Source organism: Solanum dulcamara, chromosome 7, assembly GCF_947179165.1.
Source record: "Solanum dulcamara chromosome 7, daSolDulc1.2, whole genome shotgun sequence".
Lineage (NCBI taxonomy): Eukaryota > Viridiplantae > Streptophyta > Magnoliopsida > Solanales > Solanaceae > Solanum > Solanum dulcamara.
The window spans coordinates 49,874,831-49,946,919 of NC_077243.1; the positions used below are offsets into that span (position 1 = coordinate 49,874,831).

At 36.1% G+C, this 72,089-nt stretch overlaps 2 protein-coding genes across 2 annotated transcripts; one reads left to right on the forward strand and one right to left on the reverse strand.

The window, feature by feature from the left end:
* Positions 1-17,158: 17,158 nt before the first annotated feature.
* LOC129894182 (CBS domain-containing protein CBSCBSPB3-like) lies at positions 17,159-45,552 on the reverse strand. The gene is made up of 14 exons (XM_055969741.1): positions 45,094-45,552; positions 43,242-43,410; positions 42,589-42,721; positions 41,972-42,142; positions 39,364-39,442; positions 39,157-39,270; positions 38,964-39,030; positions 23,008-23,113; positions 22,851-22,909; positions 20,705-20,811; positions 20,482-20,618; positions 18,368-18,450; positions 18,168-18,257; positions 17,159-17,777 (listed from the first exon to the last, which is right to left on the reverse strand). Exons 1-14 carry the CDS (start codon positions 45,234-45,236, stop codon positions 17,598-17,600), a joined length of 1,638 nt encoding a protein of 545 aa, XP_055825716.1. The 5' UTR covers positions 45,237-45,552; the 3' UTR covers positions 17,159-17,597.
* On the forward strand, positions 27,017-27,567 carry LOC129894183 (uncharacterized). The gene has a single exon (XM_055969742.1). The coding sequence runs from the start codon at positions 27,123-27,125 to the stop codon at positions 27,480-27,482; it is 360 nt and encodes a 119-aa protein (XP_055825717.1). The 5' UTR covers positions 27,017-27,122; the 3' UTR covers positions 27,483-27,567.
* Positions 45,553-72,089: the final 26,537 nt, after the last annotated feature.

Here is a 72,089-nt window from a genome sequence, read left to right on the forward strand (position 1 = left end):
AACGAAGTTGAGATTATAATTTAATGATGAATGTTATGATGATGATCAATTATGATCAAGGAAAGTTATTATGGTGTGATAAAGTACAATTCTCACACAATCATGGTTAAGATAGTGATAAGGAAAATTCTCACCGAAGTTTATGGATCCCTATGAATCACTTAAGTTAATGAGCTATTCTAATGATTATTTTTATGATAAAGTTAATGATGATGTTTCTATGATTTAATGATTTCCATTGGGATATTGACTAAGCATCGAGAGGACTTATAGATGGGGTTCGGTCCAGTAGCGTAGTTTGTTACCCAAAGGAATCCTAGTAGAAACCTAAAGTACCAAACTACGTTGACCCCCGTAGGTTACCTTTATTTCTTAGATAGTGGATCCACATATAGCTATTGAGTTAAAGATTGTTTCTAACGGAGTCTATCTTGGCAAGTAGCCTCTCTCTTCTCGATGTGGGAGTTATATTGGATTCCATGTTATAGCTAGGCATGGTCTAAAGATGTTGGTTAAAGGTCTTATGCCACACAAGTTGAATGCAAAGATGTACATTTTACTATGAAGTTTTATAATGCATTGACATAAGTTTTCATATATTTTCAAGTACTTTTAAGCTTTACTCATGTTCATTATGATTGGTCATGCATAATATGCCGCATTGTTCATGTCCTATTACTTGTTCATGCATAACTCATATAGTTAGTACCTTCTATGTACTAACACATATTTTGCCTACATTATCTCATAATGTAGGAGAGGATGATGACCATCCTATTTGTGGCTAGAGTTTCTTAGTACTCAAAGTTGGTGAGTCCTTATTCATCGAGGACATGACTTTTCTTTTATATTGTTTACTTGAATTTTTCTGTTATAATTCGTGTGAACTAGGAGCTTGTCCTAAGCCCCCATCAATTCTAGATTAGAGGCATGTTTATATGTTGAAATTGATGTAAGCCCATTGTTGAACTTTGGGATTGATTTACTTTCCTTGAATTCTATGTTGAATTGATTCTTCCTCTTATCTTAGTATGTTACGTACCTTATGCATGTTTAATAATATGTCAAGAGGCTTCATTGGATCCCTTTGGGGTTTCGATCGGTGTTATGACTAGGCCCTAGGTCGGGTTGTGACATAGACTCAAGAAGAGCAAAACCTAGGGTTTCAAGATTCTTCATCAAGCTCCTCTCAAGAACTCTTGCTCTTCCCGATTTTTAAGGCTATCATAGTGAGTTCTTCCTCATGCCCGACATCTATAATTTTTTAGTAAGTAAGATCAAAACTAGGGTCTGTACCCCATATTCTATGATTTTTGAATTCCTCAATTTTGAATGTGCTCATTATTTATTTCATTATTAAAATTATAATACTCTACCGTGTTGATGATCTTTGATTAATTTAGGGTTTATGTTACTCTACTACATGGCTCCTTCTTAGCTAAAGTTATTCGACAACCTTGTCATATTGATTTCTATGCATTTTTTTCATGAGAAGTATATTTTAAGATTGTAAAGAAGTATTCCAAGAAAAAGTTTCAAGAAAATATATTTTGTATCACGATGCATATTTTTAAAAAGAAAGCATAGAAAGTTTCTTAAAGACATGTTCAATTTTTAAAAAAGCATATCTTATATTTGAGAAAGCATAGTCAAATTTTCAGAAAAGCACAATCGTGTTTTAAAGTAAAGTTCAGTTTAGTTCTAGAAGTATTATTGAGTATAGACTCAAAGATTAGATTTTTAGTTTTTTTCATAAAGTGGGACATATTTACAATTATTGAGCACAATGCATGTTTTTAGGCGTAGTATTAAGCATCGAGTTGGATAAATATTTGGATAATCCAAACCCCAAAACTACGCCACCAGCATAGGATAGGATTGTTTCATTAATTCAAACGACTCCTAAGAAGAAAATCCACTCGTAAGGGCTTAGAGATTGGATCCATTAGTTAAGTTTGTCATTTAACCTAATAAGGTATAGGATGGTCTGGCAATGTGGGAAAGATGTTGTATCATCATGAGGTTCATATAATTGTTGTCAGTTAGAGAAACTCTCCAAGTAAAGTTATATTATTTTTCAGTATTTACTATTATTATATATATTTAGATGTAGAGGTTTCTTCAAGTACACATGCATTCTTTTCTATTCAGATGACTATTTTAGAGTCAACCTTTAGGTTTACTCTTCTTATTTAGTAATTTAGTTTACTAGTTCTTCTATTCAGCTATTTTACATATCGTACATTTCATGTATTGATGCTATTTGACACTATATTTTTAAATGATTCAGGTTTCTAAGATCAGTAGCATATGACTCAATAGGATCTCTTCCTTGGTGAGACCTCCTCACTTTTGGAGGGCTCTAGTTTATCTACTTTAGTCTGTTGATTATTAGACTTTTTCTAGTAGATTGTGCAGGTAGTCATAGGTCTTTTCTCGACACCTATCTTCAGTAATAGGGCTTCATAGATGAGCCACTTGAGTCATGTTATTTATGATGCTATTTGCGTTTTATTTTCTATAACAGCTGTTTGCTTATCTTTTAAAATCTTTTGCACAGTTGTTATAGCTTTTAGTGCAGTAGAAAGACAGACAAAGGATTCACTTGGGACCAGTAATAGTTCTAAGTGTCGTCCACACTCACGGTGTAGGCTCTGGACAAAAAAACTTGGTATTAGAGCATAATATTTAAGTGTCTTAGGTGTAAAACCTTGGAAATTTGGAAAGTCCTAAAATGAGGAACAAAGGATGAAATCCCAGAAAATGCAGAAAACTGGCACTATGTGATGATGAACATGAAGGGCCACCATAGACCGTGGTCCTCACCACGCCTCATGGTGAGCCACCATGGTAGAGGTTCTGACACCTAACCCTGCAGGGAAGGGACCATGGTGAGGGACCATAGATCTTGGTAAGCACCACGAACCATAGTTCCCTCCATGGTGAACCCTCTCCTAAGGCCCCAGAAAACATTTCAAGGCAAGGACCACAATTGACCACCATGGTCCGTGTAGCTCTTCACAGATCATGGTGTGTTCCATGGTGGTCACTCCTGCAGACCCTCCTACAGTACCTGCACCACGACCATGGTTCATAAACCGTGATGCCCTCCACGGACTGTGGAGGTCTCCATGGAGTAAGTACTGAGACTGTCCTGTAAACCCCAAGATTTTCTCCTCCAATTATCATAGGACACCACCACGGGCCATGGTGAGCACCACGAACCATGATGGGTCCTCCATGAAGCCCAAGTCCAGCTAGTTTTATGAAGGGTATTGGTCTTTTCCTATGTTTTAACAATAAAATGAGGTCATTTTGGGGACTGAATTCACCCTATCAAAATGATCCTAACCCTCCCAAACTCATTATTCTCACTCAACTCTAAGACTCAAAACCCTAACCTCTCAATCTTCTCTCAAAGTCTTCTCCTTCACCAAGAAAAGCTAAGCTTTCATTCCAAGATCTTAAAGCCTCTATTTTTAAGCTTGCATTGGGATTTATTTCCCCAAGGTATGTGGGTCTCATTCATGGGTTCTTCCACCCATGGAGTCTAAGTATTTTCTAAACTCCATAGTTCAATTTCAAATGGTGAAATCTTACGGGTTTTTATATTATGATTCCAAATGCATAGATTGTTGTCTATTTGAAGTTTATTTACCTATATTGACTCTTAACTTTATGAAATGTTTTATTTACCAAGGTCCTTATATGAAGGCATGAAACGACGTTTTAAAGTGTATTGGTGGGTTGCTTAAGAATATTTTAATTGATGCATTACATTACTCTCATGCATATTATCATGGATTCAAATGATTTGAAAGTTGATTGAATTAAACCCACCTAATTTTACTATGTTTCAATGAAGTTTGAATTGAAAGCTTGACTCCAAAATGAATGTTTATGAAAGTAAATGTTATTGATCAAAAGGAGTCTTATGAAATGAAAGAATGATTGAATGATGATGAAAGAGGCTTCTCAGACAAACAATGGATTCTTTATGTAATAAGGACAATTCTCACATATTCAAATCAATAAAGTTCTTAATGAGCTATTCTACCAAATGATGTTTTGATGATCTAAAGCTATGCAAATGATTATGTTCTTATTATATGAATTACTCCGTAGGATTTGACTTAGCACCGAATGGGGCATTGAGGTGGGATTTGGTAAAAGAATCCTAGTAGCAACCCCTTGTCTTATTAACTATGTTCCAACATAGGAGCCCTTGTAAGCTTAGGCTAGTGGATCCACAAATACCCTTTAAAGATAAAGTTAAAGAAATGAATGAAGTTGACGGAACTCTACCCGACAAATAGTCTCCCCATGCCAACGTAGGGGGTTATCTTGGATTCCATGTAATAGCTCACATGGTCTTAAATGTCGGTTATGGTCATCTTCCCACAAAATAAATGTTTCAAATATTATTTACACGATTGATTATGCATGCATTGCACTATGTTTCATACTACACTAATATTCTAATGTTTCCTTAATGTTCATATATGCCTACATACTTAGTACATTCAAAGTACTAACGTATACTTTTTTGCCTGCATGATATCAACATGTAGGGATCGGCGTTGCTCCACATTCACCTCCTCGTGGCTAGTTTAATCATTGAAGGCTACTACCTTGGTGAGTTCTCATGTTTCGGCAATAATATCCCTTCTTTTTTCTAGCTCATGTTATGTAAAGAAATTTTAGATTTCCTTTTTGTCACTTGTTCCATATATTATGAGGGTGAGATAGGGACATGTCTTAGCCTCCTTCAAGTCTCTATGTAAAGGTATGTTTGGACATAGATATATGATGTTTGAAATTATTGTCGACTCTTATTCTAAAATGATCTCCCTTAGTCATGTTTCCCTTCTTATTTCATTTGTTATTGAATGTCATTACCTATGAAAAGCTAAATGAATGTTAAGAGGCTTGGGTTAGGTACCTTCAGGTGTCTCATTCGTTGTGTCATATCTAGGTCCTAGGCTTGGGTTTTGACATTAGGATGTCTATGAAGTCGTACCTAGTAATGTTCTTCTTATGAGTGTTCAATGCACCACATCTATAATAGGGAAGCTACAAGGCATTAGGAAATACTACCCTTCTTTCAAACTCTAGTTAATGCGATAGAGTTTAACTCTATGAAATTTCTCCTAACTCATGCATTCACATATTTCAGATCATGCCTCCAAAGTGTTATACCCCATACTTTCGCACCTTGGGACATTATCTGAAGTCTCTTGAAAAGTGCCATGTGATCTAGACTATCTACCATGCTATAAAATAACTCTAAGGAAGGAAGGATGTGATGCCCCATAGTAGGTAAGGTTAGAAATAGAGTTATAAGAATCCAGAGTGAGTTGGGGGCCAAAATAATAAGTCGTGGGACTCGACTTACTTTCGTAAGCTACCAACTTGGACGTCTTACATACTTAAGCTACTGGAGTACATGTTGAGCTTCCATAGAAAGGATTGCATAGGCTCCTAAAGTAAGATGAGATTACGAACCCACGGAAGAGACGGAAGGAGGCGTAGCACCTACTCGAAAGCAAGCAGGTGATGTACCTACTTAGACCAAGTAGGTGACACACCTACTTAAGGTGGGTCCCATACTGCCATGTGGCAGCAAAAAAAGTGGGCACATGATTGAGGTGGCGCCCTAGAGGAACTGCCATGTGTCACCCCTAGGGGCTGCCATGTGTCACCCTCTAAGGAAGGTTATATATTAGTCATCTTATGACTAAACCTTCATTTTCAGCATTCTTAACTTAGAATTTGAGAGAAAAATTAAGAGGGAGAAGAAAAAGAGCTACGGTTTGGCTAGAACAAGGTGAGCCCTTGACTTTTGCTCCATGAATTAATTATTTAAGGTATCCTACGATTATATGACGGTTTTTAATAGCATAAAATCACTATTTGGGGAAGTAGGAAGTGCAGCGAGTAGCCCCACCAATTTTTAGCACGTTAAGGAGCTTCCGAAGTCAATTTTCAGCAAGGTAAGATTTGATTCTCTTGTCCCACATTTGGGTGAGTGTGTAAGCATGTTATGGATGTGTAAATATGAGTTGGAGATGTGAAAATATATAATTCACCATTGAAGGACGCTGCAAGTCGTGTAGGGACTATTTTGGTGTATTCTAGTCAGCTTAAAGTTTAACTAGTGTTGTCGTTAGCATAGTGTTGTGTTTGGAGGCAGTTTATCTATGTTGCAAGGATGTAACACGACTAAAAATGACTGTATATGCTTCTGGGTTCAGTTATGTGCCACCCTGTTTTGTGTGATTAAAGGTTTTTTGAAATAGAGATTAAAAACCCCAGTTTGGTATCATAGTTTTAAGCGAGTTGTTTGGAGTTTGTGTTGTGTAATGTTGAATTGGTTCACTTGTATATAAGGTTTTGATTGTTGTTTTTGGTTGGATGGAGTAATTGAGGATGTAATTGGAAGTTCGGATAGGGCAAGTTATGGGGGAAATGCTGCCCGATTTCCGTTAACTTCTTAACTAACTTATAGACTAGTCAAGAAAAGCGAATAAGGAATTAATTCCTATGGGAGCTTGGTTGTGAATTTAGAAGCTGGAAAGTTAAAGTTTATTAATATTGGTATTACCTTCGTGTTAAATAGGTCTAGAGGACGATGAGACAAGCCGGATTAAAAGCAATCGATAAGAGGTATGTAAAGCCTATCTCTCATTTCTTTTGGCATGTCTTTAAGTTAAGTAATGAATGATATGAGCTTGAGGGTAAATCTATTCATAAATTCCAAGCGTAACTTATGATCCTCATTTACTTCTTAATGAAAGCACTCTTACAGTAATTGAATTAGGGCTTCTCAAGCCTTCCATACGTTAGAAAGTGATGAGTATGTAAAGCTATCCTTCCTTTCTCTTGGCGTGTCTTAGTCTTAAGTATGATGTGCATATGAAATGTGGGGAAAAATCTACTCATGAAGATCTGAATATAATTCACGACTCCTACTTACTTCTTGAAGTGAGCGCTCCTATGCTAATTGAGTTAGTGTCTCTCACTGTCTCCTAGATGATGAAAAAAAGAGGGTATGTAAAGCTTAACTCTTCTTCTCTCTTGGCATGTCTTAGCTATAAGTGGTTGGTGTATGAAATGTGGGGACAATTCCATTCTTAGAACCCTGAGCATGATTCATACATCTTATTCACTTCTTGATGTTAGAACTCTTGCGATAGTTGAGTTATTGTCTTGTAAGCCTCTTACGTGATGAAAAGTTTTATACATGAAGCCTATCCCTCCCTTCTCTTGAAATGGCTTAATGTAAGTGAAACTATATGTGATTTGAGTTAGAGATAGTTCCATTTATAGATTCTGGATGTAACTCATGACTTGTACTCACTTTTGAATGATAAGGGCCTTGAAGTATTTGAACTATGACCCTTGATCCTTCAATAGGATGAATAGTGATGGGATGTGTAAGTTCCTATACCTAGGAGCTCTTGAACATGATTTATGGTGATATCTGAGGGATGTTTGATATGTTACAGAGTTTTACGTGCAAATATATGCATTATGATATATATGGATCAGGCCGAACATACCTCGGCATATTTTGCTATATAGAGATCGGGCCATTTGTTCCACGGCATGATATATTATATAGGATTGAGCCATCATACCTTGGCATTATTATACAATATACAGATCGGTCCATCATACCTCAGCATTATTATATGAGATACGGATTGGGTCGTCATTCCTCGACATTATTATATGATATATGGATCGGATCGTCATTCCTTGGTATGTACTTGCTATATACATGGATTGGGTTGTACGTTTTACAATGCTAATGGTACATATGTGCTTATGATGTAGTTGTTACACCGAGTCCCTGAACAGGCCGGATACAGTAAGTGATGATAGTATGTATGCCTTTATTTTATAAAATGCAGGTACAGTAGATGGCTAAATGGTATACTTGCCCCCTGCATCCCTAACTCAACTGTAATTTCCTTATAATGTTTAATACTTACATACTCAGTACATATATCGTACTAACCCCCCATTCTCCGGGGGGCTGCATTTCATACCCGCAGGTACAGGTACTTACTTGGGAGATCCGCCAGCTTAGGGTTTCCACGCAGCGATTTGGAAGTGCTCCATTGTGTCGGAGCCCAGATTTTGGTACTGACCCTTGATGTATATATTTGTTTATTCATGGGTATGGCGGGGGCCCTATCCCTCCATATGTTACCGTTACTATTCTTAGAGGTCTGTAGACATGCGTATGTGGGTTATTTATAAGTCATTTCAATTATGTCTATATGGCGCGTTGTAAATTTTTATCTGTATAGAAGCCTTGTTGGCTTGTGTGCCCATTCATGATAGGATACGAATGAAAAAGGCTATATGTACATAAAAAGATTTTGACCCAATTGGGATTTTTATGTGTAGTATCATATGGTGCATAGTCAACTTAACTAGAGCTGATAGATACGTATATGGGGATCCAGGTCGACATCCCGTTGCGGTCTACGGGGTTGGGTCGTGACATAAAGTGTACCATTAGTCAAAGGAATACTACTAGTACTGAGGTTCCCACTAGAATGATGCAAGCAATTTTCCTCCACTGACTAGGATGCAGATTAGGAATTGAGCTCGCTTGACAATTGGTGTGCAAGTATTGGGCCTCAAATTGTGTTTGTTAACATTGTGAGGGTTCCAATGACACATGTTCCTCAGCCTCCCCACACTTTTGAGGTAGAGTTTAGGGATACTATTCAAATACTCACTTAGTTGGTTGCTACTTAGTTAGGCCATCGGGGCACAACGTCTACTAACTTTAGTTCTCAGGAGTCATCAGGTACATCAACGATTAAGGAATTCTTCAGGACGAACCTACCAGTGTTTACAGGGTCTAAGGTGGAAGATGAACCTCAAAACTTTATTGATGAGATGTTGAAAATTTTAAGGTGATGCATGCTAATGAGACTGAGTGAGTTGAACATTCTTCTTATCAACCCAATGATGTTACAAATGTTTGGTATGATTAGTGGGAGCAAGGTCATGGAATCCCGAGCATAAGTAGTTGTGTATGAAATGTGGGGACAATTCCATTCTTAGATTCTCGAGCATGATTCATACATTTTATTTACTTCTTGATGTTAGAACTCTTGCGATAGTTGAGTTATTGTCTTGTAAGCCTCTTACGTGATGAAAAGTTTTATACGTGAAGCCTATCCCTCCCTTCTCTTGAAATGGCTTAATATAAGTAAAACAATATATGATATGAGTTAGAGATAGTTCCATTTATAGATTTTGGATGTAACTCATGACTTGTACTCACTTTTGAATGATAAGGGCCTTGAAGTATTTGAACTACGACCCTTGAGCCTTCTATAGGCTGAATAGTGATGGGATGTGTAAGCTTCTATACCTAGGAGCTCTTGAACATGATTTATGGTGATATCTGAGGGATGTTTGATATGTTACAGAGTTTTACGTGCACATATATGTATTATGATATATATGGTTCGGGCCGAACGTACCTCGGCATATTTTGCTATATAGAGATTGGGCCATTTGTTCCACGGCATGATATATTATATACGGATTGGGCCATCGTACCTTGGCATTATTATACAATATACAGATCGGTCCATCATACCTCAGCATTATTATATGAGATATAGATCGGGCCATCGTTCCTCGGCATTATTATATGATATGTGGATTGGGTCATCATTGCTCAGCATGTACTTGCTATATACATGGATCGGACTGTACGTTCCACAATGCTAATGGTACATATGTGCTTATGATGTAGTTGTTACACCGAGTCTCCAAATGGGATGGATATAGTACGTGATGATAGTATATATGCCTTTATTTTATAAGATGTAGGTACGGTAGATGGCTAAATGGTATACCTGCCCCCTGCATCCCTAATTCAACTATAATGTCCTTATAATATTTTATGCTTACATACTCAGTACATATATCGTACTGACCCCCTATTCTCCGGGGGGCTGCGTTTCATGCCCGCAGATACAGGTACTTACTTTGGAGATCCGCCAGCTTAGGGTTTCCACTCAGCGATTTAGAAGTGCTCTGTTGTGCCGGAGCCTAGATTTTGGTACTGACCCTTGATGTATATATTTGTTTATTCATGGGTATGGCGAGGGCCTTGTCCCGCTATATATTACCATTACTATTCTTAGAGGTCTGTAGATATGCGTATGTGGATTATTTATAAGTCATTTCAATTATACCTATACGGCGCATTGTAAATGTTTATCTGTATGGCAGTCTTGTCGGCTTGTGTGACCTTTCATGATAGGATACGAATGAAAGAGGCTACATGTACATAAAAAAAGTTTTGGCCCAATTAGGTTTTTGTGTGTAGTATCACATGGTGCATAGTCAACTTAACTAGAGCTGATAAATACATATACGGGGGTCCAGGTCGGCACTCAGTTGCGGTATACGGGGTTGGGTCGTGACACAAATTATACTGTTAGTCAAAGGAATACTACTAGTACTGAGGTTCCTATTGGAATGATGCAAGCAATTTTCCTCCTCTGACTGGGATGCAGACTAGGAATTGAGCTCGCTTGACAATCGGTGTGCAAGTATTGGGCCTCAAGTTGTGCTTGTTAACATTGTGAGGGTTCCAATGACACATGTTCCTCAACCTCCCCATACTTTTGAGGTAGAGTTTAGGGCTGCTATTCAGATACTCACTTAATTGGTTTCTACTTAGTTAGGCCATCAGGGCACAACGCCTATAACTTTAGTTCTCAGAAGTCATCAGGTGCATCGACGATTAAGGAATTCTTTAGGACGAACCTACCAGGGTTTATAGGGTCCAAGGTGGAAGATGAACCTCAAAACTTTATTGATGAGATATTGAAAATTTTGAGGTGATGCATGCTACTGAGATTGAGTAAGTTGAACATTCTTCTTATCAACCCAATGATGTTACAAATGTTTGGTATGATTAGTGGGAGCAAGGTCATGGAATGTCACTCCAGTAGTCTGGGATAACTTTGAGGAAGCATTTTTGAACTATTTCTTTCCCCAAGAGATGAGAAAGGCCAAGGTAGAGGAATTTTTAAATCTGAAATAGGGTGTTATGAGTATGAATGAGTATGGTCTCAAGTTCACCCAACTATCTCGCTATGCTCCAGAGATAGGGCTAGGATGAGGAATTTTATGTCTAGATTGGGTAAGCATGTGAAGAAAGAGTGTAATACTATATTAATGATCAACGATATGGACATCTCCAGACTCATAATATATGCTTGACAGGTTGAGAAGGATAAGCAGAAAGATAGATAGGAACACCAAAGCAAGAGGGCAAAGCCAGAAGGTCATGAGTTCAACTAGTAGAGGAACAAAAATGGAAATAAGTCATATTTTAGAGGAGGTCATTTGTATCTGCACCATCAACAGTTAGTGCACCTGCACTGAGAAACAGAAATGATCAGAGGTACAGAACAACCAAAATTTCAAAGCTTAAACTTCACAGACACAGGGCAGTGTGAACAAGGAACTCCTCAAAACCTACCTTATGGCAAGTGTGGTAGACCCCATCAAGGGGAGTGTTGAGATGGCATAGGTGGAGGTTATAAGTGTGGTCAATTGGGTCACTTTCTAAGATATTGTTCGTCTATGAGATTGGTAAATGGGGCAACATAGCCCAGTCTACTTCAGCAACTCCAACAGGTAGGGTGACCAAAAGGGCACTAGATCATAAGCAAGCGACGATCAAAGTTATTTGTATGATGTGTCTAGCCGTTAAGATCAGAAAAGCTTTCCAGAAGTCATCACTAGTATACTAAAAGTATTTTCTCTAGATGCTTAGACTCTACTTGATTTTTGTTCTAACTTGTCTTTTATGAATTTTTATATAGCCGTAAAATTTGGAATTTGTCCCGAATAATTTCTAGAACCTTTCAGTGTTCTATTCCTGATGGTAAATCTGTATTCGCTAAAAGAGCCTATACAAATTGCAGTATTTCAATCCATCATAAAGACATCATAGCTGACCTAGTTGAGTTATATGTGGTGAATTTTGATATTATTCTAGACGTGGACTAGTTATATTTTTGTTATGCCTAGTCGATGTATAACCAGAGTAGTAAAGTTTTAGTTTTCAAATGAGCCAATTTTAGTGTGGAAAGGTAGTCCAATTGTGCTAAAGGATCGATTCATTTCATATCTTAAAGCTAGAAAGTTAGTTTCCAAGGGGTGTAACGATCACTTAGTCAGAGTTAGAGACTCTAGTGTTGAGACATCATCTATTTAGTTAGTTCCAATTGTGAATGAGTTCCCAGAAGTCTTTTTTCAATGATCTTTCCGGAGTCCCTTCCGATAGGGAAAAAGAACTTGATAGAGATGTTCTTCTTGACACCCAATTCATCTCTATTCCACCATATAAAATGACTTTAGCTGAGTTTAAAAAGTTAAAATAGCACTTAAGAGATCTCTTTGATAAGGGTTTCATCAGACCAAGTGTCTAACCTTGGGTGCTTCAGTCCTTTTCATGCGAAAGAATGATGGTTCTCTTAAAATGTGTATTGACTATCGTCAGTTGAATAAGGTCACGATAAAGAATAACTATCTCCTTCTTATAATCGATGACTTATTCGTCCAGCTTCAGGGTGCCACTTATTTCTCTAAGATACACCTCAGATCCAGCTATCATCAACTGAAAATTAGAAAAAGTGATATCCCAAAGACAACTTTTAGACACCTTAGAATTCGAAAAATGTGAATACTCATCACTTAGCTTAAAAACCAAACCTGAAATTTCAATACCAGGTTTCCACGACCAGCATCCTCGAGTTGTGGAAGCATCTTGGTATTATTATTAAAATCAGCTAATTTTATTTGTTGTAGATGATGTTTAGTTAGTCGTTTAAGGTCATATCTTATGTATATTTTCCTTAAGTTCCAATTCTTTAAATTCTTTATGTTCTCTGTTTATCATTGACATCATTTACCTAAAAAAGGATGGTTGCTCACTTCACGTTTGCTTATGGAAAATCTTTTCTTATGCTTTAGCTTTATTCGTTCTTGTTCTAATATGTAGCTCCTAAGATTCGAATATTTAATTTCAGTATATTCTTTTGTGCCTAAAGATGCTCTATTTTTATATGTTGTGAATTTTTTTTATTAAGTGTTTAGCTTTGTAATTTCTAGTGTTACATAATTTTCAGCATTTCTTCTCCTTCATTGTTTGCCTCTGTATGTGATATGAATGTTTGATGAAGAGCATGAAGTTTCTCTTTGATTTGTTGCCATTTTAAGTGATTAAGAGAAGCACTACTTTGTTCAAAAATCAACAGTGATACCTGCTGAAACAATCTTATCATTTAAGTTAAATCGTATTGGTTATGGATGTTTTCTCTTTTTTTTCCTCAAAATCAGCGGTGATTTTGTAGTTTGTTTCGTTTAATGGTTTGAAAGATTCATCGATTAAGTTGTGTCTTTCTCATTTATGTTAGTGATACTATCTAGGTTCCCTGATTTGTTGAGTGTAATGGTCTTTCGAGGTTCAGTTTGTCATTTTAGTGTGATGAATAATGCATGTTTAAATAAATGTTGGATTTACTTAAATTACCATTTTTGCAATTATAAAAGCTTGCCAATATTTAAGTCTCTGTATTCTTAATAAAACACCTTATAATTTTGAGTTTGAAATGTTTGGTATATTGTTTAGGTTTATTTATAAAAGAGAGACTGATGGATAAAATGCTTTTGAATTAATCCAAGGTGCTTTCAATATTCTACTTTGTTCGATAATCTCTTGATTTTATTACTTGTAGGATTGATAACTTTCTTTCAGTTTATTATTAGTCCATGTTGTGTAAAGTTAGATGTTTAAGTTTTTATGGACAAATTGGTACGATTATTAACTTGAATTAGTTGGGAATTAGTTAACAAGGAGTAAAATATTATTAGGATGTTAAATAGTTGACCAATAAGGATTTTAGCTTGTACATTTTGTCTTATTTGAATTAGAGCTAAATTTAGTACCTAATACGATCACTACGTGTTGATACATTGAGTTTGTTTCCTTAAATATGTTTTCTTAAGTACCAGTTCTTTCTTGTTTATTTACTTATTCTTATTATTTCTTTTACATAAACACTCTTGATTCAGAGTCTACTGGAACTCCTCATTCTCCTTGTATCATCTAATGTTGGATCAAGTCCAGTACGTTTTCTTCTTCGAATCAAACATGAGATATATAACAGAAGTTTGTTTGCAAAAGAAAAGTGATGCAGAGGTGGGTTGATGGAAGCCCAAGCATGAAGCAGAATAGCAGCAGTCCCGAAGGCCTAAAAAAAAGACAAAACTATACAAAATAGACCGTAAAACTATTTACTAAATTTGACTCAACCCAAATTATTTATTACCCCACTTTCTCCTTTCTTATTTTGTGCATGACGCCAGCAGCACTACTATAAATTAATCATTTGTGATACTCCATCGGTATATTGATACCATATTGGTATCATATAGGACTGAGCTTAATTCTGTATGATACTCCGTCGGTATATTGATACCCTATTGGAATCATCTAGGATTGGGCTCTTTTTTTAAGAAATAAAAATGAAATAATTAAGAGAAAATTATTAAAGTCACAATCTTATTTATTAAACTCGAAATTAGTAGAAAATATATTCTTTGTGATACTCCATCGGTATATTGATATCATATCAATATTATATAAGACTGAGTTTAATCCTGTGTGATACTCCATCGGTATATTGATATTCTATCACACGAATTTTAAAATAAACTTATGTCATTTTAAAAGTAAGATTTTGGGTTATTTGAAAAATCTTGTTTAGAATTGAATAGCCAAGTAATGAAACAATTTAAATGTTAAAGTGTCAAAATATAATTCTAACTTAACAATTTATTTAAGTTGAAGTTTTTGAGTTAAATAATTCGCACCACCGCTTGAACATAGATTTTAGCTACTCACTATGAAAGGATATGGATAATTTTCAAGTTAGTCTCGAAGGTTAAGTTGCCTAATTTAAAAAATCATATGAACTAATTTGATAAATTTCATAAATCTCACGGAAATCCATCCAAGTAAAATAAAGTATTGCAATGTTAGTATTCACAATCAATAAATAAACAATTAATGAGAGAAGGAAAGGAATAAAAATATTTCTCCTAGTCAAAGATCCTGAAGGCCCAAAATCTTACTTTTAAATTAGCTAATATAATTAATCCATTGGTCAACAGCGTATTAGAAGATCCTTTAAGGTGCGTAAAATTTTTTTTAGAGGATCACTTGAACCTTTACCTGACTCTAGGTTATTTAAAGGTTTTTTTTGAAAGCCCCTTTTGAAATGATTTTCTTAATTTTTCTAAAAATATAGTGGCGACTGGCGACTCTATTATTATTTTATTAAAAATAACTTTTTGCCGAGTTATGAAAAGTTTTTGAATTTAGTTTCAAAAACATATCGTAACACCGACACAATTCCATTTTTTCTAACCATGTTAATAGTAATTCATTTATTTTCTAGCTAAACTTTATTCCCCTCGTACCAAAATTGGGACGAAGAAGAATGTTACAGTTGAATTATGGGCTGAGGGAGAGGAAGGAGGTACCGTGTGGGGGGTTGCTACTGTTGGGATCGGAAGAGGGAAGAATTTGATTTATTTTCTAGCTAAACTTTATTCCCCTCGTACCAAAATTGGGACGAAGAAGAATGTTACAGTTGAATTATGGGCTGAGGGAGAGGAAGGAGGTACCGTGTGGGGGGTTGCTACTGTTGGGATCGGAAGAGGGAAGAATTTGGGTGTATGAGTGGGTTTTTTTGAAAATAATCTTTTTTATGACTGAAATATTGTTTTAATTCATTAAATAGGTTAAAATAGTTTTTTCTATATAATTTAATTTTTTAAAATAATTGTTTGGACTCAAATACTACATATCATCATAAAATTCATAACTTTGTCATGTCACCTCAAATGTATTACACATATTTCATATTTTTGATTGAATGTCAAAAATATGTTAAATATGTTCAATTTTAAGCAATAGAAGTGTTCAATAGGTATAAAGTTGGATTGAAGTATTCAAATGAATTATCAGAACAACTTTAAAGGGTCACAAATGAATTAGACCTTTTAATATACTCCCTCTGTTTCTATTTACTTATCAAATATTTCCTACTTTGATTTCCCATTTTACTTGTCAATTTTGACAAATCAAAAAAGGATAAAATTTTTTCTTGTTATTATACCCTCAATTTATTAACATTGAGTTAATGTCTTTAAAAAATGTAGTTAATAAATATATTTAAAACTCTATCAATTAATAAAGGTAAAACGATAAACTCACTATACCAATCAATGTTTTCTTAATAGGTGTGTCAAGTCAAAATTTGATAAGTAAAAAAAAACTGAGAGAGTACAAAGTAAGATATATATTTTTGTAAATTTTACTTAAATCCTATAATGATTCTTTCCAATGACACTTCATCCCTACTCTTTTAAGAATTTCCCGAAATTTCTTCTTTTTGATCACTTTCGAATACATCACGTACTTCCTGATACATCACTTGTATCCAACATCCTATCCGACCGATACATCGCGTAAAATGATGTATCCAACTTTTCAATACATCACATAAGGTAATATATCCGACCGATACAAAGAATATGAGAGTAGAAATTTTTGTAATATTAGAGAATATGGTCAAATAAGTTGTTTATTTAGATATTTTTTCCTATTTTTTACTCTTTAATCAATTAATGTAGAGTAACTAGATATACCTTTTTAATTGATAATATAAATCATATATATAATATCATAATAAATCCATCATTAATTTCATTTCGATAACACAAAAAATATATAATAAAATAGAAAATATTTATATTTCTAAATCTTATATGAATAGGATAAATATTTGATAGTAAAAAAAAATATTATCAAGAAAATAATGTGTTTAAAAATAAATAAATAAAATACATTTATTTGGAAAAAAAGGACTTAAAATAAAATAGAAATATTTTTAGATCAAACTGAAGGCCTTTTTGTTCAATTTAGTAAAGTTCAAAAGCATTTTTAACCCTTTTCCATTTATTTGAATTTTAAAAGAGTTCAAATATAAGATGAGCACCGTGACACGCATATGCTGTTATTTACTAATGCTACACAGTACTCGACTTGTGACTCATCCCTTGGAACTTCGGAAGAATTTACAAGCTCCAGCAAAACTAAGATGAAATGGTTAAATATTCCACCAAGATTAACTGTTTTTACAACAGTAATCGACCAACAAGCAACATATGTGACGTGACTTACATTAACGAGAATACTGCTGCAACTTAGACAGATGAATTCTCCTTTCTCTCCCTTTTCTTTTTTTCCCTCTTAACCAGTTGGCAATTGGGAATGGGAGAAAATTCATCCTTTATAGCTACTGTTATATCAGCTGTTTGGACACTATCCATCACTTCAAACACTGCCCTTCTCTACCAATAATAAAAGTCAGGCCACCAAAATATGTCACATCAACATGTGGGAGCTTTACACATCAGTCAATGGAATCTATCGCCTTTTTAGCAGAATAGAATCCTTAAAAGTTGGCTTACCATGTATTGGTGCGCTTCAAGTAGGCCAATACACCAACACTTGTAAGCACAACAGCGCCTGCAAAAATCCCCATGGGCAGTGAACCCCATCCATCTTTCTCTACAGAGGTAGTACTCAATTGTTGCACTGATTTTTCTTGGTTTACATCAGAGTAATCTAGATGCAATCGTAAGACCTGCAAAAGAAATGTAGCAGACATGAAAGTTGACGACTAAACTGTCCATAGAGTCTGTATAGATCCACTGACAAAAACAGATGTGTTGGAATTCTGGTCATAATCACTGAGTTTTGATGCTTCAAGGAAACTTTTTTTTTTTCCCGGACAAATCAAAATATACTTGTTAATTACATTCAAGTTGTTAAAATTATTGATATGATATTTCATTTCTGTCCCTTATACAGCTAATTACCAAACTCCCTCCTGCATTATGATCACAAATCCATTCTTTAACAAGGGGATGCAATTGCTCATGACACATGATCTCCCTCAAATTTGACAACCGTAACTTAAAATGTATTGAAGTCGATGCAATACGAAAAGCATAAACAAGGAGCATCAGCATACCTTTAGTCCTAGTGATCTGGCATGGCTAACTGCACCAACAAGATCACTATCAGTTGTCAGCAGAACTTTATCACCTTCATCATCTTCATACTACAATAAGAACAGAAAAAGCTTCATATCACCTTCATCTCCTCATATACTACATGAAAAACAGAAAACATAATTCATCAAGGCAGCACAAGATTCTTCTTCACACCTACCAAAAGTTGAGGACGATTTTGTTCATCTACTACAGCTAATCTTTGCATAACTGCAGTGACAAGCTCCAGTAAACTCTCTGAGCCTGAGAAAGAAGAAGCGGAGGGTCAGATGCATGCTCTAAGAATTAAGTTAAACTAGTGCATGAATAGAACCTCGTAAGATTTTAGGGGGAATTCCTATGCAGTAAAATCTTTCGTGTTGCTTCTTATAACTAAATTTACTTTACTGGATAGTAAAGTTTTAGAGAACAATCCACCTCGTTAAGCCACCTTGAATCCTGCATTGTAGTTGTAAAAGCACAACCATGAACATGATAAGATTACTGGATGGCAAAGATTTCAGTCAATAACATAGGGCCAAACTCGTTCAGGTTTTCAAGTTGCTAATAGCTATTTAAAAGCTTGTATAACATTCACCATTACAAGCATAAGACCTTTGCGTCAATCAGACATTTTGACCCTATTCAAGGAATCTGTCCTTCTCAACCAAAATTTACAGCGCTTTAATAATTGAAGTTCCAGTTTCGTCAGCTCGCACACCTCAAGGCTTAGTCAGACTCTAGTCTTTTAGTACAAAACTTCAGTAAAACAAAAACCTCAAATTCTCCACTTTTGGACTCTTGCAATGAAGCACAAACTACATCTTCCAATGGCTAGGGAGGATATTCTCATGATAAAATGAAAACTTAACATTATCAAATACAGTTGCTGGAAGATATCAAAACGAGTTTCATAGCAACTCAGATTTCTAAAAGTGAACATTATCTATTGCAAAACACAGTTGTTCACAACAACATACATTCACCAAAATATCTCTAATAGTGAAACAAGGGAAAAGGGTCTGATATACCCTTCAACTTTGTCATTTAGAGCTGATATACCCCTCGTTATGAAAGTGGCTCATATATACCCCTATTGTTACACAAATGGCTCACATATACCCTTTTCTTCTAACGGAAGTGAAAAAATTAATTTTAAATTAATTTTTTAAAGTTTTTTATTAAAAAAAATACATATAGGGGTATATTTAATCCTTCTCACACATAATTTATTTATTTTTGACTTTTTTGATTCAACAGCTAATTTGAATTTATTATTTTGATGGTCAAATTTATTTTTCTCACTACTTTTATTGTAAAATTTATTATACATGCCCCAAATTTTTTGTATAGAAACAAAAACTAAATTACAATATAGCAACAAAAAAAATTTAATTATAAATTACAATATAGCTGCAAAAAAATAGTTTTCAATTTTTTTCTTATTTTTTTCTCTTTTTTTCATTCACACTTTTTTTATTTCTCTTATATTTACACCAAAGAATGAAAAAAAAATAAGAATTAGAAACTCAAATAATGATAATCAAAGAAGTCAAAAAATAATTCATGCGTGAAAAAGACTATATATGCCCCTAAACTTTGCTAAAAAAAAATCACATGTATGGGTATATATATTTTTTATTTTTTTTTGACTTACTCAAAAAAAAAATATACATGAATTTTTTAAAAAATTAAAAATCAAAAAATTAATTATTTTCACTTCCTTAAGATGAAAAGGATATGTGTGAGCTATTTTTGTAATGGTGGGAGGTATATGTGAGCAACTTTTGTAACAGTGGAGTATATGTGAGTCATTTGTGTAACAGTATGGATATATATGAGCCACTTTCATAACGGGGTATATCAACTCTAAATGACAGTTGAGGGGTATATCAAGACTTTTTCCCATGAAACAATCACAAGTAGAAACAAACAAAATACTCCCTCTGTTTTCATTTTATGCACCTTACTTTGACTAACCACAAAATTTAAGAATGTAAGAAGACTTTTGAATTTATGGTTCTAAGCTAAAAGTGTTATAACATGCCAAAGAACACTCTCTTTGAATCTTGTGATCTTAAACATGTTATATCATCTCTGTCATTAAGCGTTTAATGGTCAAATGGGAGGGAGTAGAAAAGTGGCATTTATTTTTAAACAGACAAAAGTAAGGTCCGACGCAAATTTAAACAGAGGGAGTATATCTTCTTGTGAAGGAAAACCAAGTAAATTCAATGATACAGAAGATTGAATAATGTTCCTAGTGCACAATATAGTAAAGTCTGCAGCACTCACCAAAATTAAATCTGTGGACACGACCTTTAAGGTCAACAAATTTGAAAGCAAATGTATTTCCAAGACCCAACGATGGATATCCAGATTTTCCAGCTTCTGTCCCTTCGGACATCATGAATTGAGACATAGACATCTCACTGTATAATAAAGAAAAGAACAAAGCTTGCACTGTTAGCTTTTATATCCCCAGGTCATGAAAGCAACATCTAGGAAGCATAAGTACCTGAGCGTATCATAATCGTCTGGTGGCTCCAGGTTAAGTGCCGAATCCCAAAACTTCTGCATCATAGTATTGGCCACTTCATTGGCAGCACCCGAGCTGTTCTCCACCTTTAGAAAAACAGCAAATGTAAGACAACCTTCTCGGTATTGTACTCCTTCCTCAAAACACCTTGATACGCTCCTCCTTTAGATAGAAGTCCTTTGTCAATCTGGACGCTGAATTACTCATCTTTTTCTTGGCAAAATCTTTTTAAAATATTAAAACTTACCCCAAAACTTATATTATTTTATAGAAAACCTATTGATCTGTGACCCCAACTAATTCCTATCAAACCTTTTCGGTCCTCTGATCTGGAAATGCATGCTCGCAGTGAAAAGATTGTACGTAGAATGTGGGAAGATTATATTAAAGAAAAGTTAGGTACTACCGTCGTCATTCTTTATTTTTCACTGATGGATCTTTGTAACTAATTGTAATTTGACGAATTGCAGTAGCTAGTAATTGTGTTATCAGCAGTTTTTCTTAAAATATCGTATTATGAGTTTAGGATAATGTATTATCCAGTTCATCATAAAAATGATCTTGTGCCAAATTTATGGGGGTTTTGATAGTTTTTAGAATTTATGGGCATAAGTCATGTTTTGTGTTTGTTTTTTTAAAACAGTGAAATATGTTTCAAAAACTATGGCCAAACATAATTTAGAACTTCAATTCAAACTTCACCTAAAAATCTAGTTTCCCAAAAATATTTGGGAATCTATGGCTAAACGCTAGCTTAGAAACATTGGAAAGAATAGAGCAAGTGTGCCTTCTTCAAGAATACAATGTGTCTTCTCCCCACTTCAAAATTGAGCCCTCCATTGAGTGGATACATTCTAGGATAGAAGCCAAATGCAGAATATATAACCACGATAGGATTACAAAAGTTTAAGACTTTTAGGATCACCAACTAATGAAACGATATAATATAGAACATCTAGATGCTCAATACTATAGAATACCGGTCTGCATGCCATATTAACCCAAAAACATTTGGACAGAGCTCTCAAGGGAATATCCACTTTTGAAGCAGTCTTTCAAGTGTGCTTGATGAGATTGCTATGTCAAATGAAATTCATTTGTAAAGTCTTAAAAATGAAATTGATTTTTCAAAAACACTAATTCAGTCTTGCAAAATCTATGTTGCTCAAATCCTTCAAAATCCTTGCACTCTTATCAACCTGGCATGATTTGTGTGTGGGGGGTGTGGGATCCACACAAGATTTATTAGTCAACCTAATGTGCTCTTTGAATACGCTGTGGCTAAAGAAGTATAGGTTGACTAGGTATTTGGTTTGATTTTGAGTTTATGTGATATATATAATTACAATGAAGTACCAGAACACTTTGCTACTATAGGAGATACACTTTAGAATAAAATATATTGTACTAGCTTTATAGCATGCTTGGCTGAGCTTGTAAAATCAGCTTATTGTGAGAAGTGCTCTTTCCAAAAGTGCTTTTCAGAAAAGTCTTTCGGCTAGAAGCAGTTTGTGTATAGCCCATAAATTAAAAAAGCACTTTTGAGTACAATTAGTGTTCGACTAAGCTTTTTAAAGTGCTTCTAAGTGTATTTTTCTCAAGCGTGCTTTCCAAAAAAGTACTTTCAGGGAAAAGCTACTTTTTTTAGCTTTGAAAAACAACTTCTGCTACTCCCCAGAAATACTTGTTTTCTCTTAAAAGCTTGGACAAACACCTCTGTTTTAAAAAAAAAAAACACTTTTTGAAAAAAAAAAAAAAAAAAACCTTTGGCCTCTCAAAAGTTTGGCCAAACAGGCTATTAGTTTACTAACTTTAATTAATCGTCAAAATATATACTTAAATATGTCATAAAATACATTTATTCTCTATATCTTAACCTCATACCCATACTCCTATCTATATCCCCGAATTTGTAAAATTTTGTTTAGGTGATGATGGATCCGACTGCTACCTCACTCGTGTCAGGTGCCCACACGCATATCAGAGCACAGTGTGCAAAATCATAATGCAAAAGAAGCCATTACCATGATCAGATTCATTTCCTATATGCCCATCTAATTCAAACTAGGATTTCATATGCCATCACTTTTCAGACCTATAGCATAAGAAATGATTAGAAGTTTACCATAGATATAGCGGCATGAGTTATCTGCAATACATCTATGCAGGCGGCAACACATCCATCTGCAAAAATATAGGTTAAACTTGTCAGACAAAATCACTTTTCGCTATTAACATCAGAGCTAGAAAAATGTAGAAAATGTCAAGAAGCAAAAGCTCACCTCTATCTAGAACAGGAAGGTGTAAAAACTTCCCATCATGCATTATATGCAGAGCTTCAAGTATTGTTGTCTCTAATGTTGCGCATTCAGGGTTTGAGGTCATTACCTGTAAATATGACTAAGTCTCAGTAAAAATATTTTTCCTTGCATAAGAGACATGGCTAAGGAGAAGTAAAAAAGAATTTTTTGTGTATAATCCTGCATATTCTTGAATGCTATCAGTTCCAAGATGTAGACCAAAAGAAACCCTTCCTCTCCCAAGCTATTCAAGTTAAGAAGATATGAAAGAGTGTATTATCTATAAGAAGGGTGTGTTCCAAGTGTGAAGAGGATAGAAGGAATAACACAATTGGGATTTTGAATAAATTGAACTTTCAACAAAGTCCAAAGAGTACCAAAGCGAAAAGTACCAAATAACATCATGTTATTTCCTCAACTATCAGGTCACTTATTTAACAATGGAATAGGTCCTGAAGTGCTTTAATAATAATGCAATAGTTAGGGACTTGTCCCCTCCCCTCCCATTTTAACCTGTGAGACATAACTGCACTTCACCATGATCCTAATGTTTCACATCCCTGCCCCAATACAACCTTCCTCAATGCGTGAACTTGGCAAGATCAGCTCCAATTTTCTATTACTAATCATCGAATTTATTCAGACCACAGTTATACAAATTCTCTTTTCTGCTTCTCAATGATATAAACACCAACCTTGAAGATTTCATGAATTGAAGTTTACACCAAACACATGACTGTATAGTTTCAATGAGGGTTAATTTCTTGGTCCTCAAAATTTGGTAACTTTCTGCTGAAGAAGCACGCACATAAATTACAAGGGAAGCAAACATTCAAAGAAAGGTAAAAGATAAACGAAAAAGGCTGGATTCATATGTGAGTCTTAACACAAGGGTAATAGGGTTTGAATTTGCAGGAGAGAGGTGACCCATTAAGATGCTTTGACATTTACCGAGCAAGAGATTGAGCAATCGAGAAATGATAAGGAGAAAAGATTTTGGGTGGCAAACTACAATGACTGACAAATTGAATTAAGAATGCTGCTGTTTCTTGTAATTCACGAATACTTTGCTTTCTGTCATATTGCTACTAATCAAAAAATAAATAGTTAAACAAGGCATCAGAAAAATTAAAAGATAGTTTCAGCTATAACGAGGAAGGCTTATTTTTAAACTCATCCTTTTAAGCTCAACTGTTACACAAGATATCATAAAAGAACATGATTTTTAAGTATGTCACAATTACAACATGCTACCTCATGTCTACATATATCAGGCAAAACAAAAGTTAAGGAAATGGCTACACACGCACGCACACACATAATATATTTTGTGGTTATTAACGGATACATTTGGTTATGTCTTGTTTTTAACAAAATCAGGTGATGATTACATCCCATTAAAATATTTACTACTTATCCGTCACTAATCCTTTTCACGATGTTTAAGAGTCTTTGGATATGATTTTTGGCCAAAACTTAGGTAAAATTACTCACTTTCAGGTTTTCCAAGGATGAGTATCGAAAAGAATCTAAAAAGAGCTAAAAGGAGCAAAGAGATGCAAATTGAAGAGCTTTGAACCCTAAAGAAAAGAAGCAGAAATATGAAGGGAAGGAGAAAAGTGCAGCCCGCACTTGCCGGTAGAAGTTTATTAATTCAGAGATAAAAAATTATACCAAGGATGGGAAAAAAGTGTGAAGCTGAGGAGAAGTGAAGTGCAGACCGCACTTTATCGTACAGCTTCCCACTTGCCAGAAGAACTGAAGCTCAAATTCTCCAAATACAAGTGCTGAACTTGGTTGAAGCACAAAGTTTATGCATTTTCTTGTGCGGTTCTGCACTCGATGGCAGAAAATTTAAGGAACTAAAGCCTCAAAGTGCAATACCACACTTCATTATGGGGCCGGCACTTTCCTCCACCAAGCAGAAAGTGCAAAGATGAAGACCGGTTCGCACTTCTCACCTGTAGGGACAATTTTGATAGATTTTCACCAAATTTGTAAGATTATGAATAACTATTTTTGGGTATTTTTTAATAACCATGGTCTTCGGGCGCCAGCTTGTACTCACCTCGACTTAGACCCGTGCATACTTTGGTATATACCGAATTACCTTGCCGAAGCTAACATTTTAGTACCACGATTTCTGTATTACAATATTTGGTATGCATTTTTAAAAAGTTAGGTAATTGGCATAGAATTCAGTATTTACAAAAAAAAATACTAAAATATCAAATATTGAACTGAAATATTTAATTATTGTTAGAATAGGAATAGGTATACACAATCCTACTTAGAATAGAAATTAGAATAGTATATAGTTTCCTACTTGGTAAAGGATTGTATTATAGTGTCTATAAATAGGTTTTTTGTGTAATAACGTAGATACACAATTCAATAATATTTTTCTCCTATATTTCTCACATGGTATCAGAGCATTGGTGAGAAAATTCAAGGGAAGAAACAAGTCACCGTGCGTCAATTTCTAGCGACTGATTTGTGTCATCTTTTATTCTATAGGTGTTGTGCAAAAACCAACACCATCACGAGGCTCAGAAAGCTCAGGCGACCAAACCCAAGCCAGAACCATCGAAAAATATCACCCCACGCGCTCTCACGCGTCGATCGGAGGTGACAGTTTTTCAACGAGATCTGAGTCACGCGCCGGTGCGTGAGGGCTGTTCTGGTTGATTTTTTTGAGCTATGTTTTATTTGTTGGGGTCATCCAGCCATTGTGACCAGACCCTTACAGTTTTGACTAGATTCGATCTCTGGAATTAGGGTTCCAGCGAATTCCAGGTTGTTTCTCGGAGCTCCTCCTTCAACCTTAAGGTTAGGCACCCTATCTTTATCGAACTTTGGAGCCGTAGTGTTTGAACAATTTTGACCAGAATACTTTTGACAAAACTGAGGACGACCACCATTCCCAGATTTACCATATGAGAAATTCTCACCATTGGCTCGAGCCCTCTTAGACTCCCTTCTAGAACTCTCTTTTAGCTTCTCCTTCTCTATTTTTTCGATGTGTGTCATAAGTCTCGAATTATCCATCTCCTTGATAAGCATGGTGGTTATATATTCTTTGACCACCAAATCGGACACACCTGAAACAAACTTGCTCATACGAGCTCTTGGATCGGCGACCATAAAAAGAGCATATTTCAACAACTTAGTGAACTTGAGGGCATACTTCTTCACACCCATATTACCTTGGCGCAAATTCATGAACTCTTGTACCTTAGCTTCTCTTAACTCCAAAGGAAAAAATCGGACAAAGAAAGCACCCTTGAATTCCTCTAAATCAACGAGACAACCAAATCTGTAAAATCAAGTATTTCTTGTTGTTTTCAAGTCAAATTTCACAAAATTATCTTTTGGGTGTGATGTTTTTGATTCCAAAAATATGGGAATTGGAAGTTCAAACCCTAAAATCACTTTAGAACTATTATTGGGAAGCTCAAACTATTTACCTTGGGCTTCTTCGGTTGAGTTGTGGTGCAAGGGTCAAGGTGTCCGAGATCACTTAACGAACAATGCTTGTGTGGTAGATAAAAAAGGCAAATGCTAGTGAAGAAAATGCAAAAGCCAAAGCACAACGGGATAAAGTGGATGCTCAATTATGTAGTCTCCTATAGTGCTCTATTGATTCCAAGTTGATGCTCTTGTTTCGTCCATTTCAGAAATGTTATTCAATTTGAGAAAAGGCACGTGCTTTATACATTATTGACATATCTCGATTCTATGATGTGATATTTCGGATGACCAACTTATAGAAACAAAAATCCATTATGTCTACTTATTTGGGATAGGTACAGGCAGTCATGGAGAAATTTGAAACATTGCTAGTCACTACGAACGTGGAAAAAAAACAAGAACACAGACATATATTGTTTCTAGTTCTTACACTTGCTGGACTTCCTACTATCCATGATTCAGTGAGTAATCAAATTTTAGCTAGTCCTCCAGTTTCAACAATTGCTGAATTATTCTCCCGTCTACTTCGTCTTGTTGCGCCTCCCAGTCACTAAGAAGTTTTATCACCCACCGTTGACTCCTCTGTTCTTGCATCTCAAACCATAGAAAAATGAACATATCAGTCTATGGAGAATCGGCAAGGAGGAGAACATTTTGGGAAACCTCGATCCAAGTGTAGTTATTGTCATAAACTTGGACACACTCGTGATATATGTTACGTTTTGCATGGTCCACCACCCAATTATGATCCTATTGCTCTAAAGGAATATAATAAGTTCCTTCGGAATCGCGCAAGTAAGCAAACATCTCCACAAGTAACATCTGTTGCCCAGCCTAATCAAACATCCAATAATGCTCATATTGCTCAGACAGAATATGATGAGTTCCTCCAGTATCGAGCAAGTAAGCAAACATCTCCTCAAGTAGCTTCGGTTGCTCAACCTGATGCTTCTATTGTGGGTAATTCTTTTGCTTGTGTTTCATAGTCTAGTATTCTTGGATCATGAGTCGTGGACTCAGGTCCAGGCTCTTCTGATCATATCTCTAGAAATAAATCACTTATGTCTGATATTGTTTATTGACAATCTCTTCCCTACTATTACTTTAGCTAATGGGATCCAAACAAAACCAAAAGGGTTTGGAAAAGCCAAACCCCTATCTTCTATCACTCTAGACACTATTCTTTATGTCCCTCGTTCTCCCTATAATCTGGCATCTGTTATCATTTGACGCGTGGCCTACATTGTGATATACATATTTTGATGATTTTTTTCTCATGCAAGACCGTAGTACAGGATAGATGATTGGCACGGGACATAAATTACAAGGCCTTTACTATCTTATCTCTTCAAATTCCTTCATAGCATGCTCCGCTACAAATCCTCCCGACCTAATTCACAAATGTTTGGGACATCCGAGTCTATTCACGTTGCAAAGGATGGTGGCTAGTTCGTCTAGTTTATCCACATTAGATTGTGAGTCTTGTCAACTTGGGAAACGCACTCATGCTACATTTTCACGTAGTACTGAGGGTCGTTCAGAGTCTATTTTTTCATTAGTTCATTCTTATATTTGGGGTCCAGTGATTTAAAAATGACCTTTTCAATAGTTTTAAAAAGCTCCCAGGCACATTCCCTAATGATCCTTAACTGAGGTCCTTTCAGGATCCAGTACTCCCCTTCTCCAGTGGACTTCCTCCACCGGAACAACCTTCTAAAATCATCTTTCCTTCATCTCAACCTACTTTTTTCATGGACAAAAAAAAATTCTTCCATCTTGGGGGGCAAATCCTACGACATCACAAAATCATAATCCAAATCAGGGATTTGGTACGATTGGATCGAAAGTGCAAGATACCACATGAGTAGACTGATTCTCAGCAAGGGAGCCATGGTTTGGATATGCAAAAGACTCGGGGATGCATCGGAGAACAGGGGGAAGACCTTCAAGTCTTGGAAATGCAAAGACAACATAATCAGCATTTTCTTAACGCAAAAGTTCAATCAATATGGAAGACTCATCTCAATAAAAACTGTTAAAGGAAATGAAAGAGCAGTAATTATCTTGCCTGAAAACGCATTTAATGAGGGATGGAATATTCTAGTGGCAAAAATAGAATATTTCATTAATAGAAATCGTACAACATTTATTACAAATGAGCAGCCTAAACTATTTGGCAAGACCAGAGGGGAAAAGAATTACAAAGAGATGTTATTCAAGAGCAAATGGTCCCAGAGAAGCACAAAAAATATAGAAAATAATGGCTTGCTGGACAGATGCTTGGTGGGGAGTTTTACTGGAGATGAAGATACCCAAACTCGCAACGACATCAGGAGATGGGCCCAACATACATGGATTGAAGCCCAGGGAGTTCAAGTCTACGACATGGACGAATCCAAATTCCTCTTTGAATTCTGTTCGAGAATAGAGGCAGAGCATGTTCTAATGGGGGGCTAGAAGAGGCAAAACAGAAATCTGAAGCTTCAATGGTGGTCTCCGACCGCTGGAACATTACCCAGCAACACAAACTTGGACTGGCTCTGGATTCGTGTGGTTGGTCTTCCCTGCATCTTTGGTCCAACTCCATCTTTAGGGAGATCGGAGAAGGATGTGATGGATGGTTGGAAATGGAAAAAGAGACCAAACTAAAAACCACCTTCGATGGACCATGATTCGCGTCAAGGGACCACGAGAGAAAATTTCGACAAATATTGATGTCGGTGACGGAGATCTGATCTTCTCCCTCCCAATCTGGCCGGAGCTGCCGGCAACCCATCGAAAATTGGAGAGAGGAGAAAACAGTTCCAAGGTAGGGAGAGAATGGTGCATCCCCCAAAGTGAGGTACAACCTACTCTAACTCCAAAGTACAATAGATGTGGACCTTCCATGGAAATAGAACCATGCTCTGAATGCACCAAGGTCAACAATGACCTTTATGCAAGAAAAGGAAAGGGGACAGCTCACACACCCACATGTAACACATTTAAAAGAGGGCAGTTTTTTGGGCTTCAAAGGTAGGCCAAAAATTAATTCTACTGGCCCAAAAAAGCTTTTCCCTCAAGAGCCCTTTGTCACACTTAATTCCCAGAACATAACACCAGAGGAGAATTTACACAAGGAGAGATTGACACTTGCATGGAACTGGAAGGCACAATCCATCGCAGTGAAGAAGATCAAAGCGTGATTCCGACAAAACAAGTAGAAAATTCTCATGAAAATCCACTACCTTTGTCGGTAAGTGAAGTGACAGATAAAGTAGGGGAGCTTCTGGACACACAATTGATGAGCTGCAACGAACCTATTTCAATTCAATTCGACTCAAGAGAATGCAGCAGAGAAGTTGAAGCCAGATCAACAGTATGGGTGCAAAGCAACATCATCAAGCTTAGTAAAGAATTTGGAGATTTGTTTGATGGTTGTCACAAAGAAGCAGAAGCTCTATTTTTGAAATTGGACCAAAGAAGGGGATAAAAAAAGACTCTAGCTATTACAGCCGAGCCAAGCAGCACTAACCAACAAGTCCTAAAAGAAGTCGGGAATCTAATTTGTGAAATTAGATATAAAGATGGGGAGCCGAGGAGCGAAGCAAGAAGCAGGGGGAGAAACACAAATGCAATGCAATCATGAAGGTGAAAGTCTTAACATGGAATGTAAGGGGGTTGAACAATGAGGATAAAAGGAGACAAATCAAATCCTTAGTTCATCAATGGAGAGCAGGCATTTATGTGTTTGAGGAAACTAAATTATGGGGGACAGTTGAAGAATATTTTCAACAACTTTGGGTCAACAGATGGGCTGGAGGGCTATGGATGGATTATATTGGTAGAAGTGGTGGGATCATTGTATTATGGGACAAAAGGGAATGGAAAGGAGAACTCATTGACAATGGCCAACCAGAGCTCACTTGCAAACTATCTGGGATCAGTCAAGACTTGAGCTGGTACCTCACTGCGGTGTATGCAGTGTGTGACAGAAAAGAAAGAGAAGAATTGTGGTGGGAGTTCTCAGCTATCAGAGGAATATGCGAAGGGCCCTGGGTGGTCTGTGGGGACTTTAATGTCTCCAAATTTCCCTCTGAAAGGAAAAATTCCAATAGAATAACAAAAGCCATGGCTGACTTCAACATATGCATAAATGATCTTGAGTTACTGGACCCTCCTTTATCTTGAGGAAATTATACATGGAGAAGAGACCAAAATCACAGTTGCTCCTCAAGAATAGAAAGATTTTTGTTCTCTTCTCAATGGGATGAAAGTTTCTCCAAAATCAACCAGAGTGCCTTGCCACAACTTGGCTCTGATCATAGGCCCATCTTACTATCATGTGGTGACTGGAAACATAGGAAATCCTATTTCAAATTTGAAAATTGGTGGCTTAAAGAGGAGGGATTCATAGACAAGGTGAAAGACTGGTGGAACAGCTTCAAGGCTACTAGCAGACCTGATTTTCAATTGGCATCTAAGCTTAGACAATAGAAAGTCAAACTCAAAGAACACAGGAACAACTGGAAGGAAAGGCAGGACCAGATTCTATCATAAGTGGGAAATCTGGAGTCCATCCAGAACCTTAGGCTTCTGACAGATGATGAAAAACTGCGGAAGATTCACCTGGCTATGGAATTTGAAGAGGTGTCCTGAAACGAGGAAATCGCATGGAGACAGAGATCCAAGGTACAATGGATCAAAAATGGTGATAAAAACACCAAGTACTTCCATAGGATGGCAAATGCTCGTAGAAGATTCAACTCCATTGACATCCTCAAAGTGGAGGGGGCTGAAGTTACTGATCCTGAAGAATAAAAAATTCCATAGTAAGCTTCTATCAGGAACTTAACAAAGAATCTGAGAATTGGAGACCTGATTTCATCCTTCAAGGGAATACCAGGATCTCCACAGAAGAACAAGTGTGGCTGGAAAGACAATTTGAAGAAGATGAAACACTAGAGGGTCTTTAACATTGTGCCATTGACAAGGTTCCAGGCCCAGATGGATTCCCAATGTCATTCTTCATTACTTTCTGGGAAATGCTAAAATCAGACATACTACTTACCTTACAGAATTTTGACACCCACCCAATGCCACATTGTAGCCCTTATCCCAAAGAGGGTGAGTGCCACTGAACTGAGAGATTTCAGACCAATAAGTCTCATCACTGGAATGTACAAGATCATTGCCAAAGTACTAGCTGAAAGGTTAAAGAGAGTGATAGATAAGCTAATCAACCCTCACCAAATGGCCTTTATTAAAGGAAGGCAAATCATGGATGCAGCTTTGGTGGCAAGTGAGTGTGTGAACACTAGACTAAGAGGCCGAGAACCAGGGGTGATGTGCAAATTAGATATTGAAAAAGCTTTTGACCACATCAACGGGAAGTTCTTACTCAGAATCCTTAGCCAAATGGGTTTTGGAAGAAGATGGCTAAATTGGATTAGCTTCTGAATTAAAAGTACCAGGTTCTCAATTTTGCTAAATGGAAAACCTGTTGTTTTTTTCCCTGCAGAAAGAGGGCTAAGACAATGGGACCCCTTATCCCCTTTTCCTTTCATCATAGCCGTGGAAGGGCTCAATAGCATGATGAAGATCGCAATACAAAAGAGATGGCTAAAAGGCTTCAAAGTAGGGAGCAGAACAGAAGAACAGAAGAGATGCGGGAGATATGTCACCTACTATATGCAGATGACACAACAGTTTTTTGTGATGCTGCCAGTGAGCAGATCAGTTTTTTGAGATTAATGCTAGTCATCTTCGAAGCAATTTCAGGCCTGAAGATAAACTGGAGGAAAAGCAACATCTTCCCTATTAATGAAATCACTCAGATTCAGGTTCTAGCCAACATCCTAGGATGTGAAGTGGAGACACTGCCTATTGTTTAATTGGGACTCCCATTAGGCTCAAAACACAAGGCATTGGAGATTTGGGATAACATCATTGAGAAGATAGAAAAGAAGCTTGCTATGTGGAAAGCACAGTATCTATCTTTAGGAGGCAGGCTCATTCTAATCAACTCTGTACTAGACTCATTACCAACTTATGCGATGTCCCTCTTCCCTATGCCGGCCAAAGTACTCAAAGTTCTAGACAAATTGAGAAGAAACTATGCCTTCTAAAGTACTCAAAGTTCTAGAAACTTCATATGGCATGGTAACAAGGAGCATAAAGGTTAAAACCTAGTGAAATGGAACATAGTGCAACATAGCAAGGAGCATGGAGGTATGGGGATCAGAAATCTAACGCTACAAAATAGCAGCTTGCTCAAAAAATGGTTGTGGAGATATGCTGAGGACAGAACAGCCTTGTGGAAGAATGTAATACAGCAAAAATATGGACAAAATGGTCAGTGGTGCACTGACGAATCCACTGACACTTATGGAGCTGGATTATGGAGGACCATCAGGTCCCCTTGACCAACCTTGAGAAGGACATTACCTTCCAAGTGGGCAATGGCAGAAAAATCCTTTTCTGGAAGGATAACTGGGATGGTCAAGGCACTTTGCAAGAGGCCGTCCCCACCCTCTTCAACATCAACACCAACCAAATAGAAGATACCTGGACAAATTAGGGATATAACCTAATTTTCAGGAGGCTTTTAAATGATTGGGAGGTTGACAGAGTGGCTGCTCTACTTGGTAGAATAGGAACCTTCACAGGGACCATGATATTATCAAATGGAGTCACAACACAGATGGCAAATTTTCAGTCAACAGAGTCTACAGGAGGGACCTTTTAGAACTAACAGGAAGAGACAGAGGCCCCTGGAAAGCTATTTGGAGAAGCATGGCACCTAATAAGGTGAAATATTTCTCCTGGTTGGTGGTAAGGAAGGCATGCCTTACCCATGAAGCTTTATAGAAAAGGAAATCTAACTTAGCTACCAAATGCCCTCTTTGTACGGAAGCTATTGAAACAAACAGTCACCTCTTCCTCCACTGCAAGGTAACCTCTCAGGTCTGGTCCTTATTCATCACCATGGCTGGGGAAAGTTGGCCAATGCCAGAGCACACAGCTGATCTATTGAGTTGCTTGATCAGAAGGGGAGGGAGCAAAAGCCAAAAGAGATGGAGGAAAACTGTCCCAGCTTGCATATGGTGGACTATATGGAAGGAGAGGAATGAGAGAATCTTCAAAGGCAGATCAAACTCCATTCAGAAGATCAAAGGAAAATGTATTTCTACTTTATGTTTTTGGTGTAAAGAGCAATTTATAGTAGATGAAATACAGATAAATGGATTTCCTAGGTTTGTTGTAATTAGCTATCTATGTAATCACACTTTTGGAGGTGGCCAGCATACCCTTAATGCTGATGAGTACACGTTACCAATTTCAAAAAAAATATATTTGGGGTCCTAGTAGAGTTAGTTCAACCTTAAGATTTCGTTCTTTCGTTAGTTTCATTGATGATTATTCACGATGCACTTGGGTTTTCTAAATGAAAGATCACTCTAAGTAAGTTTCTATATTCAAAAGTTTCTTTACTGAATACAAAATCAATTTGGTGTTTTTATTCGTACTTTTTGTAGTGATAATGCCTTGGAATACTTATTTTCCCAATTTCAAGAGTTTATGACTCACTAAGGAACAAACATCTTGTTCGTACACCCCTCAACAAAACAGTGTAGTAGAAAGGAAGAATAAGGATCTAATTGAGATTGCTCGCACTCTTCTCGTTGAATCCCATGTTCCACTGCGGTTTTGGGGCGATGCAGCCCTTGCGTCTTGTTATTTAATTAATAGAATGCCCTCATCGTCTATTCAGAATCATGTTCCACATTCCATATTGCTTCCTCTGTCACATCTCTACTCTATCCCCCTCGTGTCTTTGGGAGCACATGATTTGTTCATAACGTAGCCCTAGGAAAAGATAAATTTGCCCCTCGTGCTTTCAAATGTGTCTTTCTTGGTTACTCTCGACTCTCGAATTCAAAAAGGGTATTCTTGTTATTCACCTAATCTTCATCGATACCTTATGTCCACCGATGTCACATTCTTTGAATCTCAACCTTACTATACATCTTCTGATCATCCTGATGTCTCTGAGGTCTTACCCATACCTCAGGTCTTTACCTGTACAAACTTTTGAAAAATCTACAGTTACTACTACATCTCCAATAGTAGTGCCACCACTCTGACTTATCATCGTCGTCCGCATCCAGCACTAGTCCTAGATGATTCATGCCATCACCGGAACCAACTCCTACTACAAACTTGCCTCCTCCTAGCCAACTGATTATACTTCAAAAAGGTATACGATCCACTCGAAATGCAAACCCACATTATACTTTCTTGAGTTATCATTGTCTATCATCACCACATTATGCCTTTGTATCATCTTTGTCCTCTATTTCCATACCTAAGACTATAGGTGAAGCATTTTCTCATTCTGGATGGAAGCAGGCTATGATTGATGATATGTCTGCTTTACATAAGAGTGGTATTTGGGAGCTTGTCTCCCTTCTTGCAGGTAAATCTATTGTTGGTTGTCATTTGGCTTATGCAGTTGAAATTGGTCCAGACGTTTAGGTTGATCGGCTAAAGGCTCACTTTATTGCCAAAGGGTATACTAAGATATTTGGGCTAGATTATAGTGAAACTTTTGCCTCCGTTGCCAAAATAGCATATATCCATCTTTTTCCATCTATGGTTGTCGCTCTTCATTGGCCTCTTCATCAACTGGACATTAAGAATATTTTTTTGCATGGTGATCTTGAGGAAGAAGTCTATATGGAGCAACCACCTAGTTTTGTTGCTCAGGAGGAGTCGAGTAGCCATGTATGTTGATTGTGTAGGTCACTCTATGGTCTAAAATAGTCTCCTCGATCCTGATTTGAGAAGTTCAGCACAGTAAACCAAGAGTTTGGCATGACTCATAGTGGAACTGAACACTATGTTTTATCGGCATTTTGCACCAAATCAATGTATTTATTTGGTTGTTTACGTTGATGATATCGTTATCACTGCCAATGATCAAGATAGTATCACTAATTTGATCAACATCTCTATCAACATTTCCAGACTAAAGACCTCTGCAGACTGAAGTATATTCTAGGTATTGAGGTTGCTCAGTCTAGATCAGGTATTGTTATTTTTCAACGCAAGTATCCCTTAGACATTCTTGAGGAGACAAGAATTATGAGATGTAGACCCATTGACACTCTAATAGATCCGAATGTTAAACTTCTTCTAGGATAGGGGGAGCCACTCTGTAATCCTGAAAGTATAGACAGTTGGTTGGAAAATTGAATTATCTCACAGTGACTAAATTTGACATCTCTTTTCTTGTGAGTCTTGTAAGTAAGTTTATGACCTCCCCTTGTGATAGTCATTGGGATGCAGTTATTTATATTTTGCGACATATTAATTCAGCTCCCGGTAAAGACTACTCTTTGAGGATCAAGGCCATGAGCATATCATCGGATATAAAGATGTTGATCGGGTAAGATTACCCTTTGAGAGGCGTTTTACATCCGGATATTGTGTTTTAGTAGGACGTAATTTGGTGTCATGCAAGAGTAAGAAACAAAGTATGGTTGCTCGATCTAGTGCAGAAGCATAATATCGAGCAATGGTTGTAGCAACTTGTGAGCTAGTTTGGATCAAGCAATTGAAGAGAACTAAAATTTGGAGAAACCAATCATATGGAACCCTTCATATCGCATCAAATCCAGTGTTTCATGAGAGGATAGGCCCTTCATATGGCATCAAATCCAGGGTTTCATGAGAGGACTAAGTACATTGAGGTTGATTGTCACTTTGTTTGAGAAAAGATACTCTTAGTAGATATTGTTATAAATTTGTGAAGTCAAGTGATCAACTTGCAGATATCTTCACCAAGTCCCTCACCGGTCCTCGTATTAATTATATTTGTAACAAACTAGGTACATATGATTTGTATGCACTAGCTTGAGGGGGAGTGTTAGAATAGGAATAGGTATAAACAATTCTACTTAGAATAGGAATAGGAATAGGAATAGTATATAGTATCCTACTTGGTAAAGAATTGTATTACAATGTCTAAAATAGTGTCTTTGTGAAATAATGTAAATACACAATTCAATAATATTTTTCTCTTATATTTCTCACAATTACATATACAATAAATATTTCATCTTTTTATACAAGTAATAATAATTTTCTAATCTAATATAAGTTAATAAAAGGTCTAAAATCCTAAATTTAATTGATTAGAGAATATTAAAAGACTTATAATATAATTATATATTTGATTACAACTAACAAATATTTATAATTTAAATCAATAAAATAGTACTACTACCAATACCATCTTGGAAATTGCCACATTAGAATAGACACCCAACTCAATCTTGGCTATTTCTTTTTTACGATCTTTGTATTTCTATTTTTTATTAAGAGTTGCGTACCTTTTGATTCTTACTTATTAGAATATGTAAACAACATACTCAGTGTAATCCCACAAGTGAGGTCAGAGAAGGATGGTGTGTACACAAACCTTACCCCTATCTTGTAAATGCAGAGAGGTTGTTTTCGATAGACTCTCTGCTCACGTAAAACATTTTGAAGCAAGAATGAAAACTTCATTGAAATGCTCGAGACCCGATGAAATAGATGGGATCACTTCTTATGAACTCGTTAAGAATGATTTGGATCTAGTTTTCTCAAAGGGAATTGTTTTTGCTTTCCTTGAATATTTTTGTATGTGTAAGTTGTTGATATGTTATAGTCAAGACATTTCTTGAAAATAATTCTCTATAATATATAAGTCAAAGTTGAACAAACTATGTTTACTGACTTACTATAAGGCACTTCACCGAAATGAACTTAAAAATGTCGAATTAATTTGATATGGTAATGATATAGTATTTTAAAAATTGGAATCTAAGATTACCTAACTAAAGTTTTCAATATTGTACCACGAACACCTCAACCTTGACTAATTCCAACGGGTTCCTACTGCCTCTCATTGGCATAGGTACCAAGTAGCTCTATCCACCAAGGCTTGGATAGATGGAAAGAAATCACATAATTTTTGTCGCCACTAGAATTTGAACGTGAGACCTCATGGTTCTCAACCCACTTCGTGCAATCCTTTTGACTCGAAGGGATTAAACTTGGCTTAGACCCCCTCAATATTGAGAATTATTGAGTGGGAAATTGAGTATTTGTTACCTAACATCCCTAACAACTAAAAGCTTGGGAAATTATATTCGTTATATTTACAAGTAGGTTTAGGTATACAACCCCATGCTTTTTATCAGTTGAGTACAACAAAGTTAAATTTTCCGCACCCAAGTGATTGATTAATTCTTATTAGTCTAAATTTAGTAGTTTTTAATACATTCCAACAGTTTTAAGAGGATTAACAAAGTGTGATAGATCCACATATAATACCTAAAAATCTAACACTCAAACTTCTTTAGGTTCGAGATTTGATCTTGCGAATCACCATATTTGTACAACCGCTTTACACCTAAAAGGTGTAATTTGAGGTATCAGTTATCAAGCATCCAAGTCTCTGGTTTTTAAATAGAAGCTAAACCTAAAGCAGATGACTAGAAATATATGCAAAGGATAGACACCATTCTTAAATAGAATTGCACCATTGAGAGCATTGCCGCATACAAATCCTTAAGGATATCTTCCCAAACTACAAATTGAACACTATTTGAATAACAACGATTGTGTCATCGCTTAAGGCAATAAAACACAATGTGAATCAAGGGGTTGTCCCTTCATGGTTGAAGCCTTGCACTTCACAAAAGTGTACTCTTCAAACAATGGGGTGAAAAGTGATCCCAACGAGATGTGGTTGATTCTTTGAATTTCAAATTAAAATGAAAAAATAGAAGTGGAAAATGACCTTTTGCTATTAATATTAAAACTTATGTAGACGTATGTTCTTATCTTCTTGGCCTTCTAGATTTGTACTGCCTATTCTAAGACTAGTATAACTCAACTTCTTTTGATTTACCTTTTCTCTTCCCAATCAAATGACTCTTTTCTTTTTTTTCTTCTAGTATGCAAGTCCTCTTATTTTGCTACTTCTAATCTTCATTAACTTCTCTTTTCTACTTTCCTAGTATAATTACTAAAGTAATCAAAAATGAAATTTAATGTTGCAAATTAATTATATTTCGGGGTTGATTAATTGGAAATGAAAATTTATTTTTTGTAATTGAAGCTATCTTTTAATGGTTTTCATTGGAAACTTTATTCTAATAATATCATCATTACTATATATTAGATACTAAGACAAGTAATTTTAATTGCACTTGATTATTATAAGTACTTTAATCAATTTACAGTAAGTAGTATTTAACTTTCTGTAAGAAGTGTGTGCTTCACTTCTCAATTTTGATTTTAAGCCTCATGGATTTTGTCACTTTTTTGCACTTTTTTCTGTTAAAAACGGGGTGATGTATAGAAAATATTTGGAACTCTCATTAATTTCAAAAAAAAAAATAAGAAAGCTAGAGATGAGCAGAAAACAGAACCTTTTCCACCAGTGTCAGCTCAGGGGATAGATTTTGTGCTACAACACGCATAAGAATATCTTTTGAGCTGCATCACAATACCAGGAGACATCTATTAGCTATCCGGTATATAATTGCCAAGTGCTTGGCATGAGAAGATAATAACATTAGTAAATGTACATAGAATTGTAGCTTGTTGAGGAAAAGTAAATACGTTAATATCCCCTGAATTTTGTTTCCAACAGTAATTAAAGCTGAGTTGACCCGTAATTCTCGCATCCTCTTAGCAGCAACATACACAGGATCTGAGGGGAATACGATTGCCGCCCTGATGACATAACAAGATCAAAATCAGGCACTAAAAGTCAATCTGAACACATTCTTCTCAAATTTAAGAGGTAGCAGGAAAGTTGAACTATACTTGGTATTTTCAGAAACAATTGCTGACAAAGAGGGCTTGAATATCAGCTCCCGCAGGGTTTCTATAAATGCAGATGGAGCTGAAACAGAGTGCAGAAACCATAAGGCGGCAGATTACCATACTCTGGACGTGTAAGTTTACTATGAGCTCAAAGTAATCAGGAACAATCTGCTGTAAGCAACAAATTGAGAGGAACACAAATTGACCAAGCATCAAGTATGGAGAGTTTATATGCTTGTATAGGTTAGATAAGCAAACTTGGGTCCATGTCTACCTACTCATCAACTTCGTTTCAAAGTTATACACACTCAACTCAACATCTCCATTCACTGGTAATGGCCTTTGTAAGGCCAAAAAAGTCCATGAAAAGCATATCATAAACATTCAACTAGCATTTGGTCGCAGACCTGGTGTTAAGAGATGTATCAATCATAAATCTCTACCAAATAGCACTTCAAATGTAATGGCAATCTCTACCCCACTCCAATTTAAAAAAAAATTAACACTAAAAAAAAGCTAATATACACGGTATGTTCCTGAATTGCTCTCTCTTAAGTAGGCCTTGGGATCGAGCCGATCTCAACCAAGCTTTGTCAAAGCCTCTTTAATGTTCAGTTCTACAGAGTGCTACTCCATTACAAAAATAAAATTTATAGCAAATTGATTGGTTAAGAAAAATATAAGTATTAGTAGTTTAATTGGGTGATTACATTCGAGTTTTGATTGAATTATATATATTATTAGTCTAAAATAGAACTCAAATTTAAATAAAGGCAGCCTGGTGCTCTAAAACTCCCGTTATGCTCAGGGTCCGAGGAAGGGCCCGACCACAAAGGCCTATTGTAGCGTTAACTTAACATTGAACACAACATAGAACTTTCATGCAAAAACTAAAATACATAAAATAAATCAACGTTAAATTCAAGAAATTTGTACAATATTAAATTTCTTCAATTTTTGAATTCGTAAATTTAAAATGTTAACTACATTTTGCACCACCCATAAAATAATTTTAAGTAACGATGTCTATAAAAAGTTTAATTACATCAAATTAAAGCAGAATAGATTGTGACCTCCCTAAACTTGTCGAGTTTTATTCGGCGCACACCCAAACTTTGTGTTGGCCTAATTAACCCCTTCAACTTGGTAATTTCATAGCAACAACCCCACTGAACGTTGATAATCCATGAATGTGTGACACACACACTGCCACATGGGTTTTTTTTGTCCACGTGGCTTTATTTAGAATACAATATATATTTTTACCTTTTTAAGTTCACTAATTATTTAAATTCTCTCTTCAGGGCCAATTCTATAAAAATTTTAAAAAAATGGAACAATGATATTTTGACTATAGGATTTTTATTTGGCTAGAGACAAGGATATTCTAATCAAGGCGAGGAAAAGAAAAATACACTGTTAGAAATGAATAATCATTGCATCTAAAGAAGAAATAAATAAAATTTTAACAAAACATTTTACGTATTTGACCCAAAAAGAGAACAATGCACAATTGAGATAAAGTCTTGGCATGAAAAATACACATTTTTTCCTTTTTGTAGAAAATACCAGATTGAACTTTATTATTTTGGCTAAAGTAAATAAAGTTCCAACTAAGTTTTGTAAATTTGGATTCAGAAAAAGAAAAGAAATATGTAGTTGAAACAAATAATCATTGCATCTGAAAAAGAATAAAAAACACATTAGAATAAAATATGCAATATATATTAAGAAAAAATTATAAAGAAATACAATTGATTATGTGGCAATTAATAGTTGAAATTTGTAAATACCCACTTGAAAGCTAATTTTTTCGATTTTTCTTCCTTCCCACGCGCCTAAATGAGAGTACATTCACTCTCTTTGCCACATGAGCGTCTAGGGAGGTCAAGAATATCAAATTACCAAATTAAGGGGGGTAATTAGGCCAATGCAAAGTTTAGGTGTGCGCCGAATAAAACTCGACAAGTCTAAGGGGGTCCTGATCTATTTTGCCTCAAATTAATGAAAGAAGTACAAAATAATAAATTTATTATATTAAATAACAATTATTGAATTGACATTTTGCTAACTTAATTAAGACTAATGGATGAATTTTAGTTTTAAGATAATCATTACATAACCAAAACAAGCCAAACGAGCTGAGGCAAGCCGGCTTTAAACGAGGCAAGCTAAATTGCTGACCTAAATATAGGCGAGCCGAGCCCTGAGCCGACTCAGTTCATTGCCCAGGCCTACTCTTAAGTATCAATTGCTATCTACTACTTAGCAACTCTCCTGCAATAAATAATAAAACTGAACAGCGGATACAAATTTGTTTGATATGCTCCCAAATCTTGCTTTCATCTAGTAGAAGCTAGAATTTTCAGCTAAATTTCTCAAGAGTGATCTTGATTACCCATCCATGACAAGCAACAAGTTACCAATGGAACACTTATGAGTCTGGTCAGAGCTGACATACCACAGGGGAAAACTGAAAAGATTATTATTGTAGATAGAGAAAATCAATAGAGGCCTTAATAGACAACGCATAATATTAACTTTTGGTACATAAACACAGCAACTAACTCTTTCACTAAGTAGTATTGCCACGTGGAGCACAACTAACCCGAGAAGTTGTTCCCCCACTGTCGTTCAACTCCTTCAACAGCTGCAGCAATTGCACTTCCCTGTTCTGCAGCCTTCTCCATCCTTGATATAGCATCAAAAAGGCATTTTGTAATATCCAGCAATGCAATAACTTCACCATTTTCCACAACAGGGAGATGGCGGAATTTACCTGTTGAAATAGCAAAACAAGATAACATAAAAATCAGAACAAAGAAATAAGTCTCTTATCAGATTACTACAAGGTAGAAGTTTGTAAATAAACACTGAATATAGGATCTAAAAGTTCTATTAGGAAAAAGAAATACTAGTGTTAATGATCTAGCAGGTTTAACACCAGATCAACATGTATCTCAAGTACAAGACAAGTCCATTAACAAGCAGCTTCCAATTTCGTAAACTAAAGCAATATGCCCTGTCCTGTGCCATTTTCAACTGCTACTTCACACTTTTCATGCTAGTCACAGGAATGGAAAAGGCAATACTAATCCCGCTAAATCAATTCTAAAATAATTCATTGATGGAACTAGGTCTAGGTCTATGAACATTTGTTGCGATTTCCGTTATTTTTTAATGGGCGAGAGAGAAAATCCAAATTCAACATGCCAAGAAAGACACCTTGCACCATCTTCTGAAGGGCTTCAATAGCCAACGAATCTGCAGTCACAAAAATGGGGTTCCTGGTCATGACCTTCGAAATAATTGTTTGCTCAGGCCTCAACTCCTCAGCTATAACCCTAGTTGCAATATCCTACACAGAAATTCGAATGTAAAAAATTAATAAGACAAGAAAGTGAGAAACAACTAGTTTTCAGTGCTTCTATAAGTGTCTTTAATTTTACTTTTATAAATGTACCTTCCATACGAGTCGTCACTACCCTTCATTTTAATAGTCTAAAAACTCTCTAGTCTACTCATGGATAAGGGAGAAATAGCCTTGTTGTGAAGTTGGGGGTTCTTGTTAACAAGGGCAAAGCGGGAAAAAGACACCATCGGACTCCTGGGTTTTGGGTTTGGGGAGGAGAGCTGGGGTTTACCATATCTAGAACAAAATAGTAAAAAAAAAATGAAAAATAGAAATAACAGCCTCCTGGTCTACTTATCAGTTTTGTTCTTCTTGAACCAAATAAGTTATGCAGTCATATACACACTAGAATATAAAAATCATTCACATAAAGCAGTACACCAAACATGTGAATGCATTCACCAAAGCAAATAACATAAAATGAAAAAAGAAAAAGGGAGCAAGAAAATGATCATTTGCAGAAGACCTTGTCCGTTACTATGCCAGAGAGTAAGGCATTTGCGTCAGTCAGTAGAACAGCATCAATTCGCCTCGCTGCCATCCGCCGACATGCCTCAGACACGGTGGTTCCCTCCGGAATTGTCAGTGCCTTCGATAACCTCAGCTTCTTCACTGTTCTCTCCCCAGCAACAGACCTAAAAGAACACATGTGAGCATCCAGATGCATAAAATGTATCCACCACCATGCATAATAGTAAGAAGCACACTAATGTTATGTAAATTATTAGCCTATTACTTTTTTTTTGACTTATAAGCAGTTTTCAACTTATAAACTGCTTAAAATAAGTTCATCCAAATAAACCCAACTATTTATTGGGGCTTATTTAAGCACAAAATGACTTTAAGTTGGTTAGCCAAACACTCAAAAAAAGCTGAAAACAGCTTATAAGCAGCTTATAAGCCAATCCAAACAGCCTCTATATCATTCCCCCTATAGACAGGCCAAACAACTATTCTTTGGTTACCAAAAGTTCTCTTTCAAATTTGGTGAAACTTCTGTAAAGGTAAAGGTGATATTATTAAAATAGTACAGAGAAGGTAAGAGAAAGTACAAAAGATCAGAATTTACCGTTTCCCCATTGACTCAAAGATTCAAAAAGATTTCCCAAAACTGTGTCATGCTTTCTGAACATTTAAATAGATTTTGTAAGCATTTAAGCTTTACAAAAGAAATATGCTCTGGCCTTCATTCAAAGCATCTCATGTTTCTCTCGAGCCACATATTTCAAATGATGCAATGGGTATTCTAAGTCTTTTTGCACCTGTTTTCACCCTTCGTGCTCTTGCCAACATGTTCTAGCTTCCTTGCATCTAATGGGAGTACCCAATCTACCCAACATATTGTATAAGCATATTCACTATGTTTTCTTGAGTTTTTCTGTTCTTATATATTGAAGTTATTGGGAAGTGACATACTTATTGCTTTAATTATTAAGTTAGAGAAGTTTGAAAATTTATACAGCTGTAAGATTGTTGTTTTAATGTACGAAAGTGAATAATTGTCATGTCTTACAGTGAACTTTCTCAGATATAGATGTTTCAATAGATCACAGGTCAACCAATTTGTTCTATTCTTACTAAGTATATACTGATGTGTGAGAAATTGTGTCTTTAGCTCTAGTAGATTGAATGAAATTATTTGTATTACATGTGAAAAGATAAAACCAAAAAGACCAACAAAATTGAAATAAAAAGACTGAAAATATTTGGTATGATTTGTATATTTAACAAACCGGCATAATTGGTTTGCTTTTGGTTTAGATGAAAACCAAACCAAACCGAACCATGAACACCTATAACTTCATCATTAGAAAAGACAGATGATAAGCTGCATCTGGTAAGCCTCTGAAAAGAGACCTGATGGATAAGGTTGCAGCTTGTAACCTGAGCAAAGAAGGTGTTTGAAACAAGAACATTTGCTACAGTTCACATGTATATCCAATAAAGTGCAGACACCGTTCTATCAGTAAGTTGATCATACCATTCCATTCATTGTAGAGAAGCGAAACCAACTTTGAATCACAAAAAACTATTATTTCAAATTTCTGATGAAAAAAAAAAAAGATTACGTCCTTCCCGATAAGAAACACTGGAATCTGAAAAGCAAATAGAGCTTGACTTCCGCACTGCCTTTCAACGCTGTACACTATTCGATATCTGATTGATATGAAAGAAAAATATGAAAAAATAGTGTGACCCCTAGGAAAAGGGGTTGACTTCCACAATAGATAACCAAAATTCTATATGAAAATTCGAGAAAAGCTAAACTTGCAAGAATGACATAAAACATACAAAAGAAAGAGATTTTTGTGTCTTACGAGTGAGGTGGAGAAGAAGGCTTGCTCTGGCTAGTAGGATTGGTGGCATTGTCAGATTGATTAACAGATTTCTTCAAAGTTGAAATGTTTCGTTTCTGTACCAAACTATTCCGCCTGGGCGCTGGAGGCACTTGACTACTCATATTTCCAGAATTTATGCCAAAAGCCACATTTACACACGCATAATGATGAAAATACAATTTGATTTTCAGGAAATATTTCTAAGGAAGCAATAAGGCATGCATCTACGATTGAATAATTTTGGGTTTTCTCGTCGAACGCGCAATTCTGCTTTCTGGATTTGTTAAAATGAAGAAAAAATTCGAAAGGGCTTGAGAGGTGGGGTGGGAAGATTTGCCGTGCCCTAACCCAAACCCTCTCTTCTGCTCTCTCTCGCCCTCTTTATTTTGTGATACGCAGACATGAATGGTAGTTTTTTCTTAACTTCTCTTTTTTCCTTACACCACACCGTACGTGGATGGTTGTTGCAGTAAAATTTTATATGTCCTACTTGTTTTTTTTAATTATTGTGTCTATTCACTTTTATTTAATTATTATTTCAAAAATAAATTTTTATTTTTATTTGTTATTATTATTTTTTACATGTTAAGAAAAAATAATTATTTTTTTTATATTTTACCTTTAACAGTAATTACTTGTTTTCAAATTATTTTCTAAAATCTACTACTAAACATTAATTAATAGGGATAATATGATAAAATGATCATGTTAATTATTATTTTCTTAATGAGTATGTCGAGTCCAAATTACTCTATAATATAAGAGAGGATAGTGAGAAGCTTTGGGTCAAGAGGCTATATTTGGAATTTATCATGAGGTAAAATTTGTAATCCAACAATCTATCAGCATGTGTTGTCAGTTTAGCACATAAATTTCTATTCCTTATAGCTTTATAATGACCTCTTGGATTCGTTTACTTCTGTTGTCTCAAAAACTCTTTTACTTCACTTTTTTTTTATTGTTTTCGTCAATCGTTGTTTTTTGTTGGTCTTTCAGAATCATCCTTGTTATTACTTCATTGGAATCACAGTTTGATTCTTCTTCGTCACCATTATTCTTTTGCCTTTATATGTGTACCAAAATTAGGCAACAATCTTTGAAGATGGCTTTTAATCTTTTATGTTTCATATTTGTTAATGTTAAAATTGACTTCTCTCGTCGCAACGTAAACAAAACGTAAAATGAAATTTTAAGGACTTCAATCAATATCAAATTGTGGGCTAAACATTCTTGAAATATTTTAAAACTTTAGGCTTGAAAAGCTTGGAGTTGCCTTCTTTTTATGGAGAGGAAAAATTTTAATCTTTACTTATTTGTGTGGTTGGTGACTACTTTCTCAATTTGTTATTATGTACATCTTTAATTTAATTTTGTTGTCTTTGGTTCTTTTGAGCATTGCTTTTTTACTATTCTACTTCATTTTTGTGTTGCTGCATTTACTTGATTCTATTGATTTTTTGCATTATTAATGATTTCTCAGTTGGTTGCACAAAATTTAGGACTCCTTTAAATCTTGTAAGTGGCGTTAATCATGAACTAGAGTCTAAGGTCTAGCATATTTTTTTCTCTTTTGATTTTTTTTTCTTTGCTATACTTCTTATTGTGACAAAACTAGATTGTTTGGACAGAAAAAAACATACAGAGAGAAAAGGTGGAAAGAATTGAATAAAAAGTTGTCGTGCAATTTTAAGGATGATGATTTCCAGACTAATATTCAAAATCTTTTTCTGTCTCACTGCAGAAGCTACAAAAAATAAGATTTTTGAGCTTAATCCTTATAGTTTTATGTCTTATTACATTGAATGTTTTATTACATGAACCTTATATATATTTGTATGCATGAATTCATCATAATTATAGATTCAGTTTACCTAGCTTTTACCAATAGTTTATATGTTGATCCTCTTATTTCACATTAAATGCCGGAAGATGTCTATAAAATTTTGACCATCAAAATTATTAATTGTACTTTGTCTTAATCGTGGCACACATTAAGAATGAGAACTTTGATATTGATGTGTTAGTGAATGTAATGACCTTGAGGGTCATTTTTGGAAATTCTTAAGAAATTACCATTTTATCCCTCTCGTTAGTTTTTTCGAGTGTTAATTGATTGGTTTTGATAAATTTTTAAGAGGTTGTGATTTGAGTGAGTTTGTGAGTTTTAATGGTTTAAGTGGCTCAAAAGTTGTTTTCGGTACCAACCATAGCTATGGGCCTCAGAACAAAATTCCATCAGTTCCATCAGCTTCGGAATGTGAAAATTGGTCTAGGAGAGTTGTCGGAATCAGATTTGAGGTTGACACGTAGATTTGAGGTCTTAAGTTGGAAAGTTTGGTTTTAAATGAGTCGAGTTTGATTTTGGTAAACAATTTGAGTTCGGAGTCTCAGATTGGATTTTTGATAATTTCGTTGGTTTCAGTGGATGATTTCAATCCTAGGAGCGGCTTTGTTATATTTTTTGGAGGTCCAGAGCTCATTTTGATCTTTTTGAGGTTCAAAGTTAGTTGCAACTTATCAAGTTTTGGGTCATGGAGACCTTGAATTTGAATTTTGATGGTTCCATTGAGTCTGAAACGTCGAATCTAGTAAGAGTTATAGTTTGTGTATACGAGACTCCGAACGAATTCCGAGGGTTCGATCGAAGACTTTGAGTTTGAAAATACTGATTTCTAGTGCAGGTATTCTTCTTCCTCGCGTTCGCGACCTCTTCCTCGCGTTCGCGAAGAGTTACTTCTATTGCTCCTCACGATCACGGTTGAAGCCAGCGATCGAGAAGGGTAGCCTGTCTGTGCTTCGCGTTCGCGATTGATTCCTTGCGTTTGCGACAACAAAGCATTTTGTGCTTCGCTATCGCGAGGGTTAGTGGCCTACGATCGCGAAGGGTTAAATCGCATCCCTAAAATAGTAACTTCAGGAATTTTCCAAATCTTTCCATCTCCTCCATTTTCTCTCGTTGGAAGCTCTAGGAGAGGTGATTAAATGTAGTCAAAATTTAGAGGAATTTCACTGGGGTAAGTTCATCTTCCTTCCTAAGTCATTTTTCATTAATTTGGTCTTCTAAAACCATCCAAAAGCTATGAATTTAATGTGGGTTCTTGGAGATTTTCTTTCCAATTTCAAAATAAAAGAGATGATGATTTTTACCTTGTTTCTTGGCCTATTTTAATGGGTTTTTCAACCATGAGTTCCTTATGACTAGTAGAATGTGATTTTATCATAAAATTCTAGATTTACTCTTTTTTGAAATTAATCAATTTTTAGACTATTTTATCTCCGATTCTGAATCCTTGCAATATGGGTGTCATTGGACTTCTTATGATGTGTATGTTTCATTCTTGATAGTGGGTTGTCATTTTGAATGTTGAATTCGAGAGTTGTTCGTCTGGTAAAAGTGTTCGAGTGCGGTTTCGACAAATGAGGTAGGTTTCACTATCCTTCTTGAGACTAGGATAGGGTAATTAGTCAATCTTATGTTGTAGACTTTGGAATGGGGTTGTGGTATAGAATAAGACTGATAAATTATTTGCAATGCCCATGTGGGGGCTTATTTATACTGTGTAGCCCGTGTGGCGGCCTTATTTGCTATCTTATCTATTTTGGAAATGTGTTATTCATGACTTAATTATGATAGAGATGTGAGAAGGTTATTTGACTTGAAATGCCCACCTGAGGAGTTTAGTTGGGGGTTTTGAGTATAATTGAGTACTGAGTTGTATCTAAAAGAGGGTGAACATTTATTTTAATAAAAATTCCTTTGCATTGCTATCTATTGAGGGTTTGAGGGTGAATATCATGCTTAGGTTGAGTTTCGAGAACTTGAACCTTGTCTATACATGTTGAATAGAATATTGCTTCTATGCCATATGTATTGTGATGTATTCATTACAACATTGATCTTGGAAAGTGGAGAATTGTGAAAGTATTTTTGAGAAAGAAAATATGACACCTTATTGATCCTTGACCACGAGCTAGGTGGTATAATGACTTTGAGGGTTATTTTCAGAAATTGGTGCGAAATTACCATTTTACCCCTATCATTTGTACCCCCGGGTATTATTTGTTTAGTTTGTATGGTTGAATGTGTTAAAGTCTTAATAGATAGTGAAATGGGCAAATTCTTGAGTTCTATAGAGTTAAGTTGTGAAAAAGTGGTTTTCGAGACCAAATAGAGCTATAGGTCTCGAAACGGGATTCCGTCAGTTCCATCAGCTCCAAAATGTGGAAATTAGTCTAAGAGAGTTGTTGGAAACAAATTTGGGGTTGATATGCGAAATTGAGGTCTCAAGTTGGAAAGTTAGTTTTAAAAGAGTTAAGTTTGACTTTGGTCAAATAATTAAGTTCGGAGACAGAGATTGGATTTCTGATGATTCCAATGGTTTGGGGGGAGGGTGATTCTAATGCTAGAAATGGATTCATTGTAATTTTTAGAGGTTTCAAGGGTATTTTGGGTATTTCAAATGCCAAAACTAGTTTAGTTTTGACTTAACGGATTTTGGGTCAAGGAGACATCGAGTTCGAATTCCAATAGTTCTATTGAGTCTGGAACTTCGAATTTAGTAGGAGTGCATATATAGTTTGTGTGTATGGAATTTCGAACAAATCTCGAGGGTCCGTTCGGAGAATTTTTGTAAGTGTTGGACTGCTATCTGGTGTAGTCACACTTCCTTCTCCGCATTCACAAAGTGTGTCCGCGTTCGTGGTGTGCAGCTTTTCCCTTCTCCGCAGTCGCAGAGGATCTTTCCAGAGAGCTCAACGTTCGCAGAGTTAAATGTCCGCGTTCGCGGAGAGCATTTTAGACATGAAACAGTAAAGGTTGGGAAAACCTCCACTTTTCACATTTTGAGTTCTTGAAGCTTGGGGAGGCGATTTGAGAAGGGATTTTCGAGGAAAAGTATTGGGTAAGTGATTTTTTTTACCTTAAATCTTCTATTCTCGTTAATTATTGGGTAATTTCAACTCTTAAATCTTTAGTTTCAAACCCCAAATTTCTTTTTTTTTCTCTAACCCGAATTCAAGGAAAATAGTGATTTCTAACTCGTTTTGAACTCTATTTTTGTTGTTTTTTCAACCATGAGTTTCTAATTACTAGTAGAGCATGATTTTGCAAGAAATTTCCATATTCGACCCTTTTTGAAATTAATTAATTTTTAGACTATTTTACCTCCGTTTTCAAAACCCATCAATATGGGTGTCATTTGACTCCTTATGAAACGTATATTTCATTCTTGAGAGTGTGTTGTCATTCTGGGCATTGAATTCGAGAGTTGATCATCCGGTGGAGGTGTTCGAGGGAGGTTTCAGCTATTGAGGTAGGTTTGATTATCCTTCTTAGGGTTGAGTTGGGGTAATTAGTTAAATTCTATGTTGTAGACTTTGGGATGGGGTCGTAGTGTAGTTTGGGACTGATAATTGATATTGTGATGTCCGTGTGGGGGATTATATGTGCTGTGTAGCTCGTGTGGGGGTTTTATCTGATATTTTATCTGTGATTGAGATTGTGTAATCTATTACTTGACTAAGTAGATATGAGTAGAGGTTATTTGACTGGTAATGCCCGTCTGAGGGTTGATTTGAGGGTTTTGAGCATGCCTGAGTAGGGGTATATTATTGAAAAAGGGTGAACACTTAATTGACATATTTCCTTCCCATTATTGTCTATTAAGGGTGAATATCATGCTTAGATTGAGTTTTGAGAACTTTGAACCTTATACTACATGTTGAGTTGAATATTACCTCCATAACTTATATATTATGATTGCATTCATCCTCATTCATACTATTATTGATCATTGGGAAGTTGAGAATAGTGGAAACCCTTTTAAGAAAGAAAATGTGACATGTTTTATATCTTTGACCACGAGATAGGTACCAAGTGAATGAGATATTAGTATCATGATTCCTTGGTCATAAGTTGGGTGGAGATGTAGTTGATACATTGAGATTGTGATGAGGTATGTGGTCTGCGAGACCCTCATGGGTCCTGCTTGGTAGCACAACTCAACAGGTGTAAACGACAGATTGTGTGATAGTCTTGATTCCACCGTATCATTACATCATTGCATCATCATATTACATTTCATCCCATTGATACATGTGATACTTGACCTATCTGTATAACTGTGATATTAAATTGTATTTATGTGTTCACTTTACTCGTGCTGTTCTATATAAATTGGTGGCAGCGTAGTCAGAATGAGACTTTTCTGCGTGCAGGTGGAAGCGTTCCTTAGTTTATTTCATAGATTTTGATTAATTCCCTATACTCAGTCGGTTAAACCTACTGAGTACATCTTGATTGTACTCACCCCTACTTCTGTCCCTTTTTGATGCAAATACTAGCCAGGGCATTCAACGGTAGTTGATTACAATGGGTACACTATTCTCGGATCAGTGGTGAGAATTTGGGATCCAGATCGTTGCTAGTCCATCTTGTGTTTTAGTCTTTTCTATATTCAGAGACTTAAAATGTGTATTCAGATTCAGTTGTGTATTTAGATCTCTTTACACTTATGACACTAGGTTTTGAGAATTTATTCGTTGTTGTTGCCCTTTTATCGTATCTATTGTGGCCTGACTTCCTTTTTGGAGTCTCGTATGATTTTACTTTTTATCTTATGCATTGAGATCGGGTTGGGATGCGTGCCATCATAACCTTAGTTTCTGGGTCGTGATAAGTGGCAAGTTGAAGAGATTTTGAGATGTGATACAATATATGGACTGCGAGTCCCCCATGGATCCTTGTCTAGAAGCCTTAGCTCGATAGGTGTATACAGAAGTTGCGCGACAGCCTTGATTCCACCGTACTATCATATCATTGCATCTTCACATTGTATTACATTGATATCTATGATACTTGACTTAGCTGATTAACTGTGATATAAATCGTACTTATGTGTTTACTTTAATCACGTCGTTCTATATAAATTGGTGGCACCTTAGCTAGAGTGAGACTTTTCTGTATGCAGGTGGAAGTGTTTCTTAGTTTATTTCATAAGTTTCATTAATTTCTTATACTCAGTCGGCTTAACCTACTGAGTACATGTGGATTGTTTTCTTATTCACCTTTAAGATACCCTAATGGATGTTTTCTTTGTACTATACATTACAACTATAATGTGTAAACACTCATCACATAATAATTAAAAATGTTGTTCAATTATTTCATAGCAATTTCTGATATTACAGAGGATGGAAGACTTCTCTAAAGGATAACAATTTCATTTTTCTTTTTCTTTTAGACTATACATGACATTTATTTTACTGATTGATTGATTTGATTTAACTGACTTTTTATTCAATCAGTTTCACAAATTTAGTCATTAGAAGATAATTTTTTATTTTGGTAAAAAGTTACAACAAACGTATGTTTTTACTACTTTTTAAATTGTGATAACAAATTGGATGAGCTATATGTTCTTAACTCCAATACATATCTTATCCAATTTACAATTGCTATTAAACAAGACAAGTTTAGGTGATTCCTCTTTCTTGATTTACTTTGAATGGGTATAGAACTTTACCAACTCAATATTGAAATAAATAATATGAATATTTTCATCAATTATCTTTATAACTTTGTTTTCTATCGTATGCGGATCAATCTAAACATGCATAGGTCTAAAAAGTATTCCGCTTTAAGAATATTTTGTGTTTCTGTTTCTATTTTCATATCTCTCTTTATTTCTCTGTTGGTCGATGATGATGTATTAATTCAAAATTTGACTAGGGAATGGAGAATGAAAATGATATATAGTAAATGATTTAATAGGAGATTTTCTATATGATACTGATGGTTTGGATGAACAATAATGCCAAAAACTATATTCTTGCGAAAAGGTTGAGTGGAGTAGGACAATAATAACATTCTCATGGTTGCTCTATAGCTCCATCAGATATTTGGTGGTCTCTACATACTCTCCATGCTTATTTTGTCTTGATATACAAAAAATTTAGATCATAATATTAGTGTGGTGGCTACATTCTTATCTTTCAATTTCTTCATTTTATTCTTTAAATCTCAATTTTTGGCCATTTTGATATAGTTTTATCTATAATGTATAATATAAAAATATAACTTTATTTTTGTTGGGTTCGAGCATTGCCTGAGCTATCACTACTAGTATAATAAAGAGAAAATTACATAACCAAGCTAATATTAGTAGTTAATTATGCTTCATAACTATTGTTTAAATTAATTATGGAAAACAGTTATATTTTAAGAAAATGACTATAAGTTCCACATAGCTACAGCTGCAGAGGATAGTCTCTAAAAGCTACAACCGTCTCTTCTTATTATTCTCTGAAAATATTATGTTTAGTATCCTTTTTCTCCTTTTATACAAAGCAATACACACACACTCTCTCTCTCTCTTATCACATCCACTTATTTTCCTTCTAAATTTCTCAATCCCCCCCTAAATCACTCAATCGAATCAAAATTCAAAATTTGAAAATTTTATTCATCCCTGTGCAAAATCAAATCCAGGTAACTTGTTACACCCATTAAAATTACCAAAATATCCCTAGACTAAAGAACGCTCGCACAATGCAACATCCTTAACCTTTTCGGTCAATATGAGGCCAAAATATCTATTAGGGGAAAAATTATGTGGGAAAGTGATCTCGGTTGAATTTTAGGGCAACCGAATCAAAAGATAAATTTTTGGAGTGAAGAGACGGAAAACAGAGGAGTGGGCGACAGGTCCACGTTGAGGACCTGCCACGGATTTGCACTTAATTTTATCCTAGTTATTTTCTACGGAGTTAAAGTTCGATTGGAAAATTTTTTGAAAAAAAATGAACTATGAGGGAACATGTCCGCGTCGCTCACTTGTTCCCCCATAGACCAAATTTTTTACCTGTTTTTATTTTTAAGGAGGGGCATTCTGATCGTTTCTCCATCCCTTCTATACTTAACCCACGACTGATATTATTCATTTTCGACCTTAAAAGAGTTTCTAAATGTTCCTAAGTCCATTCTACGCATTCTAACTAGAGACCTAGGGCTAAGGAGTGGAAAAGAGACCAGGATTCAAAAGATTCAAGCAATTTCTTGTCAAATTGATTGTCTTCATTCCAGGTATGTAAAGCTAAACTAAAGTATGAAATTAGTTTTTCCATGTGCCCCATGATTATGATAGATTGATTTGTGAATGAATTGAGTCTCCATGATAGTGTTTCTTGAGAATTTCGTTAGGGCCTGTTTGGAAAACCACCATGGTAATTGAATTTGGTGTAATTGGATGTAATTACACTATCTGGCATATTTGGTTGACCATGTAATTGATTGGTCAGTAGGTAACTGAGTGTAATTGGCAGGGGGTAATTACACTTTACAATTCCTAAGAAAAGGCTGTGAATTGATGTAATTACATGGTGTATTTACAAGCTAATTACTTTTTAATTTCTTCCTTTTATTTCTATTTTTATTTTTTCATTTTAATTTATTTTTTATTGATTTTGTAAATTCTTATTATGTTAATATTTGCTAAAAATATATTTTTTATTATTTAAATTTTATTTCCTTCTCATTCTCGACCTTTACTTCATGTGATTCTATGTAATTTTTCGTATTACTCTTTTTAATTCTATGTTTATCATTTTCATTAGCATAATTTTGCTAGCATTCGAATTTTTAAATTAAAGTAGAAGTCATTGTTGAATAAAGTTACAAATTTACATTTTCTTTTTCTTTTAAATCATATTTACTTACCTTATGTTGAAATTGGACACAAGAGTATGTAACGACCTATTCCTGTCGTTAGGGATATGTCAATGAGGAAGGATTTCTGGCCAAAACATTTCGGGTAGTAACTTTGAAAAATTTGATCCTAGTCTAGACTTGGACGATTTTTGAGTCAGGTAAAGTCTAGGGTGATCACGTGAATGATGGAAGGTCAAATTTATAATTTGATTAGACAGGTTGATAGCCAAGATGATATGGAGCATTTACGGCTTCGCGAAATCACGTTCGGGCGAGTAAAACTCTTGAAATTAAATTTGGTGTGAATGGTATAATTTTAATGCGTCTTTGGAAGGGTTGTGTTGAGAAATGGGGGCTTAAAGCACAAAGTCTGAGCTCACTATTTCCACGTATCCCGCCAGGGCAAGACAGTCGCGACTTAAATCATGAAAAAAACCAGAAATGATCTTTTTCTGCAACAATCAGTTTCTAAAACCTCAAGAGGAGATCTAGGGCGATTTCCATTGATTTTTCATGAATTTTCACGCTTAAGGTAAGGTTTTTACTCCCTAGATTCATACTTTGATTCTTAGAAACTAGAAGTATGGGTGGTAATCATTGGGAGAAGGTTGGTACTGAAAATCTATAGTGGGAAATAGCTCTAGGGTAAGATTAAGATCATGAGTTTGGCCTACAGAATGAAATTGTGTTATATTTCTTAATTGTTAGGCCATTGTATTAATCCTTGATATGTATTTAATATTTCTAGACCAAGAACAAGAAGAACAAATTCGGAAAGAGAAAGCTCTTGCATTGTAAGGTTGTGAAAGCTTGAATTTGATGTATGTAATGGTCTAGTTTTCGTATGTATTTCATATACTTGTTAAATTGCTTCATGATATTTATGTGTGTATATAAATAGGGAAACATGCTAGATTATGCTTGAAATGATCACTTGGTGATCTGTTATTGTGATAAACCTGTTCTTGGTGGTATAAATATTGTAAACATTGAATGTTCTTATGATTGTGATATCTTGAGATCGGGTGTCATGTTCCGACACATAATTTAGATCGAGTGTCACATTTCAACACGTATTTAGATTGAGTGTCATGTTTCGACACATACTTGGATCGGATGTCATGTTCTGATACATACTTGGATCGGGTGTCACATTCCGACACAAAGTTGATTGTTTGTAGGTCCCTTGAGAGGACCCTAGTGTGAAATTATAGCATGTGGAAGACATTGAGTTGTGATATTCAGATGTTGTTGACTTATTATATATATATATATATATATATATATATATATATATATATATATATATATATATGCCTATTGCGTTGGATTTACTTATCTATGATCCACTTACTGGCTAACCGCGTGATCCTACCATTACACCGTTATCTTTTATGTATTGATACTACACTTGCTTTGCCTTTTTTTGAGTAAATGACATATTTAGCCAGTTGCGGAAAGACCTTATCCAGAGGAGTGATCGTGTCTTCGAGTTCAAGGGTGAGCTATTCCTTCAAGCTGTCGTGGACTCTACGTTATTCTAGTCCTTTTCTTTTTCAGGACTTAGGTGTTCAGACAAGGTTTCAATTTATTACTGGTTTCTATTTGGAGTTGTACTCCTGTTCTAGACTTGTTAGTTTAGAGTTTTGGTATGATGACTTTCAGTTTATAGGGGTGTTTAATTCTGCACAATAGAGGTTATAACTAGTTAGTTTTCTGAGTTTATGGGAACTCAACACTTGTCTTTCATTTAAACTTGCTTCCGCATCTTTAAGCTTGTGTACCTATTGCGATTATTGTTGTTGGGCTGTTAAATAATTCTCCCACTGGAATAAGTATTGTGGGTGCCAGTCACGGTGGGTTGGGGTGGTGAAAAAGTTAGTATTAGAGCCTGGGTTCGTTGATCTCTTCATACCAAAACAAGTCTAGTAGAGTCTTGCGGAACGGTACAGAAACGTCTGTACTTTTCTTTGAGAGACTACAAGATTTTAGGAGTAGTTTCACCGTTTTCCTTCTTTTGTGCTATAACTTGGTTCCAATTGGTATCTTGTGATCCAAATTGGTTTTTAATTTCTTTCACTCTCTTGTCCGTAGATGGTTAACACACATTACAACGGTGTTAGGCCAGTAGCTCCAGTTGGGCCTGAAGAAGAGCCAGCCGTTTGAGGGCATGAAAAAGGGAGAGAAAGGAGAGGTAGGCGAGGCAGGGGCAGAGAGAAGGCAGCACCTGCCAGAGTAAAGGTCCCTATTAAGGAGGTGCTAGCAGGTGAGACCCCTCTAGCTCCCAAAATGAGTTTTAGGGGGAGGTAGAAGATGGAGAGGAACAAGAGTGGGCAGAACAAGAGGAGGGTACCCAAGCTGAGGCTACTGGCATCCCCCCTCTGAATCCAATCTTGGCCTAGCAGATCATGACATTCCTGAGTGGGCTAGCTAGTACTGGCTCCATCCCCACCATGCTCGCAGCATTAGCTCATATTGATCATCTGTTTGCTGCTGCAGATCAGCCAACAGATGAAGCGGTAGGCACAAATGCATTCTTCAGGCCACTAATGGGTCGTGTGATGACTGGTACTGATCATGACATGCTCACCAAATTCCTCAAGCTTAAACCTCCAGTTTTCCTTGGTATTGAAAGTGAGTATGCCAACGAGTTTATTCTTGATTGCTATGAGAGGCTATACACTATGGAGTTTGTAACTTTCCAGCTGTAGGAAAAGGCCAAATAGTGGTGGAGGGCCTATGTGGAGTGTCATTCGCCTGTGTTACCCCTACTTACTTGGGCACAGTTCCATGCTCTATTTTTAGAGAAGTCTATGCCCCGCACCTTGAGGGATGGGAAGAAGGATGAGTTTATGGCCCTTGAGCAGGGAGGGTTATCAATGGTTGCTTTTGAGGCCAAATTTCATGCACTGTCCAGATACACTACTCAGCTGGTCACTACTAAGGAGGAGAGGATCAGATTGTTCGTCATGGGGTTGGACCTCGAGTTATAGGTACTTTCTGTTCATATGACTTTGTTCGGCAGGAGCTTCAACATGGTCACAAATGTTTTTAAGAAAGTTGAAGGTGTGAGGAAGGACGGGCAAGCCAAGGCTTTGGCTAAAAGGCCCAAGAGTGCAGGTAACTTCTAGGAATCCTATTCCAGAGGGTCAAAAAGGACGGTGATTGCTTCTTGGCCAATTCAGTCAACATTGCCCATTTTCACTAGTAGTTTTTGGGGTACTCCACAACAATATCAGGCCCATGAGGGCTAGGGAGCATCATTTCATGGTAGCCGCCCGTCTTTTAATATCAGCTGTTTTAACTGTAGAAAGCCGGTCCATATATGGAGGGAGTGCCCCTACCTCCATAGGCAGTTTTAGCACCCCAACAAACCAGAGAAGTGGTCCTAACAGCTGGAGGGAATGGTAGTAGAGGGCATCCACAAAGTAGGTGAGGAAGAACTTTGAGAGGACGCGGGGACGAGGAAGTAGTAGTGTAGTCAGGGAGTAGTCTATCCAGGAATGAAGGTGGCCCTTCATGATGACCGGGATCAGTTTTATGCATTCCTAGGCAAGACCGAGGCAAAAGAATCTGACGCTGTTATTATAGGTACTATTCTTGTTTGTGATCGAATGACTACTGTTTTATTTGATCCGAGTTGCACTTATTCCTATGTGTCCGTAAGATATGCCTTAGATTTTGATGTATTGTGTGATATATTAGATGCCCTTGTTCATGTTTCTACCCCTTTTGGAGAGTCAGTCATAGTCACCTATGTGTATTGTTCTTGTTCTATTGTGTTTATGGGATACCAGACTTGGGTTGACTTAGTGATCCTAGACATGATAGATTTTGATGTGATCTTTCGCATGATTTTGTTGTCCCCCTACTTTGCTGTACTTAATTGCAATGCAAAGACTGTGGCTTTAGAGATCTCGGGGAGGAAAAGGTTAGGGTGGGAAGAGGTGTACAAGCCTAAGATAGCTAAGGTCATATCGTTTCTCCAGGCTAGAAAAATGGTAGGGCAGAGTTGTTTGGCCTATTTGGCCCATATCCGGTATGTGGAGGTAGAGTCTCCTTCTATTGAGTCTATTCCAGTAGTGTGTGAATTTCTGAAAGTTTTCCCTTCAGACTTGCCTAGTATGCCTCCTGACCGAGAAATAGACTTATGCATTGATTTAGAGCCGGATACTCATCCAATTTCTATTCCTCCCTACTGTATGGCTCCGAAACAGTTGAGAGAGCTTAAGTCTCAGATTCAGGAGCTTCTTGATAAGGGGTTCATTCATCCTAGTGCTTCCCCTTGGGGTGCTCCACTGTTTTTTGTCAAGAAAAATGATGGTTATATAAGAATGTGCATTGACTACCGACTGTTGAATAAGGTCACCATCAGAAATAAATACCCTTTTACCTCGTATTGATGACATGTTTGACCAATTGCAAGGTGCTTCAGTCTTCTCAAAGATTAATCCAAGTCTGGGTATTATTAATTGAAAATTAGACCTGTGGATGTGCCCAAAACAACTTTTAGGACTAGGTATGGGCTCTATGAATTTTTAGTAATGTCTTTTGGGTTGATCAATGCACCTGCAACCTTCATGAGTTTGATGAATGGGGTGTTTGAACCATTCTTGAATTTGTTCGTGATAGTGTTTATAGAGATATATTGGTGTATTCCAAGAGTGAACATGAGCATGTAGATCATCTTTGAATTATGTTGGGAGTTTTGGGAAAACAAAGGTTATTTGCGAAATTGTCTAAGTGTGAATTTTGGCTGCCTTCAGTTGCCTTTTTAGGCCATAATGTTTCAAAAGAAGGTGTAATGGTGGACCCACAAAAGATTGATGCAGTTAAGAATTAGGCTAGGCCTAGTTTTGTGACAAAGGTTAGAAGTTTTGTGGGACTCGCCAGTTACTATTGCCGGTTCGTGAAAAACTTTGCTTCTATTGCTACCCACTTGACCAGGTTGACTAAAAAGGAAGTACCATTCCAGTGGACTGACAAGTGTGAAGAGAGCTTTCAAAAGCTCAAAATCTCATGACCACAACACTAATTTTGACCCTGTCGGTCGAAGGTAAAGATTTCATTATTTATTGTGATGCTTCACATTCTGGGTTGGGTGCTGTGTTGATACAGGATAAGAATGTTGTAGCATATACTTCGTAACAATTAAAGGTGCATGAGAGAAACTACCCGACTCATGATTTGAAGTTGGAAGTGGTAGTGTTTACACTAAAAATTTGGAGACATTATTTATATGGTGTTAAGTGTGAGGTTTTACTAATCACCACAGCTTACAACACGTGTTCACCCAAAAGGACTTGAATTTGAGACAACGAAGATGGATGAAGTTGCTTAAGGACTATGATGTCACTATCCAGTACCATTCAAGCAATACTAATGTGGTAGCAGATGCATTGAGTTGGAAGCCGACGAGCATGGGCAGTTTAGCTTATTTGGGGGACCCTTAAGCGGCCCCTGGCTAGAGAAATTCAGTCTTTGAAGGCCATATATATGAGGCTAGGCATCTCAGAGAAAGGTGGGATAATGGACGGAGTTGATCTAAGGCCTACTTTCATATAAGAGATCAAGAACAAACAGTTTGAGGATGTATACTTAATTGAAATTAGAGGGAAGATGTTGATAGGCAAGGCTCCAAACTCAACATTAGGTGCAAGAGGAGTGCTCCATTTTATGGGAAGGATTTGTGTTCCCTAGGTAGATGGACTAATTCAAAAGATCCTGCTTGAATCTCATGGTTCACGATACTCTATTTACCCTAGAGTGACTAAGATGTATCAAGACTTAAAATGACTATATTGGTGGCCGGGTATGAAGAAAGACACAACTGAATATGTGGCCAATTGTCAAAACTACCAACAGGTGAAATATGAGCACCAAAGACCTGCAGGTTTGTTGCAAAGAATGCCCATTCCTTAATGGAAGTGAGAGAGAATAGCTATGGATTTCTTGGTGGGACTTCCTAAGACTTTGGGAAGGAATAACTCTATTTGGGTGGTGGTTGAGAGGTTAGCGAAGTTAGCACACTTTATTCTGGTTAGAGTGGATTAAAATGCACAATAATTGGCCAGAATTTATGTGAAGGAGATAGTAAGGTTGCATGGGGTGCCTCTTTCCATCATTTCAGACCGTGGTATGCAGTTTACTTCTAAAATTTTGGGGTAAGTTACATGAAGAGTTGGGTACTCAACTTACTTTCAGCACAACTTTCCATCCACAGATTGACGTGCAGTCAGAAAGGACTATCCAAGTGCTGGAAAATATGTTGAGGGCATGTATGATAGACTTTCGGGGATATTGGGATAAGTTCTTGCCCTTGTGTGATTTCTCTTACAACAATAGCGACCACACTAATATTGATATGACACCATTCGAAGCCCTGTATGGAAGGGGATGCAGGTCCCCCATAGGGTGGTTTGATGCTGGGAAAGTGGAGTCATTGAGGGTTTACTTAGTGAGGGATGCTCAAGATAAGGTAAGAAGCATCCAAGCTAAGCTTTGAGCGGCTCAAAGTCATTAGAAGAAGTATGCCGATCGCAAGGTGAGGGATGTGGCATTCAAGGTTGGTGACCAAGAACTTCTAAAAGTATCACCCATTAAAAGGGTGATGAGGTTTGGCAAGAAGGGCAAACTAATCCCTCTCTATATTGGTCCTTTTGAAATTCTTGATTGTGTAGGGCGAGTGGCCTATAGGTTGGCCTCACCACCTAGCATGTCTAGGGTATACCCGGTGTTCGATGTGTCTATGTTGAAAAAGTACCATAGGAATGGTAACTACATTATTAAATTGGACTCGATATTATGTAACATCCCTAAAAAATGCTCACAAGTGCCTTAAGAATGCCTTGGGATTAGGCCACTCATGTAACGCCTTATCCTTAATCTTTTTGGAAAATCTGAGTTCGGAATATCGATCAAGGGGTCAAAACCTATAGAAAAATAGTTTCGATGGATTTTTAGGACCCGTAGATCGAAAGATAGATTTTTCAAGAAACTGCACAAAACAGAAGGGTCCGCAAAAAGTCCGCGTCGCGGACCTGGCAATGGTTTTTGGCTGAGTTGTATTTTTAGTAAGGGCGTTTTAGACTTTTTCTAAATTATTAGCTATGAACCTAGACATTTTTAGGACCTAATTCAACTCTATAAATTGACCTAAACCCCAAATTCTATTCATTCTTCTACAATTCACCTACTAAAATATTTTTCTATCTACAAAAGAATCTCAAGGTCTCCATTGAAGACTTCAAGTAAATTTACTCAATCTCTTCATCAAAACTCTCAAGTTCTTCCAATTCTTTTGGTGTTTTCACTTAAGGTATGTGGGTATTGATTAATAGATTCTTTCATCTATGAAGCCCAATGAATTTCTCAAGTTTTCTATCAAATTAAAGTATGGAATTTTATGGATTTTATGATCTCTATTCCTATTGCATGAATTATGATTCAAATTATGATTATGAGTCTATTTTAATATAAATTGATGGTCACTGCATTAAATTGAAGAGTTTTTCCATGAATTCTCCTACTTTGATTTTTAGGGATCACGATATAAATTATGAGTATTTTGGATTATACTTCCAATGGATATTTTCTATTTGAACTATGTATGGACTGTTATAAAGTTTATAATAATGCTTGTTTTCAAGTTAATTTCATGATTTTCAAGTCAATTGATCATGCATTCATGTCTTGTCCTAATTTCAAGTATAAGCTATAATCATGAAATTCTAAGTATGAATCATGTCTATGTATGTATGATTTGTAATGTAGAAGAACAATGCCCACATTGCACTTATGTTATGAAAATGAGCTACTCTATGATTTTCAAACCTATGATAATGACTATGATATATGAAATTATGATTTTTATGCTATGTATGTGTTCCGTGAGATTTGACTTAGCGCCGAATGTGGACTTGAGGTGGGGTCTCGAAATATGGGGTTCTTATATAAAGTCTCTTGTCTCATAACTACGTGCCACCATAGGATTGCCTTTTGGCCTAGCTAATGGATCCACCTATAACACATGTATGATCCGCCTAGCGGAGTAGAATCTACCTTGGCTAGTAGATTCCCCTTTCCTCCGATGTAGGGAAACATTGGGATTCCATGTTATAGTTCGCATGGTCTTATTATCGGTTATGGTTCCTATCCCTCATATGTATGATCTCTTAAGTATGTTATGATTTTGAAATTATGCTTTTTAAATGTTTTGGTCATTATGATTTTTTCATGACTTTATTTATCTAATCTTATCACGTATTTTAGTTGACCATTGCATCCCATGATTTATATTGCATGTCATGACCTCATACTTAGTATATTCCAACGTACCAACACATACTTTTTCCTACATTGTCTTATAAAGTTGGGGTTGAGGTTGAAGATCATACCCATCTACCTAGCTAGTTAAGCTTTCCTATTCAGCGGCATTGGGGTGAGTCCTCATTTATCAGGGTCTAGTTGTTGAGTTAGTTACCATTTCGAAAGAATTTTGTTATGTTTAATATTGAGGGTGAGCTAGGGACATGTCTTATCCCCCGCCCATATTCATGAGTAGAGGCCTATAGTTGGACAAATATTTTGAGTCTATGTTGTCATGTGACATTCTTCATTTACTATTCATGGTTTAGACTATCTTATGATGTTTCTGCTTTTTACTTTACCTTATGAATGCTTATGATATGTACAAGAGGCTTGGTTGGATTCCTTTGGGGTTTCAATCATCGTGTTACGACTAGGCCCTAGGTCTAGTCGTGACAAATTATTAGACAAGGAATTTCGGTATGAGAATGAGCCAGTGTAATTCTTAATCGTGACGTTCAAAAATTGAGAATGAAGGAGATAAATATGGTTAAAGTGCAATGGAAACATCGTTCAGTAGAGAAATCTACTTGAAAGACTGAGAAAGACATGCGAGACAAGTATCCTCAACTGTTCGACGAAGCAGGTACTACTATATCTTTACTTTAGCCCTGTTTTCCCTAGTTAGTCATTCGGGGATGAGTGATGGGTAAATTGGTATCTATTGTAACAGTCTGTTTCCATCGTTAGGGATAGGCCAATAGAGAAGGATTTCGGGTCAGAAAACTTTGGATAGTAGCTTCGGAAAATTTGAGCCTAGGCCAGACTTGGATGAATTTTGATTTAGGTGAAGTCTAGGGTGATCACGTGAATGATAGAAAGTCAAATTTATAATTTTATTGGATAGACTGATAGCCAAGACGATACGAAGATTTTACGGCTTTGTGGAATCACATTTGGACGAGTAAAACTCTCAAAATTAAATTTGGCGTGAAAGGTATATGTCACGACCCAAAATCCGGGTGTGATCACAGTAATCTCAACCCACCGAGACAAGTTAGCCTAATACCCAATGGAAAGTCGATGCGGAAGAAAATAAAATAAATCAAAATTTAACTTAATCAAAAACACATAAAACAAACTCAAATTCCTCCAAGATTGGTTGTCATGTGTACAAGCCACTAATATATTACCAAAGTACGAAAGATAATACAATCACAATGTCTTTGTCTCTAGAATAGGACTAAAACATATTAAAGGAGTAAGAGGTGTTCGCTAGATGGATGTAACAGCTACATCAACACTTGTGATGATAGCCTCGGATGTGGTATAAAATGCGAGGAGATCAAGCAGGTCCGGGATCACAACCTACACAAGTGTAGAAGCAAGGGGTGAGTACCAAACAACATGGTACTCAGCAAGTGGATAACTAAAACTAAGCAAAACTCGATAGATACAAGTACTCCTGTCATCCCAATCGAACCTCCTCAACTACAACCTGCATAAAACCAGCCCAACTCTACACTCTACACAATAATAACAATACAGTCCATGAATACTCATCAGTAGTCTCATCAAGTGAATTATATCAAGTCAAGTTCAACATATACAGATCAATAAGTGGTAAACATGAATTCAAAAATATCAATAAAATACGTGCAATGCAATGGGATGATGCATGTTTGTCCTATCGGTACACATCTGCTGAATTACAGCCTAGAACCCATGGGGGACATTTTTATCCATGTGATCTACCAAGAAGCATTTGACCCATCCCCTCAATATACATATCCTGCCACGGAGCGTGTGGCCCGACCCCTTTGTTTCATAATATCTTCTACGGAGCATGTGGCCCGACCCCTTTGGTTTATATAATTTTCAGTCTCAGCATAGTATGTCAGAACCAATGCAATCAATTCATGTTCATATGATTCACGATAATAACATAACAACAATAATAATTTTTCCTATCTTACATCAACATAGTCATTTCACATGTCCAAAATAAACCCATAATCACAACATATCAATTCCACCAATATATGTCATTAGATCACCATTTTATACCTCTCATCTCCATTTTTAAGGCCAATTATACAGTCAATAACCCAGTCTAATTTTCATTACTCCCATTACACATAACACGGAAATACAAGCATCTACAAGCTGAAACTGAGGTTTAGAAATTTACTTGCGTCAATTAAATTGAATAATCACTTTAAAACTTGAGCCTTTCGTAATGCTTTCGAATGATCAAAATCTGTTCACATAAATAATCTTTATAAGAATACGAATCCAATGACACCCACATTGCTATATTTATTTTTGAATTAAAAATTGGGTCAAAAAGTCATCTCGAGTCATTGAAGTCAAATCTGAAATTTTCTTTCCGATTATGTTCACTCATGATAAAATAAACTCACATGTCAAATTTCAGCTAAAACGGATCGTTATTCAACCCCCAAATTAAGATTTTATGTGAAAAACCCTAGGGTCATATTTTCTTATTTCAGGGTTATTTCTCCACCAATATACCCTAAAATTATGTTCATAATCACATAAAAATTTAATGGAAAGGATGAGAATAATTACCTTGACGCTTTGAAATGAAAATCCTTATTTTTCTCTTCTCCATTATTTTTCTTTTCCCCTTTCTTTTCTTTCTTCCTCCGTATTTTTTTTCCAGTTTCTGTCACTTTCTCGTTCTCTCATTTACATCTGATGGCCTAATGCCATCAGATTATATATATAATTTTTTTCTTTTCTTTTATTATTTCTTTTTATTTCCTTTTTAAAAAAATTATTTTTAACAACAAAATATTTTTTTTTCATTAGTATGAAAATCACGCCACTCATTCTCACAAGTCATAAATTATTTATAAAAGTGAAGGGTTAAATAGGAAAATCAACAAAAGTCAAAAAATAAGGTCGTTACATTATCCACCACTAAAAACCATGTTCGTCCTCGAACATACAGTAAAGGAATATACCTGAAGATTCAGAAAGATGGGGTTATCTAGCACGTATATCAGCCTCTGTCTCCCAAATCGCCTCTTCGACTAAACAGTGCTTCCATTGTACCTTTACTGAAGCTATCTCCTTGTTCTAAGCTTGCAGACCTGCCTATCTAGAATAGCTATAGGCTCCTCCTCAAATGTCAGGTCTGGACCCAACTCCACTTAATCGAGTGATAACACATGGGACTTATCCGGAACATACTTCTGGAGCATGAAAACATGAAACACGTTATGCACAGCCGATATGCTAGGTGGTAAGGCCAGTCTATAAGCCACCTCTCCAACTCACGCCAAAATCTCAAATGACCCAATAAATCAAGGTCTGAGCTTTCCCTTCCTCCCGAACCGCATCATGCCCTTCATGGGCGACACTTGAAGCCAAACGTGATCACCCACCACGAACTTCAATGGTTGAACTCTTCGATCTGCATAACTCTTCTGCCTACTCTGGGCTATCAAGAGTCTACCCTGAATCCTATAAACCTACTCTATAGCATCTCTAAGCAAGTCTGTGTCTAAGGAATCCATCGCAGCTAAGTCAAACCATCCAATAGGGGATCGACACCTCCTACTATACAAAGCCTCAAATGGAGCCATCTGGATACTGGAGTGATAACTGTTGTTGTAGAAAAACTCTACTAGGGGCAAGTGTTGATCCCATCTAGCACCAAAATAAATAACACAAGCTCGGAGCATGTCCTCCAACACTTGGATCGTCCGCTCGGATTGACCATCGGTATATGGGTGAAAAGCTGTACTCATATCAAGTCTAGTGCCCAAATCATGCTGTAATGCCTGCCAAAAGTGCAAAGTAAATACTGAACCTCGATCCAAAATAATAGATACTGGAACACCATGAAGCCGAACGATATGGCTAATATACAACTGGGTTAGCTTATCCGCTGTGTACCTCACCTTAACCGGAATAAAATAGGTAGACTTTGTCAGTCTGTCAACAACCACCCATATAGAATCATAAACACCCATAATGGGAAGTAAACCCACAACGAAGTCCATGGTGATCATTTCCACTTCCAAGTGGGAATAGGCATCCTCTAACTCACACCCCAGGCCACTGGTGCTCACACTTTACCTGATGGCAAGTCAAACACTTAGACACAAACTCTGCGATGTCCTTCTTCATCCCACACCACCAATAATGCTGGCACAAATCTTGATATATCTTGGCTGCTCCAGGATAGATGGAATACCTTGAACAATGAGCCTCTTCCAAAATAAGTCTAGTCAGGTCACCCATCTTAGGCACACAAATTCTGCTGCCAATCCTCAATACGCCTTCTGAATCAAGTACCGCCTCCTTAGCTTCTCCTTTTAATACTTTGTCTCGAATGATACATAACTTCTCATCCTCAAGCTGTCTCTCCCGAATCTACTCAACCAAAGATGAACGTGCCTCCACAAAGACAAGAACACCATCATCCTCTGAAATCTGTAACTGGACAAGGCTATTAGCCAGCCTCTGAACATCTCTAGCCAATTATCGTGCCTCAACTTGGATTGCGGAAAGACTCCTTATACTGGAGGACTTCCTACTCAGGCATCCGCCACCATATTGGCTTTTTCTGGGTGATATAAGATAGTCATGTCGCAGTCCTTCAACAACTCAAGCCATCTATGTTGCCTCAAGTTCAGATCCCTCTGACTGAATATATACTGAAGACTCCTATGATCAGTGAAGACCTCGCAATTCACACCGTATAGGTAATGACACTATAATTAAGCACGAAAACCACGGCCACTAACTCCAAATCATGAGTAGGATAGTTTTTCTCATGGGCCTTCAACTGTCTCGAAGCATAGGCAATCACTTTCCCCTTTTGCATCAACACACAGCCTAAATCAACACCGGAAGCATCATAATATGCAGTAAATACCACACCCTCCTCGAGTAGCGTCAAAATAGGAGCCGAAGTCAATAAAGTATTGAGTTTTTAGAAGATCGCCTCACACTCGTCAGACCAATAAAAATCCACGACCTTCTGAGTCAATCTAGTTTGTGCTCCTAAAATTGCTATAACCTGTTAAACCATTCCTTTTACTTTATCAAATACATATAGACGCCCATAATTAATATTGGTACAATGGACTGGAAGGAAGCGCCCTCACGGGTGAGTCAAAAAACTGCTTTACGAATGGTATAGTTCAGTTCTTGCACAAATCTGCGAATCTTCTCTGTCTCATTAGGAAGGACAACCATGGCATGTCTTGACAACTGGTAGAAATGAGTGAAAGAACAAAGGAAAAATTATGTAATCAACCAATAAATATCTAGTAACTACAGTAATCAAAAATTCAAATAATCAATCTATACAAATACAAGTCATATATGGTAAAAAATTATAATAAGATACAATAAGCGTGATTTCTGGGATTGTTATCCATTTTAATAACCGAAATTATCTCCTATTTTCATTAATTAAATTGAAGACCAATTTGTATAACTTATTAAATTACAGCGAGCTATACAAACGAAAATTGGCATAACAGATAGTATTATAGCTATGGAACATAATTAGTAAACTGTAGCTAAGGGCCTCTATTATGTTTCACTAGTTAGCTATTTACGAAAATTCCCCTATAATAAATAATAGCGAACGACAGAAGTAATTGACAACTTTATATTGTGGGCTCAACATTCTCCCTTATCACTATTCCTTTTTTCATTGCTCACTTATCTGACTTTTTTTTTTGATTTTACTGAGCCGAGGGTCTTTCGGAAATAGCCTTCCTACCTTGGTAGGAGTCAGGTCTGCGTACACTTTACCCTCCTCAGACCCCATGTTGTGGGATTTCACTGGGCCATTGTGATTGTTGTTGTAACTTACTCACACATCACACACACACACACACACTTATTCTTCTCTATTTAGCTAAGCTTGACAAAAGCATATATTATTTTTGTTTTGATTACGCTCAAATCATATGCAGTCATCTAAAATTGATACAAATATTTTTAGTCACCTTAATTATGATTTGTACCTTTTGAATACTTCTAGTAGGATTCAAGTGTATCACTTTGATATTTTTCACATACGCTTATAAAATTTTCAGGCACGTATATACAAATATTTTTTATGTTGATAATTGATCACTTAAATCCTGTTATGTCATTGTAGACATTGAAAATTTGTGGCACTCTACAAAATGAGTTCAATTTCAATAAAAGTTCCTGAAGGCTACTCTACCGTAAAGCCAAACTCATGCCTATATAAAGGAAAATTTCCTAGAAGAGGCATCTCAAAAATTCCATAAATTCATGAAATATTTACAAAGAGATCAAGATGTGGCCAAACTTTTCTTGACAATCAAATATTTTAAGAAGATTCACAAGATTCTTTTATGATCCAGAAAATTCTTTCATGAAGATCTAATAACTCTCAAGGAGGTCAACATCACATTATCGTAAGAAATACGCAAAAATCTTGAGATTGAAGAATAAGGGGAATAAATAGATTTAAATATATATTATTTTATCAATAAAATTATGTTTTTCATATTTTATTTGTAATTATAATTTATTTTCTATCACTTTAAAATTTATTGCAAATAGTCTTTTTAATTATCCAAATCATATTATACACACATCCAAACAAATTAAAAAGAAAAAAATATGAATTAAAATACATACAAAGTGACCAATGAATCGATGATATGTGGTAATGCCCAAATAATATTTTTAAAAAAGGATTTTGAATAATTAAAAAGAACACTTTGCCGAACCCCCTCCGCTTCCCCTCTCAAGTCATTTTCTCTGCCGTACCGGTTCATTTTCATAGTATTTTTTGCCACGCCACACTTTATTTTGATCGTATTATTTACCATACCCCCACTCCCATTCCTTCGTCCATAGGAAAAGAAAAGAAAGTTCATCACAAATACACCACTCTTCCATTGCACCAATGAAAGAATACTGAATTAACTGACCAAAAGTAAAGCATGCAAGGATAATGAAAATTCCAAAGCTTTATAATAAAATAAGATAATAAATGCAACTCAAAATAACATAATATTTTCTTTTCTTAGGGGGTTTCTCTAAAAGACAAACATCACTATGAACATTATGATGATACAACGTACTGCTCATATTACCAGAGCCGTCCTTTACCTTTCTAGGATAAGGGATGCAAACTCAACTCATGGATCCATATAAAAGTCCTTATCATGGACTGAAATGAGAAGTCGCCTGAACCAACGGCAATGTCCTATACTATGCTGGATACGTAGTTTATAGGGTTAAAGTTGTCTAAACTCATACCCAAATCGTTGCTCAATACTACTCCTAAAAATATGCAATAATGCTCATTTATTAAATGTGAGTAAAACACTCAAAATACTTCTCGTTAATCTCATTAAATTTAACTCAGTCTGACTCAAATCTTTCTCAAACTAGTTATACTTCTCTCTTAAAATAAACATGCTTTCTCAATCTTAGTAAATGCATAAAAATAACTTTTCTTTCTCAAACTCATTCTCAAAATAAAGTAATGCATAATGCTTTAGTTTGCTCAAACTTGGAAAATCATGCATAATTTAAATCAATGCAACTATTTTGACTTCTCAACTAGGGCAGGGTTCATGTGAGGAATAATCATGAACTATAATCTAATAAAAATCAGGATTCCATATGAATAAACATGGACTCAATACTAATACTCAAAATTCAATAGAACGAATACAATTCCAATTCAAGAACTCAAATAAACATGGCTTAGAACCCTAGGTTACACTCTTACTGATTGAATTTAAATATAGGGTGTGTGGATGAACTTAGTTCAATACTCTTAGTAGCCTTACATATCGGAAGAATGATTTTCTTGGTGAAACTACAAGAATTTAAGGGATACACTTGAACCCAAGTCGTTTCTACTCTCCAATCCTTTCTCTAAGTCTTTGAAGTGATTATGAGGGTAAAATCGTCATAGGTTACCGATAAGGGACCTAACTTAGTCCAAAAACATCAAGGGTTTAATTAAAAAAGGTGGGAAAAGATAGAACTTCCCCTCATTAAAAAGGTGACTAGCCGTCTATGGGTACCTTATACGGGTCGTGGAACCTGCTCGTGAAAACTTGGAACACTTTACAAGAGTTACTAGAATTGCAAGGTTGGGTCTACGAGTCCTTCTATGGGTTATATACCCTTCTAAGGGCTGTAGAAGCCCTTCATTCTGCATGCCATATGTTCTGAGTCTCTGAGCATTTCCTACGAGCACCACCTATGGTATGTAGGAAATCCTACGGGTCATAGAAGCCATTCGTAGGAAGGGTTCAAAGAAAATCAAATTTTCACTAAGGCACAAGGTGGACTACGAGCCCTACCTATGAATCATAGCTACATTTATTGTCCGTAGGTACTGATCGTAGTTCATAAATAATAGAACTTCCTTCTTACTTTTTTGGGTTTTCTCGGGGTTTTACATTGTACAAGTGCCTATAAATGTTGAGTTGCCTGATTTATGGAGTTTTGATGTATGGAATGATCTACAGTCCATAAAAGGTTCTACCATCCATCTTGGTCGTCCATAAAAGGTTAGGGATTTCTTTGAATTCCTAAAGTTTCAGGTCTTCAGTTTATGGACCAGTCTATGGTTCGTAAACATCTCCATGATTCATAAACTCATTCGTCCTACTCAAGTCCGAAATCCAACTTTTGAAACTTTGATCTACGACCCATAAAACTTTGTATGATTCGTAAACCCTATCATAAACAATGACTCAAATTTTCTTGATTTCTAAAGTATTGTCCACAAGACCCATCTACGACTTATGATTCTTTCTATGGTTTGTAGTTAGTGTCCGTAAAACTAGAAAAATCTAAAACTTTATTTTTCTCTAACTCTCTAACCTGATCTGCAGTGAGGTACTTTTGGGGTGTTACAATATCTTCCTCTTATGAACATTCATCTTTGAATGAAGTCTAATAAAGC

Excerpts from the sequence above, each read along its gene's own strand:
- LOC129894183 (XM_055969742.1), top strand. The coding sequence starts at position 27,123 with ATGGAGAATCGGCAAGGAGGAGAACATTTTGGGAAACCTCGATCCAAG.
- LOC129894182 (XM_055969741.1), bottom strand. The coding sequence starts at position 45,236 with ATGAGTAGTCAAGTGCCTCCAGCGCCCAGGCGGAATAGTTTGGTACAG. Across the intron at positions 43,411-45,093 it reads CCTTCTTCTCCACCTCACTC|GTCTGTTGCTGGGGAGAGAA; the intron begins GTAAGACACAAA and ends GTGTTCTTTTAG. Across the intron at positions 20,812-22,850 it reads CTCATGCCGCTATATCTATG|GTGGAGAACAGCTCGGGTGC; the intron begins GTAAACTTCTAA and ends GTTTTTCTAAAG.